Source organism: Anopheles cruzii, chromosome 3 (genome assembly GCF_943734635.1).
Source record: "Anopheles cruzii chromosome 3, idAnoCruzAS_RS32_06, whole genome shotgun sequence".
In the NCBI taxonomy this organism is placed as follows: Eukaryota; Metazoa; Arthropoda; class Insecta; order Diptera; family Culicidae; genus Anopheles; species Anopheles cruzii.
In genome coordinates, this window is record NC_069145.1 from 3,991,581 (window position 1) to 4,063,135 (window position 71,555).

Consider the following 71,555-nt stretch of genomic DNA (forward strand, 5'->3'; position numbering starts at 1 on the left):
TTTTGACAAGTTTTCTGTCGGCCAAGAAGTTTTACGGGTTGAGTTCCACGAACGAACACTGTCGCCGTCCAAACGGTTATTGGCCTTCTCGGGGTCCCGTGGGTGTTGCGGTGTGGCTTTCTTTCATAATTGAACGCGCGCCGATAAGTGATAAGTGCCCAAGACACTCGAAATCCATTTGCTAAATGTAACTCCTCCGGCAGCCTCCAGCGTAAACTCGTGTCAACGTCAAAGTCGCTGTCTTCGCGTAATGTGTTTTTCACCCGAAAAACTGTGTTTCCAAACTCTCCAAGACAACAGGTCCCTTCGGGCGACCTGCTCCTCCGGACGAATATTCCGGTCTTCCGGCCGCGTTGGCCGGGGAAAAATATTTGTCTCGGGCCAACATTTGTTTCGACTCGGTCCCACCAGCTCTGGTTCTTTGAAGTCTGGTCCTCACTTTGCATGGCAGATAAACAGAGAACGAAATGCCGGCCACCTGGAGTGGCTTTTTTTTCTAATCCACGGCGATGTAGGGCCGCAGATGGCCCTTAATAATGTTTGTAACTTTAATTTCAGCCGGGGCTGTGTTCTAGATAAAGGCGCATTGTTGTAAAAGTAATAATTGCTCTTTGCGTGTCCAATTTGTTGCGGGCATTCTTTTAATAATTTTGATTTAATGGAAATGAAATACAAGCGACATTCTTTAAAGAGTTTGCTCTGCGGTACCGGTACCAAGGAACCGAGGCTGATGCGTTTAATTAACTTCTTGTCGAGCCGACTGAAGCTGAGTGTTCAGTGTTTCGGTCACAGAACACAGACTGAAACTTTATCCGACCGTCTATGCGACACTTTCAATTTGAGCCCTCGGGTGCGATACAAATTATGGCATCATTCAGCTTAAGCTTCGTCCTCGCCAACAACTTTAATAACCCAACCCAACAGAAATTTGACCTTCTTGCTGCCAACGGATTTCAAAAGTCACGCCAACGTCACCTACTTGTGCCGTGTAACAGCTTTTGGCGACAACCTTTTCCGGCTGCTTCGCTAGACTAACAAACCGGAACAGGAACGGGGTTTTCGCACCGATGGCGCAGTAATTTGTGCCCTGAGGTGATCCGGAAAGTTCACAACAGCAGCAGACGCTAACGTGGGGATCCTGAAATCATTAGCCTGAAGTGGCGAAGGGGTTCCCCGTCCGATCCCGATGATGGATGAAAGTCGAACGGGTGCAGTTAAGCCTGCGATTAAAATCTTCCTTCCTTTTAATGGTTCTACTTTAAGAGAGAGAGAGAGAGCGATAGACTCTTACCTAAAGCCCCTGTGAGCTCAAGTGTTGTGTAAACCCGATTACGGCCCGGCCGTTAATTATTTTCGCCCAGTTCCGGGGGCAGTCAGGGAGCCAAAATAAAGTCCCGCTCGTCGATTCGTCGATGTTGTGGAGTGTTTCAAGTTCCACCGTGTCCGTGCATGTTCACTATACGAGACGTTTCGGGGGAATAAGAGATTCACCCAACTTCAAAGCAAACTCCACTCATGGACTAAACAAATTCACTGGCTCGCCACTCGCACCGGCGAGCAAATCGGAACTCTTCATCCTTTCGCGGCGCTTCATCCACCGTCGTGCGTCGGGTATTTATTGGATGTTTAGTGTAAACAAACCGCGCCGTGTTCGCGGAAACGTTTCCACCTTTCTACGTGCGACGGTTCCCGATCAGAATCGAACGCCTGGCGTCTGGTGTATTAATTAACGCCCAAAGCGTCGAGAACGAGAATTAAAGGCCAAAACGCTGGTCCCGGCTGTGCAAAGCAAAGTGTTTATCTTTGCCGCTTACTCAAACTCCGCGGAAACCGGCCGGGGGAAGGATAATTATGGACCACCAATGACACTCCTCCGCGAAGATCGCCGACGTGTTGTGCCGTGTTTGGAGAGTTATGAACACCGGCAGAGGCCGGTTGGCTACTGCAGGGTTTGTTTTGAAGGTCGCTTTACTTTGAAGGTTATGGTCAAGATTTTATCGACCGAATAAACAGGATATGCGGGTTGCGTTCACCTGCGAAAAATGCCATTGCCACTCGGGGATGATTTGGATCGATTTCCCAATGATCTCGGAGCTCGCAGATGCGATCCACACCGGTACGTGAACAGTATACTAATCGATGGCGGCGCTGGTGGGGTCGTCCTGAAAAGGGTGTATCGTGTCGGACGTGTTTGGTTAGAGCTTACGAATTAATTGATCTGATCCAAAACGGATCTCGTTCGATGACCGCATCATTTCATTTCTTCCGTAATTGGACTGTCATCGATCCAACCGTGTTTTTTCATATATAAATACCTCAGCAAATCGGCATTTTACAATACAGAAGTATTGGGTGTTTGAATTAATTAGTTCGATTTTCATTCGGCATTTCTGGGTTAACTACAACAACAAAACGTAGGACTACCGTAATGAAAGTATTTTCCGTCGTTAGCTACTACTTTCTGCCATCTTTTAGGTAGTTCCTCGATTCCGTGTCGATAGAACTTTTTATCTTTAGTAACGATCATCCGACATTTTCGAGATAGGTTTTGACCGGTTTTGCGATGTGGGGTCGAGCGTTGTCATTTTGGCCTGGTTCACCAGGCTGTGTCCGGGCCTTTTTGCAATCAGTTCATGTTCGACGCCTCCTAGCAAAAATGCTTAATTTCTGTGATTGACCCGTTTTTATATTGCTGTATTGCAAAAGAACCCCGATTGAAGTGAACATCGACGGGCATTCGGCTTCAGTGTAAGCAATTATTCTGTACTACACTGCATACTAACACATGGAATGAAAAGCCCCTGGCCTATGAAAGAAAACGCGTTCAAAATTGGATTGATTCATCAACGTAATCTCCTTTAAGAGCCATTTTCCAGAGCCACTATCTTTTGCCTCAAAATAGGCTTTAGCTTCAGCGATAAGCTCTTTATTCGGACGCAATTCCCCACCGGTACGCATTTTTTTGGGGTTGTGAACAACCATTAATCACTGGGAACCAAATCTGGCGAGTACGGTTGATTGTTTTGATTGACTTGATGAAATAATTTATGTTTCTTTGCCGCACCAATAACGCTCTAATAGTTCACCGTAGATGGTATTTTCCTTCTCAAAATAGTCGATGAATATTACACCAAAATAACTAAGGCCTTAACTCTTTTTCCAGTCGATTGTTGAGCTTTCGGCTGCTTTGGACGAGGCACTCCACTCAGATGACGATCGTTTTGATTCCAGAGTAAAGTGATAGATCGAAGTGATAAATAGTGATAGATCGAAGTGATAAAGTGATCGAAGTGATCGGATTTTTGTGGTTTATTTTGTTTTAGTATTACGGCCTCATTTGGACGTCCGAGGCGTTCTGGATTATCCCTCTACGACCACATTTGAAATCAGCAAACCAACATTTCGTTTTGTTGTGTCTGATAAAGCGACATATAATGTATCAGTCCCGAAACTTTTCAGCCCATGTGCTCTAGAGATCTCATAACCCCCGGAGACCTAATATTACCCGGAACCGGTAATCATTTTCCAAGATGACACAATAACCAATGAAATACTCATACCGACGAGCGAGAGAGAGACAGAGAGACTACTCGAACATGCGACCCACAGCGTAATCGTAGTAGGAATTTGCTCGTAAGCTGCGCCAGACAGTTTTCTAGGAAACCACTTCAGCTTCAGCTTGATAATCCTCCGCCGTATCGCACCGTCTACGGGCAGTCTCGGACTCGGAGCAACAGATAACCAGGCTTCTGGTGCTCTCGTTATTTAAATGTCGGCGCATCGTACGGGCGGTCCCTCCCCCCCCAAAGAAAAGCCGCCAAATTTCGGTCCTTTGTTTTGTTTTATTATTCGCCCGAAATATGCCCACGGAACCATCGCAGCTAAAGCTAATTGTCTTCTTTCTTTCGCCCTTATTTTAGGTCGGCTGCCACAAAATCCTCTCAGCGCTAAGTCTATCATCTCTGCCACCGCCCAAACTCTGTGTCTTGGAAGGCGCAAAATCCTACGAAGGCCGTGCGTGAAGCAGACCCAGATAAAGTTTACTACCTTCCGGCGGCAGCAACGGCCTACGGTTTGGGTGCGGGTTGTTACGGTTTCGCACTGACGCCCGTGTCAGTTAAAGCCATGGGAAGCGTGGCCTGCCGCGAGGATCTGTAATCTATCTTCAGGGGATTTAATTAGCCGGAATCGGCACTTCTTCTGCACTCCGCCTGATTGGCATCCTTTCGTGTGTGTGTGTGTGTGTGTATTTGGGCCGTCCGGTTCGAGGGAGCCACGAAGCCGCCTTCGAACCCAACGCCAGGATTAACCGTTAAAATACCGGCACCGTGACGGCCCGGCGAGTGATTGCAGAGGATTCTTTCCGTCCGGCATCTCGATGGCCACGGTGAAGCGGAGCGTGTTGAAATCGACGGCCGCGGAGGAATTGGCTGCCGATAGAAATGCATAAACAGTGATCGAGTTGGAAGCATATCGGTTTCTCGGTCGGATTCGCACACGGTGGCCGTTGGCCAGTTGGCCCCATCAAATCGCACCCCGCAGCCTCGAAAAAACAAACCACCGTCTTACCGAGTTTAGCATGATTTTATTGACCCATTTTTTACAGTTCGGCAACACACCTGCAGCACCAGGCTTCACCTGGTTCCACTGCCATTGCCACAGCACAGGCGGAGGGAATGAGAAAAGGTAAACACATAAACCGGCGTTCGCGTTCGTAAATAAAAATCAAATAAAGGCCAGCTTTAACATCGGCCGGCGGTGTTTTGCGGTTTAGCGAAGTGTAAGAAACCAACCGAAGAAAAACGGGCCAACAAAAAATTGTATTTCATTTCCGAGCCCCGGATTCGATTCCAAAGTGCCAAAGCGATACCGAAAGACTGTGTTTGTGTGTCCGCACCCGCGCGTGTGTGAAAATGTAAAATGGTTTACGCAAATAATCCTAAAATGTTGCCAGCCCTGCTCCGGTGCGAAAGGCTGAATGTGCGTCACGCGTCGTGTTCCGGTATTTCGTTGTGATCGTTCGGGCAAAGTGTTACGGGATCGGTTACACGTCGACCTTTAGCCTGCAGCCAACCGCGGCAACGACGACGGCAACATATCGTTCAATGTGATTGCCGGCAACCACGAAATCGCATTAAGCGGAGACGCAGGCCGGTCGGTGGCCAACACGAATGGCGAGGCGAATGGTGGCTCCGGTGAGCCGCGAAATCATGCCCGCCAGGACAGACTGTTCCGCGAAGTCGCCGCCTTCAACGCCGCCACCACAGCTACTCCGAAGATGGTTGAGCTGGAAAAAGGACGAAAGTTGGTGCCGAGCGTTGCTGGTGATGGTCCTGTTCGCCGGCTTCGGCTCCATCGTTCCACCGGCGGTCGAAGCCGGCTGTCGGCGGTTGGAGCGAAAAGCGTGCGAAGCGATTTGTGTCCGATCGACGTCACCTTCGTCGGCCGGCGACGATTGGAACTGCGAGCTGCGAGTGGTCCTGATCATGCCGGCCAACACAAGCTTCGAAGTTTCGTTGCCCCGGGTTCAGCCGGTGTTGGCGAAGGCCGAAGCGGACATCCGCCAGCGGGCCATCATACCGCGCAACGTTTCCATCCGCTGGATTCCGTTCGACGATCGGTGCGAACAGGCCCGGGCCACGGTGATGGCGATGGACGGGACGGGGAGCGAGGTGTGCGGTCACCTTATCCTGGGCCCGACCTGTGATTTTGCACTCGGTAAGGACTCACATAGCTGGAAAATATGGTTAGGTTTTCGTAAACAACATTTTTCTGTTGAGTTTCATTGATTTGTTATCCAAAATATTTCGTGTTTTCGAACAAAGACATTGCTCCGAATGGAAAACATGATCCCAACTTGTCGCTTGCCTGTACGGGACACATCTTGTAATGTGGTTCATTCAAATTAATGGCGTCTTTCACATAACAAGATTCAATCCAAAACCCAAATAAAGTCGTAAAAACTCTCTCCCAAGCGATCAGCATAAAAAGAAGGGCACCGGACGATCGTTTAGCGCCGATTGTGTACGAACACAAATTGTACCGCAGCAATAAAGCCGGGGCCATAAATGCCGTTTGAAGCCATTTCCGTTAATCCGCCATCCATCCGAGAGCGGTGGACGACAATAAATAACACGCGGACCGTCTCGAATCGCGCACCATGCGTCTCCATCATCGCTCGACGGGTGCGGTGGGTTCAGAACCTGGCTAACCTGAAGCTTTCGGAGCTTTCCATCCACTACATGAACCACGGTTACTCACAGGGCCGTTACGAAGCGTTACTCTCAGCGAGAATTATGAATGAAACCCCTTCACTACTAACGTTTCTCGTGTGTCCTTTCGCAGCGCCCGTGGCCCGAATCGCCCGCTACATCTACAACGATGGCATCCCGGTGTTGACCGGTGCCGGGTACACCTTCGATTTCGAGGAACCGAAAACGAGCTGCGAGCACGAGTTCCACATGCTCATCCGCACCGGGCTGGTCAGCTTCAAACGGATGGCGTACTTTATGATCGATCTCATCCGCCAGTGAGTATAGGGTGATCCCGGAGCGTGACACGCACTTTTCAGCAATAAACTGCCTGGTCTAAAACCATTGGCCAGAGCATCTTCGCGACGGACCGTGCCGTTAATGGAAGATTGTGGTTCGTGTCAATTTGCAGATATCCTTTATCGATCTGCATGAATTGGCACATTTTTAGGCGTTGAGGCTTGGGGTGAAATATTTGCTTCTCCGTTGCCGCAACGAAGAACAAGCATATTGTGTAACACTTTTTGGTGATTTGTTTATTTTTGGGGGTCATTTCTTTTTGTTGACTGATTTTAAATATCTTTTACTCTCTTAAGTTGTCGTAATTATCTGACAAATAAAATTGAAATAATTCTTAATTCTTAAATTCAATAATAATTTGTTTAGTAATATATTTCAAATGATTCAACAATAGTAAAGTAAAGGCATAAAGTTTCTTTAGTCATATTTAGATTGGAAGTTTTCTCATTCATACTTCTTGCTGGCCTTTTTCGTCGTCTCGTATTTTTTTTTACTGACAATATTTAAGTTATTTTTGAAGCGTATCTTTTCCCGATGCTGTTCAGCTAAGTTTAAATGAGTTTTCTTATCAGTTGCTCCGCCAACAACACCTCATTGTATCGAACCGGTCCGAAGACAGGCTCCAGAAAGTCAATTCCAAACGAAAAGAAATAAATCAAGAATCGTTTGCCATCGAACGATCTAATCAGAATAACTTCCCCGCGTGCCCAACCGTGTGCCATGTGAGCGAAAAGCGAAAGTCGTAGGGTCCCTGGCACCCCCCCCCCCGGGGGTTGATGCCATTTGAATGGTTTGAATGTGTTCCTCATCGTGCCTGATGGCTTCTTTGTATCTTCCTCTCGTTCCAGCTTCAAGTGGAAGCGCGTCGTGTACTTTTACGACCGGCAGAGCTACTACAACGTGGCCGGCCCACAAACGGGCCACCTGCTGATGAACACGATGGCGGAGTTTTTCCGCCACGAAAACATCACCTACTCACCGTTCGCGACCGACTCGGCCCGCACCAACCTCACCGAGAGCCTGAAGGAAAAGGTCGGCGTTAACTATGCAAGTAAGTGTAACTACGCCAGTGTCCACTGGCTAGTTAAATCGAAGAGAGATGGTCATGCTCGGATTAGCGCGCTCGGTTGATAGGTCGCAACGCAGGAATGCAATAACTGCAGCCGTTACACAGTCGTAATAACGTTCGCGTTCGCGGTATGTCTATTTTTAGCCCAACGCCCTCCGCGCGACACGAGGACGAGAGACGCAGGGCCCAGACAAAGGAAGACCTCCCCGGCGGCGGCGGCGACGGAAACTTGCTGTGGGAGGTCGCACTGCTGGGCAAATAGCAAAAAAGCCACATGCAAATGATGATGCACTTTGGTCGCGCCAGCGCGCTTCTCCCGTGTGTCTGCGTGTGAGCAATGCATTTGCGACTATTAAATCGCCATCCGCACGTAGTTAATTTTCTGACAAATGTATTGGCGATAAGCTAACCTTCCCTTCTTCCATTTCCGATCCTGCCCGGCTACGATGCATTGCGATGCATCGCGCGCGTCAAAATGTCAAAGTGACCAACGCGCCGCGGAATACTTAAGTCCGTCCGCTCCATCAGTCATTTTCGTGCCGTCCCGTGGACCAGACCGGACCGGGCCGAGGTGTGGCGCAAGCTGCACCGTTGTTGCACATGGTCGTTTGGGTTTGGCCACATGGTGTTCGCAATCGTATCGCGAATCGATCGCGGCCCGGTGAAGACACCTGATCGGTCCGACGATTGCGGATTTTTTTACTTGATCCCTGCCAATGCGCACGCAAGGACGTCTCGGAAATTTATGTTAAATATTCAAGTATTGGAGCTGCTAAGATTTTTTGGGCCCCGATACTATTGTTTTGAAATCGTTTCCATCAAATCTTATTGAGGTTTTTTTGTGGCAATATTTTTATTTTAAATCATTCATTTTTAGCAGGATGAGCTGTTTCAGGCAACTGATGATTATTTAAAACAAATTCTCTCTTTCAACTTCATCAAACTTCGGAACCGAACCAAGGGCTTGGGGCTACGTTATTCCACGAAATCCGCCATAACTTTGGCATACGCTAAGTGATGAACACATAATAAGGATCATAACAGAGGCATGGCAGTAAAATAATTAAACGCTACTCGAAGCATAAGGATGATGGCGCAACAATAACCTGAAGAGCAAGCGGGTCGAAAGTATACAGAGTTTACTGGTTGCTGTTTAACTCTCTGTTATAATTATGTTAGCGGATTTGTCCTCTCAGCCCTCTTCTAAACACCGCCAAAGAGCTGTAAAGAGGTGTGTTTAAAATTTGAAAAGGCGTTAAATCTCCTCGAGGCTCAGCTACGCAGCGTACTCGAACCGAGTTGTACCACGGCGCTATCGGAATGTGTTAAGTTCCACCGAAAAGTACGGTTCCGCCAAAAAGTACGGTTCCGCCGAATCGCGGAACCCCAAAAACTTGATTTCTAATTATCACCAAAGTTTTGCCAAAGAATGAAAATAGGCCTCCAAAACCGTCCGCCGCGGCTTCCGCAAATGCGATGATAAATTGTCTCCACGGCTTAATGCCGCCTCCACCCTCTCCACGGACCACGGGCCGACCCACCGTTTATTATGCGAAAAATCAATTAGCCTACCACTTTTGGCACGCGGCGCGGTGCGGTTCCAGATTTTTGGTTCCGTCGGGTTCGTTTCAGTTCGTTTCCGTTAACCTTCAGCCGGTCTCCGACTACTACGGTGACACTATTTTAAGCCATTATTTTTAGCCATCGTGTGGACATCCGAAAGGTCGTCCTTGCGATTCGTCTTTTGGAGCCTCGCTAACTCTTTCGCGACTCTTTCGGCCAGATAAGAGCTGGTTTTCGGAGGCATAAATTAGGTGCATTTCGCACACCGCAAATTAGCACCGCAGCCCCTTTTCGGTCGGTCGTCTCAGTTCGCGACAAAAAAGGTGCATCGCCGCCGCTAATACTAGTCTGGTCCCGACTCTATTTCTCCGTCAAGGAGTCTAAAATTAGACCACTATTGCTGGAGGCTAGTCCAGTGCGTCATGCTTCGGGGAGCTTTTTGGAAGTGTTGTTTTCGTGTAATTGTATCCAGTTTATGCTACGGTAATGCTGGCGCCATTAATATTTCAAATCACAGTCACTACCGTCAATTTGCGTGAAGGTCCACTGTGTGCCTAACCTTGGGGGCGGGCTACGTGGCCAAAAAACGACCAATTGTTTCACTGCTTCTGCCGTCGAGGCCATTTTAATGGATTTTAAATTTATCGACCTATGGACTTCCGATGGACATAACTGATTGTCTCCCGCGTCCCACGTCCCACGTGCCTCTAGGCTATCAATGTCGCGCTGCTGTCACGCGATTACCGATTACATTAGCCGGTGTGGACGGTGACCACACACACCGCGGCCCGGCCCCATTTAATTACCTTCGTGCGATTCATCTTGCGTCCGTTATAAGGGGTGGCCAGTGACCGGGTTGGTGGCGGCGGCCGATTTTGATTTGTTTTCCGATTCCAGTCACTGCGGAAGGCGTCACCACCACCGAATACATTAACGTCCCGTGGCACGTCGGTCCCGGCGGTTGCCGTTTGGCGCAAACCGCGGCATGCGTGTGGACTACGCAACTAGCCACCGCAGCACTCTAGGTTAGTCGAGGCTTGTTTAGTGTGGTGCAGGTGTGGCGCCGAACTTGAACCACTAGTGGTCTAATTTTAGACTCCCAGACCACCAGCCTGCTGAAGGTGAGTCAGACCAACCTGGCGGCGGCGATGCGCCTTTTTTGTCGCGCCAACTACAAAAAGGGTCCCAAAAAGACGATTCACAAGGACGACCTCTTAGAAACCCCGGACGGTGGCTAAAAATAATAGCTTTAAATTGTGTCATTTCGTGGAATTAGGCATGCAAAGTGCGTCCCAACGGCGCTGAAGGTTAATGACTGGGAATGCTTCAACAACGTATTTATTTACCATCCACGGATTCGGTGTGATTGAAGATTTTAATCGATCAAGTGTTGCTAGGCGTGAGCGGTTCTGGGGTCACGTACATTAGTGGCCACTCATAACGGCGCCACTCCAAGGTTTGTTTGGGGAGAACAAACCCAAACGTGATCGGATCATGGCGTAAAACTTAAATAGCTTAAAATTAGAACGCTAACGATCGTATCTAAATGATCGCAAAAACAGAATTGGAATGGTCAGATTCAGGCCACCGATGCTCGAAACTATTCTTGACTCCCCTCCTTATCGGCCCGCGAGACGCAGGATCGGATTGCTGGAAGCGCCTTTTTGCCGCCAAAAAGGTAACTCGATGCAGCCAAAACCCGTTTGTCGACCGGATAGCGACACTAAAGCTTCTTGTGACACTCTTATGAGTTCTTCTTGTGTCACTTGCGTCACAATAAACTAGCTTTCGGCCTGATTGTCTGTGTGTTGCTGCCCAAGAACCCTTTCGCAAAGTTTCACCGATCGGACGTGATGATGTCCGCTTGGGAACAAGGAACAGTGACGGTGTCCTCGTGAGGAAAACTTTTCCATTTCACGCTGTTCCACTCGCTGTTTCGAGTGGCTGATTGTTTCATTCGTCAACCGTTCGTGCCCTGTTGGACGCCAGCCGGACACTGCTGGGTCTGGGACTTGTTGACGGACGCCGGTGGAATTTGCATTATTCGTGTCCCTCAGCGTGTCCCGCTGTCAGCGGGGAGCAGGACTCCCTGTGACATTTCGGTCCGCTTGTCTGCAGTTTATTTTTGGTCCGGTTCCCGCGTTCGTGTGCCCGCTGTCATCTGGGTTCTATGTTCGTTCCCTCTCTCCCTCCTACGGAACGGAACGAAATATTACATGAAAACCAACCATGTCGACCCATCACAGACTTCTTCCTTATCATTATGCGCAACACAACCACGCCGCCGAGGGGTCGCCCAATCAGCGGCCCCGTGCGAAACGTAATGAACCAACAGACACACTATCGTGTGCGCCACACGATTGTGATTATCACGCCGGATGGACGGTTTACGATCGTGTAAGGGGCACGCGTAAATGAATTCATGCATCCCGGTGCATGCCGCCGGGGTTAATAAGAAAGCAAAAGTGCAAATGAAAACCCCATAAAACGGGCCTCTGTGTCCGTAGTTCGCTGGGGTAGGAAAGTGAAACGATAAAATAACTTTACGACCTACGCCGGTACATCGCGCTTCCGATACACCGCCACCGGCCACGGGGATTTTATTACTACCGGGCGGTCCATTGACGATATTTTTTGGCTTTTATGACGACGATCGTCTTACTTTGTCATCTTGTTGAGGTTCACAATGTTTTGTTTTTGTTTGACGGGCAGAAACGATCCCGACCCGAGAATTGGTTGAATGAAAATTGATGAGCTACGGGGCGGGAGCAAAACTTTCGATACAGAAAGGGATACTGAGACGGAGAAAAATTCGAAAAAGGGCAACTGAATGTTAAAAAATTACAAAAAACCCAAGAAATGGGAATAAAATTGAACGACGCTGCACCCTTTTCCGATCGGTTGAATAACGAGCAACGAGTTTCTTATTTTGATATTTTACGAATGAAAATTCATAAACCGAAGCATAAGATGTGGAATAAGTGGAAGAGGCAAAAAAACAATAAAAACAAGTTGCCTTGATCTTGTGGCACTCAGCAAAGCGAAAGCAGCGAAAGAAATAATTTTTGTTCAAAAAAATTAGAACAAAAGCAAGTTCCACAAACTGACATTTTCCGTTTCCGTTTTTCTTCCCATTTTAGGTAAGTCTTTCCGTGCTCGGCCGGCCAACGAACCCCACCTGCCCTCCGATGGGCCCTTCCCGTTGTTATCAATCATCCACAACCATTTTCGGTGGCATTTTCGGAGCTTCGGAGAGAGTTCACGGAGATTCCGCAATTCCTGGGCGGTAAGTCGTCAGCTCCGGACCCGTTGAGCTTGAGATTAATCAATTGGAATTTATCAAATTTCTTAACATCATCCTGAGCGAGTTCAGGGAGAAGGTTGGACAGCAGCAGAGGTTGTTGACTAAACTGGTCACGGTCGGTTGACAAGCTGACACAATACGGTCTGCTTGTCCCAAAGTTTTCGCCCGTTTTGTTCGGTTCGCTGAATTTTTTAATTTAGCTACCCCTAACCGGACGGGGCATCCCCTTGCCTGGCTGACGGTGCTGTTTCTGTGACCAAAATCCTCGCCGAAAGTGGCGCTGTGTGTTTACTTTGAAAAGGTGGACAAAACTTTCTAATATCTACTACACGGGTAGCGGGCTCATTTTGGGACAGGGTGTACTTAAGAACCATGAAAAAAGGGGGTCCCCAAATTGGGAAGGGTTGAAAAGGGGATCGGTTTCCAAAAGTTTAGTCGCTGACACGGATATTACGGAGCGGACAAAAGTGATCTCAACATTCTCACCTCATTGGCCAAGCTTCTCACGAGCTCTCGGTGATCGAGTAAATAAACTTTCGTGCGAACCGATTGATTGAAAGGACCCCACCAAAGTTTGCCAAGCCGGAGTGTCGGATGCAGCTGAGCAGCAGAATTGGTCAATTAGATTCTGCCACATGACTGCGCCCCATCGTATTGCTGCACATTTGCAGCCAAGTCCATCCAGGACCCACACCCCAGCGAAACGATATCGGAATCCTCGCTTGCTGACGGCGCACGACCGGAGATGGACTGGAGATGGAAAGTTTGTTGGAGAAACTATTTCTACCAGAAGCCTGGAAGCCCGTGTTGCCACCGTGTCCGAGCTAAATGAATCGTTTCTGGTGCAGACTGTGGACAACTTTATCGGTGGTACTATTAAAGCTTCTGTTTTTTTTCGCTGTGCCAGTGGCGTGGACACAGTTTGATGTGAACCAGTTTTGTAGCATCCAATTTTGAAGTTAACCATGACCAAACGAACAAACTTTCGAACTAAAATCGCAACCACCACCGGCGGGAGGCGAGACACCAACACGAGGCTGGTATTAAGTTTTTTTGGTTTTGGTGCTGCTTGAGCTACCAAACATTGCTTCATCCAGCGCTTCATGCGCTTTTATAGCCATCGACCACTAGTTTCCACTCTCCGCTTCGAAAAGGATTAAAATTATGTCTCCGACCACCCCTGGGGGATGGCGGGGATTGATTGTCAGCTAGCAGTGACGACCGGCGTTGAATTCTCTGCACCCATCGGACGCTGGCTATCCAAACAACTTAACAACCGTTAACCTGGACGCTTCTCCGTGGCACGGCAGCAGACTAAAAAACCCACCGAACCTGTTGTTGTCATAATCTGCGCGACCTCGCGGCGACCTTCTCGGCGTTCTCGATGGGTGGTGCATCTCGCGGAAAGCACGTGTCATTCGCAGAATCTGGGGAGAGGGGTTTCGGCCGACGGAGTCGATAAGATCGTGGGGGAACCACTCGATCGTCGCGGTTGACCTTGAAAGCATAAAACATATGCATAAACGGCTGCTGCTGCTGCTGCTCCTCTCCCGAAGAGCTTTCGAAAGCGCAATACAAACCGGCAACACCCGGCAACAAACGAGCGAAAAGGCCAACAGGAGTTTTTGTGTCGTCGGTGACTGCTGCTGTCAGAGCGAGTCTCGCGCGTGAGAGCGCGCTCGCAGCGAGTGAGAAACACACTCGCCGAGTCGTGTGGATCGTAGTGGATTTTCCCGAGCCCGTGAGATGCCGCGATTCAGTTTCGTTCGAACGGTCGTCGGAAACGGTTTAACTTTTAACTCTCTGTTCGACACTGGCCCGTACGCGACGTGCGCGTGTTGCGTTGACGTTGACAAACGGAACGGAAGCGAATAACGTTATTAATAGTCGGAGTGATAACCCTCGCAGCCCGCGGCACACCTTCGTCGCCGTCACGAGACGCACCGATAGTGGAATTTGAAGAATTCTCCACATCGCGCGGTCACGGTGTGTTTGCAAACACCACCGAGTGCTGTGCACCGGCACGTGCCGGAACGTCCGCTGCTGCCCAGTGAGATTGTGAGTTGGTTCTGTGAGTGTGTACGTGTCGTAATCACAGCAAAACAGCAAAGCAAATTTATTACCAAAATACGTGTTCGTCGAAGGAGGCGGAATCCAGGCGGATCGCACCTCGATCCGATCGAACAGGATTTTGGTCATCGGCTGCTGCTGCTGTTGCTGCTGCTGCTGCCAGACGTCCTTCGATACGATAATGTATTCACGAAAGTGAAATCAAAACTCCGAACAGAAGAGGGGTCGGAGCTCCGGTTGGGGTCGTAAAAAAGGCGAGCGATGGTCGCTGAAAATGTTATCAAACTCGGACTCGAATTGCGTCGGAGGATCGCCAGACTCGATCGGCTGTGGGCGACTCCGACTCCGAATTGGATGCTGCTGAGTTGTGAGAGAGTGAACGCAAAGAGCGGTGAGAAGCGATCATATCGGGCACGTTCGCGATCGTTCGGAAATTTCTGGCCGTTTTTTTCGGTTTGCTCCATTTCCAGCCGAAAGGCGTGTTGTTTGTTTGGTTTTTTGTCGGCCCCGTGTGTTGTTGTGATGACAGCACAGCATAAGAGTCATCGGCGCGAGCCTTTTTCGATTACGCACGCAACGTTTCCGACGGCGGCGCTTTGTTTGATTTACTTTCGGAACCTTCCTGGTATACGGTTCCGCTTACTCCCTTTTGGTCGCTCTGAAATTACTACACGTGACTCCGGGAGGCGTGCTCGGTAATTTCTGCCCGTTTCTGGGGAAAAAAAACGCCCCGTAGGCTAATTTCGGACAAAATTGACTGTAATTATCGTGCCAGGTGCAGCCAGGTGGTGTGTGCGCGAAAATGGGACAAACCTGTGCAGGGGGAAAACCGGGGCACCCGTCGGGGCACTTTCCACAATAAAAATCCATACCGTTAGCGTTGATCGTTATCGGGCCAGAAACTAAAGCTGAGCTCTGAGGTCACATTTTCAGTGCTTTCGATAGCGAAAATAGCGCGACGGAATGTCGAGTGCGCTGATCGATAAACACATTCCGGTTAATGGGCAGTTATCGCCAAAGTAAACGGAACCAAACGTGAACCAACTATCGCCCCGGTGTAAAAGGTACCAACTATCGCCCCGGCGGGATCAGCTTCGCCATGAGCTTCTTCGATCGATAAGCGTTTCTATCAGTGATTGCAACTCTGGTTTACAAAATTTATGGCACCTTTTTTCCGTCGACGTCCCGGCAAGACGTCCCGCCCGCGGTCAACGATCTGTTTACGCGGACGGCGGTCGGCACTAGTTTGAAGATTTATGGTACCGCGCCATGCTCTAGAGAGATAGTTCGCCTCTTTTCTTCCACGGGAAAGGGGTTAGATCGTTGGCAACCGAGATAAATGTCCTGCTTCGTCCGCCCCGAATGTCGTTATCGCTTGCGGGAGCGGGCGAGGGAGTGATTACATTTCACGGTGCGCTGCGGGTGTAATCGAATTCGAAGTTAATTCCCTCGATTCGTTGCCCTTTTTCTTCTTGTGGCTCTTGGGAACTGCCAGTGCAAAACATTGCTCCAGATGCATCAAGTGGCTGGAACCTGCCGCCGCCGGCTCGTAACATGACACAGATTGATGACTCACACCGTCCTCCGGTGTCGTCGTGTCATAGTTTCCTCGGCACTCAGCGCACCGGATCTCTGGCACGCTCGCCCGGGAACGACCCGGGTGTTGATTTGCATACGCGCAGAGCAAGCAGAGCAATTATAGGCAGTTTGTGCGGTCCGACACGTGGGTGTGTCGGTGGGGGGGGCGGCGGCTAATGGCTTGCAAACTACTGTCCCAAGCGAGCGATGCTCTGTGGAGCGAGTGAGTAGTGTTCAAAGCCCGGACCACGTCTTAAAACATGCAAAGTCAAGACAGTCACGTCGAGTCGAGAGTATGCGGTTCTACGGTAGAAACGCTCCGAGCTTCTGTTCGGGGTGACAGACCAATTTTTAATTCCTTCACACCCCCCAATTGGCTCCAATGGCTCGGAACGCCGATCGCGCCTCGGTTAATATCGGAGTAATAAATGCGGAAGACACTGAGTCTCCATTCCAATAGAATGTTACTTCCTCGCGCTCTGCACAATGTTCGCTCACTCGAGCATAACATTCGTAAAGTCGGTTGATACTTTCGGATGGTCGCAGATTCGATCGCCGGGGTCAGAACAATCAGACCGGCAACAGCTGACCATGCCGATTAACATGCCGATTATTCCGATCCAGCCATGAGAAACACACAGGCTGGTGCTCTACAATTCAAATTAGTGCACGCCAGGATGGCCGCTGTGCCGTGTGGTTAAGCCGCGTTAAGATCGCCAGCCATCGTCTTACGCAAGCCCCCGTTGTGGTCCATTGAAAAAATGACGCACACACGCCACCGAGCGGGGCGGGCTTATCATTCTCGAGAGGTTGGCGCCTCGAGGGCATCGAAAAGGGCTGTTCAACTGATAGCCTGTCCTTAATTGCGCGTCCCGTCCCGACGGTGCAGACGGTGCCCCGGGTTTGTTTAATGCTGTCGAGCATCTCGACTCGACAAGGTGCGCGATAAAGTACCGCGATAGGGTGGTTAAGTAAAAGAAAAAGGATGAACTAAAGACGAGGTGCTTGTGCGCTGGGCCAAGTTTGACACGCGTTGAGAGTTACCAAGTGTATTAGGTAGCTCTATTAATTCAACCCAATTACTGGTTCTGCACCAAAGTGCTCGACTGTTCCCTGTATCTTCCACGGCACACCGCACCACGGTTTACTCCGAAACTTTGGGTTGCATTTTGGTCCAACACGAGGAGTCAACCACACGACGATACACGAAAGCGAACCCACAACAGGCCGGGGCTAAAGAAAGCACTCGAGAGTCCTTTCCCGTTGCATCGACAAACAGCGGAAAAAGAACGAGCAAACCCCCGGCCACAGAATGGCGATAACTCGTCGCATTAGTTCGATATCATTTATCCCGTCGGTCGTCCCGTGCCGACACACACACCTGGTTCCAAGCGGTATTTGGAATAACTATGGTGGAAAACTTTTCATCATATAGTACCTTGGAGCTCGCCAAGCTCAGATTGGTTGGTCTTCTGGAACTCGCCAAACGCCCTTGGATAGCGCATGATAGCTAGTGGTGCATCGGCACATCTCGAATGCAACGAATGCAAATCCCTGCTCAGCAAATCCGGAGGTCGCAGAACCTGCCTTCATCTGTGCGGGGGGGTGAAACCCTCGAGAAGTCGGCATCGTCCCTCTACACGTGGCGATGGAATTAGCGCGCGTGGCCGTGGCTGCGTGTCGCTGCACGTGCACCGTGCAAAACGAACGGGAGAAAATGTCCAATGCACTTGGCCGTCAGCTTGGTAGAGCGAAGCAGAAAATCACATCTCAACCGAGGAGCGTCCGAGATGTGACGACGGCTCGGTCAGGATTTTTCTCCTCTCCTGCACAAAATCCCCGGAACAAACAACCCGTTCAATATCCTGTTCTGCGGGGCTGCACTGCCAAGAGGCTAGTTAGTCCGGGAGGTGGCGGTGGGCCAGTGGGCAGTCCACCTATTAGAGTGCTTCTTGCGAACCAGGGGAAGGATTTTCACATAAACTCCAGCGTGTGTGTGACGTGGAGCCGACGGAGAGTAGCATTGCGTCGAGCAATCAACTTTTATTTATCCGAACACCTTGTACTCCTGGGCTGGTCCTCCGGCTGCGGGCTGAATGCTGGAGGTAACTGTTTGATAAAAGGCTTAACGGATTTGCACACAACGCCACACACACACACACGGACACTAATGTTTCGTGACGGCCGCGCTCCGTATCGAAATGTTGTCTCCTGGAGCAGCATCGTCCGGTCGGAACCGGATGAGCAAGGCGAAGATGTTGATGAGTTTTCTTGTGTCGCTCCGGATTACAACGTTCCGGCAGCGATCTAAGGTGACCTAAAAGAAAGTACAGCGGAAAGCAAATAGAAGTTTTGTCCAAGAACACAAAAGTTTTTACGAAATATGAGGATGGAAAATTTACTTTATGTCACAAACGTTACACAAGATGTGTAAATAATAGTTTTGCTGTACGTAGGGATGGTTGATACAAAAGAAAAAATTTAACCAAACAGATTTAGAACAAGCTAAATCTCTCAGACATTCTCAAGTCAGTCTTGAATGACTTTTTCTTTAATCAAGTTTTGGTCAGCTTTCGAGTCACCATGACTAGAAAAAGCTTTTCCAAGCAGAGAGTTCTTTACCTTCTGATTTTAGTTTTTGTCGAATATTTTAGGCGGATTGAAGGCAGGTTTCTTGAGAAGATATTCACTTTACATTTATTTATTCGTTTCGTTGTTGATTTCTTGAGCCAAAGAGCTTTAATATGATGGATACGACCTTCTTTTCCGTAGCCCTTGATCATTTAACCGATAGCTGCCTTACTTTGGTCGAATATTTTTGCAATATCATTGGACACTTTGGCCAGCAAAACTCATATTAATGACCATTCGACATTCTTCATCGGTTACTTGAAAATATTTCGAGGTTCAATCTACACTAGATGCTTTATTACCGAGCAAAACGAAGGAAATTGGCGTGAAAACCTGAAAGCTTCATGCTTCTAACTTCAACAACCAGTCTACGAGATTAAATCAAATTGCCCCTCACAATTTGGCTCTTAGAAGCTATAAAAGCGATTTCAAAAGGAGATGTATTCATATTTTCACACATTATTCAAATGTTCAGTAGCTAAACTTCCTTTTGCTTTCCATCGCAGATTGGACGATGTGAAACATGAAAACGTGCTTCAAAACCCGAACTCGAGTCCACTGCGAGAAGTCTCCGGGCCGTGTGAATGAAATATGCACAGAGATTAAGTGCTGCCAGAGCGGAACCGGATCCACTCGGGCAACTAGCGCATGAAATGCTGCACACCACAAATCTACCATACTCCTCGGGAGCACTGATCAATAATTCAAAACATCTCAATGGCCCTCTGTCGCTTTTCGCCTCGGAAATACGGCCACAAACCACCACAATTCGATATTCAGAAATTGTCCTGAACTAGGTTAAATCAATTCGTGTACGCGAATGTTTCGTTGCCTTGTGGATCGGGTCTATAACTCAGCGCGCCCTTATCACGGGTCAGATTCCCGCTCAACGCGGTTCAATTGGTGTGCAAAATTGAAAAGTAATCTCTTATGGTTGAACCTCCGTTCGAACTGATTCCTGTTGCGATGGTGCTACGCTCCGATCCTTACAATGTACGCTCCTTGACACGGTAGTTTTGACACTCGAATGTCACTCCCAACGCGATGCATCCGCCCCAGATCGCACCTCGAGGTGTTGCAAACACGGCAATTTGTTTCGACGGAACAAGAAACACACAACAAACCCCGGCCCCGACGACGGAGACCCCCCTTTCGGCCGCCCGTTACTTTCCCATTGGACGCCGAGCGCTTATGTAAATATCCGGCATCCAGCCGGGCGAGTGTTTTTTCTTTCCGATTGCCGCCGAGAAGATCCCGGCATCTGATCTTTGCCGACAGGAGCTAGCACCTCCAACAATGTCGCAGAGCAAGGTCGATCCGCCTGCCGTGTACGGACTGCATCCATTAGCGCAGCGAGCAGCTGCGTTGGGGTGTGAAAAGTCATTCAAGGATAAGTGAATTTCATCCCAGAGTCCCCACCGCTGGGCGTAGCGGTACCGGTGACAGTGCCGGAAGGAAACGATAATTTTAACACACAACTAGCGGTGGCCTGGCAACAACACCCCAGGATGGCGGCAAGGATGGATGGGATTGATGTTGTAATCTGCCACGGAAAATTAACATAATAGTCTCGTGGAGCATCATATTCGCCAGCCCCCGGGCCATGATGCGGAGTCCAAGATCCATTCCATTCATAAAACTGTAAATTATGAAGAATCATAATTTTGAAAAATCTCTCCTTAAACCGGTCTTTCCGGTGCATAATCGGATCGAATGTGACTGTAACAAAAGGCGGCCAATAAAGTGTGTGATCTGCTTCAAACCGAAATATGTTTTAGATCACCAATCGGAATCGGATCACTGATTGGCGGGGGCCAAGCGCTCCAACTTCATTGGGTGTCAAATATCCCAGTTATGCTAATTTTAACTCTGGCCACTCTGAATACATCATATAAGATCGCGTTCGCCGCCGTGATCACTGTTTGGCTTTTGTTGGCATGAGTCGCTACTGTTGGCAACGGCTAAAGGGACGCCCGGCTCTGCTCGACACATAAACAGCGCTTTGCATAATGCTCTCCTTATTATGGGGCTGGGTGTCTAAATATTGACTGCTGCTGTGTGAGATCGTTTCCATTTTTCCCATCGCAAGATCACATCGGACAGAGGAAAATGTCCAACGCTTTTGCAGAGTCGATCTTTTGATTCAGCTAATTTTTTCAATAATCTAATTCAGGTGTCGAATGATCACGTCCAGCGATTTAGCATAGAATTGGCATTAAAATTGGTCTGCTTCCATTCTTTCGTGTACAAACAGTGATTATGTTTGTACCATCTCATGTTGTGCTCACAGCCGTGATTGGCGTGTGTCCTTTTGATCCTTCCCTGTGCTTGTTCAACAACTCAATCACTTACTATTTTAACAACGTTTTTCCGGACGTTGAGACCCACGGGCAGTGCTGTGTCGGACATGTTCGATGGAAATCCACTACCCTTCTCTCTCTTTCTCTCGCCAACCTCTTTCCCTGATAACATTGTCGGAATGTCGAATATTAAATTTTAACCTGCTCCTGCCCCCGGGGCATGCGACCTTGCGACGGTAACACCGATGGCAGTGGCATGGTGGCCACTTTTTGCTAACCGAAATCTCGACGACCAGCATCGCGACGACGACGACCTGAACGATGAGTCATTTTTGAAGTGCAGAAGCGAAAACCAATTTCATAATCTCACCGACTCGGCGGCGGCGGCGGCGGAACACGGCGTGGGCGCCATTCCTTTTTTATTCCTCTCCACGAACGAACGAACGAACATCTTCATTTTAGCGCCCGTGGCCGCGGCTTTGAACGAAGTGGTTCTGTGTGTTTTGCTAGTTCATCGTCGGCGCGATCCGTTGGTTCAACTGTTGGGAGCAAATCAAGCAAACAAACAGCGCGCCCGTTGGCCATGCCCGTGCCGCGATGTGCAATTTTGCAACGGCTCCCAGCCCCAGTCTCAGATGCAGTAGGCAGTCCGGTGAACTGACCGGTGATAGCGATAGCGTAATCCGATACACGGTCTTCATCAACCCTGCCTCTGGACTGCAGCAAGTATAACCGGGGCCTCTTGCTCACGGATTTTATGACGATGATGCCGAGAAAGGGGGGGGCACAGAAATCAATTACAGTCCGACGTTCAGGCCATCCCGACACGCGGCGGCATTGGACTCAAGTTTTGCAGTTTATAGTTAGACGCAGCTTGCGTCACTTTCCTCGACGAGTGGATCCATAAACTTGTTCCGTTTTTAAAAGCAATTTTAGCAAACAATTTTATGCCATTCGTTCAGTTCCATACACAAAACTCGTTCTTCACAACCCACAACGGGCGCATCAAAATGACTAAAATTAGATTAAAGCATTTTTAGCATGGTTCTCTAAATTTATGCAAAACAAGCGACCTAATCTCCCCGATAGCCCCAAGCTGCCCAAAATAGCTGGGGTTCTGGTTCTAACTCCCTAAGCATCGTGCGCGCAAAAGATAAAGTGGCCCCGCGAGACATTGACACTCCGGGCCGGTTCCGGGTGGTATCCGCTTCGCACGGAACCGCCTTATCGGCATACAGCTGGCCTAATGAATCGCATCGGTGCCTCTTTTCGCTATATGCTCCGGCGCGCTCTCTGTTCCGGTTCTTTTTGCGCCACAAAAGAGTGTCGTAAGCATTACACGCTCGGGTGAGTTATGATTTTTGCTGATACATTTCTGGAGGGACAAATTATTCTGTTGAACCCGAAAGTGTATGAGGAACGCTGACGCAACACAACCATTTGCGTTGCTGTCCAATATGGTTAATTGCTTCAGGTTTACCAACGGGCACGGGACGATTGATTATTGTTTGCGTTTGGCGTAATTAATCAAAGGCGACGAAAGAGATTGAAGCATAAATTCGCACACGCCAGCTCGATGCCGACTCGACTCTAATGACATAAAATAAATAGGTTACAAATGCTGCTTTTAGCAAACAAATTTAATCAATACACTAAGGTTGCCCGTGGGAAATTTTGCATCGGCTGCACTCGGCTGCAGCCGATGCAGCGGTGCTACCCAATCCCGAGAGCGAGTAATTTGATCGAGCGAGCACACACACAGACAGACGAGATCGAATCGGGACACGGTGCAATGAAGCGTGCAGTCAAATTGGACATTTTCCTCTTCGTGCGGAAAATTGGCCGCGGAATATAAATAAACAACCCCCGACCCCCCGGTAAAATTATGCGATCGGAACGCGATCCCTCGAAGCAGCATCATCCAGCGAGAGGGAACGGAAAATGGCAGCAAAATCGAAGGGTCGCGGCAGCGAACGAAGGGACGAAGATGTTAAAATTAGTAGCGTGTAAATTAGCCTGCCGTGGTACCGTGGCTTGTTCGCGTTTGCGAGACGATGATCTTGATCTTGCACTGACTCTATCGAACCGATTAGCTAATGCAGGCTGCGCAGTGTCCTTGAGGTCAAGTGTAATTATAACGGCTGCACTTTGGAGTGACAGTATTCAAAAATTATTCCGCTTTGAACTCAATCCATGGTTGGTTTGATTCACCATTAACTGTGACCATAATTATCACCCATGAGCCGGTTGAGGAATAAATGAAGCATCCACGAGGTCCGAACGGCGTTAGAACGATGTCATTTCTAATTAGCGACCAATCGGCGGCGCGCCGATTGATTTATGCTTCGGCCACCCAATCGTTCCATCGTTCCGTTCCGCAGGTCGCAGGATGCTTACTATTTTTGTTGGTAGAATGCTCAAACACAGACAGTAAATTATAAACCTACTCGTGTGAATCGTAATCGAATCGAACCGGAACCGGGGGAAATATTTGGCGCATTTTCGCAATTCTCCGAAAACCGATTGCGCACAAATAACGAGCTCGCTGGTGCGCGTCATGCGTTCCCGTTTGAGTTTCCCTAATGGACGGGCCACAAACATATTGGCAAACACGCCGAACCCGAACCGAATGTGTGTTCCGTTCAAATCGTAGGGACGTACCGAAATTCGTAGCTCATTAATTGAGGTACCGCGGTGTCGCGCGAGTGTTCTAAAGGGACTAGGGCTCCGGCTCCGGTCCATAGGAATTGTACTTCATTTATTTGCCGTTGCCACGATGCAAATGCAATCCGGTGCGCTGGCCCCCCCTTCGCGCGTTTTCTCATCAATCTCTCGTCGCACGGGGACGTGTGGAATGGCATCGATTATTGCTGAAAGCTCTCCAAGATTGACGATGGAGGGTTTTTTTATGGTGTTGTGCCGCTACCATAGCAGCAGGCTAATCACAGTGCCCAGTGGCCCCCGTCCATCCGCTGTGTGCCGTTGCCATAAGGCACTGCAATCTAATCGCGCACGGTGGGATGCACCAACCAACCGTGTCCGGATCCGATTCGGAGGGGAGCCGATCGGCCGATTGCGATCGGCGGAGGGTTGATTTATTGAGTAAACTTTTCTATACTTTTGTAGCGTAAACAGAATCTAATGGAATGATGAGCGAATTATGAGGTGAATTGCCTTTTTTTTTTTTGCCCTGCTGAGGTTGTGCTCTTTCGTTGTTCTCATACATTGTTGCACATGGGCGCCGTGCCGGAATGCGGCGATTAATTCTGATCAATTGAGAGCAAGCGCTTTTTATCGTTCGTCCGTCCAGTCCGTCCGTCCGTCTGAATCACGCGGGCCGGCGAAGGTATTAATTATTCTCTCGATCAATTATCGCGCCTGGTGGCGGTTATATATTAACGTCGATTAAGATCCGAATCTCCGTGATGCTGCTGCTGCAACTGCACCGTGTTGCATTTTCGCTTTCCACGCGTGTTGTGATGCATGAGGCACGATTACGATACTTCATCACGATCATGACGATCGTCTAATCCGTGTTGACACGTTACAATTATTTACTTACGATTTCTTAGCTTAGCTTATCGGAACGTTGACTACAATGTTTGATGGAAAAGAAAGTCTAGACTTTCTTGTTGGGAATAAGCTAAAAGTTTCCATTAATTGAACTGCAAACTAAATCACCCGTCCGCGGTTTGCCTCCATCTTCGATGGCCTTGGACGTTTCCATGGTAACATTTTAAGATCAAACACCGACTCGATGTTATTTAGTATTGTAAGGGTGTAGCTAAATAAATATTAGGAATGCACGAAAACCGATTGCGGAGGAAGGTCCCCGGTCGGCGTTTCGCCTTGCGCGACGCAAATCAATTATCAAAACACCTTAATTACACTTTTCAGTAGGCGCGCCTTCTAATCCTCCATTTCCGCTGGTTGCGGTTCCTTTTCGCTGAAGAATTTTCATCGAAGCATCCCCGTAAACCCAAAGTAAGCTACGGACATTCTCCGTGCGCGTGCTCTACCAACAAAGTGTGTCTCCTTTGATGCCAACCCAGTGTACCATGGCAACGCGTAATTAGCAATGGCAAATGACGTTTCTCCAATTTTCGGGTTCCACCCGAATTTCGTCTATTTCGCCTTTGCGGAACGTTTGAAGAACCTGGCCTTTCTGGGGCCACAGGACCGCATTCGCTCGGTTTGGAGAATAATTTACCTTTGACGACGACGACGCCGATGCGGCATCGAGACGGTTGTGCCGTGATCGAAGCCCAGGTGTAAAATGTGTACTCCGAACGGTTCGAGCAGAATCTAATTAATTTTCCGACGCGACCAATCGGATGTGTGTTGAATGTTGGCACCACGAACAAATTGGCGTGCCTTCGGCGAAGTTCTAATTAGTGGCCACAACCGTTTCGTCTCCCTTCGGAGATCAAAACGCATCCGAAAGGTGCCCAAAAACTTTTTAATAAGCATATTTGTTGCTCCAGTTTTTTTTATACGATTGTTGAGAAAAAGATTGACGCCAACAGCACACGTGTGCGCTGTACGTCCCACGTAACATCGTGTAACGTTTGGTCAAAAATGGCATTCGCAGCGGGTGCGTTCGTTCCGAGTTTTCATCTCCGCCTTTTTCTTCGGTTCCGGTTTCGAAACAAAACAGCACATAATTATTCCACGCCACACACACAGCACGTGGCATGGTTCTTTTTTGCCGTGGGAGAAAACCGGCGCTCTGTGATGAAGGATTTTTCGCGTGCCACATCAATGCCACGTCCTAATGGAATGCATAACGAGTTCGCTGCTACCGTGCGGCCGGCGCTGGTGCTGAGCCTTTTTATGCCGCCTGGATGTTGAGCCTGCATCTCCGTTGATAGGACCTGTGGGTCCGCTGTTGGTTCCGCGGACAATGAAGGGCTGATTGGTGATTCTATTTGCACGCGATGTCTACCCATTTACGCCATCTGACGGTGGCTCTGTAAACGGGTAAAAATGTTGGTTCGATTTAATCCCACTTTTGTTGATGGTTATGTTTTACGTTCTAGAAACGTTACTGACCCCTACGGGGCGGGGGGGGGGAGACGGCATTAACAGAAGTGAAACGCTGCTAAATGATCCACGAATCCGGGTTCCGTACACGAATCGGACACGAATCCACGAATTAATTGTGATGCAAATTAAGCATTCCACCTTTCTAACATCATCTGCTGCAAAGCTGGGAGAACGCGAATTCGAATGAACCGCAAACATGTCGAGTTTAGCGGAAACTATTTTCATTACATTCCCACCGTGCGCCACTTGCTGATGGCGAGAGTCCGTGGAATTGATGTTGGCGGGGTGTAGCTGCCCGGTGGATGCGAAGGATTTGCGAAATCGTTCACGGCGCAACACGGGTAGGAACACGGTCGCCCGCCCACTTGTGGGACTTGACATGGCCGAGAAACTCAGCTGTCTAAACATGCATGTGCGCCACGTGGCCGCCGCTTAATTTATCGCAAAACCCCCGTCATCAGCTACCCCCGGGGGCCGGCCAGGGATGCTTTGTTTTTTTAATGGTTCCGCTACGCAAATGAGAGTCCAAAAAGTGTTCAGAATTCCGTGGCCATCATCGTCACTGGCGTGGCCTTTTTTTAGAGCGCCACTCGAAAGGTAGCACAGCGGCTCTCTCCCCAATAGCGTAGACATCGAATGGCCATAATATGGAGATTTCTGCGAAGTGCCGCCGGTGTGTATTAAGTTTCCCGTTCCCCGTAAAACACTGCCGATAAATTACGGGCTTAAGGATAATAATCGGCTCACGCATCTCTTGTCAACTCGTCAGAAACTGGCGGCGGGGTCCGAAAGCGAACGGGAACGGACGACGGACCGCCGACAGCGACCCGTCATCGGGAGGCTCGTGTACGTCGTCGTCGTTCGCGCCTCTGGTTCTACTTGACAAATTGATCGTCACGGGAAGAGATTGCCGGCCGGCCGTGCACTGCAAATGGTACATTGCTGTCACCGTGACACACCACTATCGTGGCGCTTTTAATCACCACCAAAGGGGGGCCAAGAAGGAGCACCATCACGCGAGAATCGGCCGCGCTCTGCGTGTGGTCAAGGCTCAAGGAGGAGGTGATGATTATTAAATTTACACATCCCGCAGCCCGGCCCTTTTGACTGAGGCGGCCTGCCTTGCGTGTGGTCAGCGACAATTGACACTGACTGACTGGCAATTGGGGGGGTGGCGAATGCATTTGGGGCGGCGGCAGCACCCAACGGCCGACGTTTGATGCAAATTAAAACAACCGCTGCAGCAAAGCTCAGGCCGTCGTCAGCAAGATAATTAGTAGTTCTAGTGGCTCCCTGTCAGGTGCTCGATCGGACTCGGACTGACAGACTGACGGCACTGGAACTGGGCGGTAGGTTAGTGGGCGAAACGACTTCATCATTTTGCTCCGGCCAGTGTCGAGAGAGTGGCTGTGGGTGCTGGCAATCGATTAAACGATTAGTAATCGAAACCGTGCATTATATGCTGATGCAGTCGCTCGTTGTTTGCCTCTTTTTCTGTTGCCTCCCGTGACGAGTTTATTCAGATTAGAAGCAATAAGGAGCAGTCAGTCAGTAGCGTCCGTTGCTTTTTATTAGTAAAAAACTAGACAACTAGACAGCTAGACATCACAGCAAAAAAGTGCATTAAGCAAAACAATGAAACAATGGAAACATTGAATTAAGGTTTGCAAAATTAAGCAAAAAACCAGTCAAGGATTTTTCGAAAGCTAAGAAATGTGAACCAAAATCCAAAAAGTTCTGAGTAACTCTATTCATCCGTTGCTGGTGTAAGGTGGTCCATCGAGGGTTCACAAAATATCGGTTGTGGCACGTAGCTCCATCCTGTTTAAAACAAATGTCGTCCAAGCTTTTAGCTTCAATTTCGTCGAAAAACCAATCAGCCAACATTTCTCCGTATCGTACGCCATCGGTTACGGCGGCTCCTTTTTCGAGCCCCAAATCCGCCAATTCTGCTTATTAACGTAACCACCGAGGTGGAAATGAGCTTTTCGTTCAAGAATTTTGAAGGAAGTTTTGTACAGTTTGAGTTTTGAAATAGGTTTTTAATACTTCCCAATTTTCTTCAAGCGCATAGCGTTCCGTTTCGTAAATTTTCGTCATAGTTTTACCTAATGTTTACAATTTCCAGAATGAAGTTTGACGTTTTAAAAGTCAAGTAATCGGTAGATTAAAATACAAATCTTGATTGATACAAAGCTTGATCGATTACCCTAAGCACTAAGGCGGTCCAAAGCAAGAATGCATGAAATGTGTGCGAAAAAGATAATAGGCAATCCAATCCCGGTGACGATGGCACAAATTTCGATAACCTCTTAATCAGCAGTTCCAATAAATCACAGACTTTACGACAAAAAATTGCACAAACACAAAAGAAAACGACCAACAAAAAGCTCTAAATCATTACCTTAATTTTCTCATTTGCAGAGCCTCGGCCTCGGGACTCGGGAACGAAACATTTAAACGCAAATGTGACCAACATTTGCAAAAAAGTCCCACCATTTGCATACTATTTTTACACACCTTTTGGGGCCACCGGGGGGCTAAGGAGCCACTTGTTGCGGAAGCAGCGCGACTAAATCTGTTTTGCCTCTAATGGCAAAAAAACCGAGATGATGATCAAATTTCTTAAACCTCAAATGTGGCGGCGACCTCCTATGCTTTCGCTATTTTCGTGTTCTTCTACACATCCGTGCCAATATTTAAATGGTTTTAAAAATACCCAAAGGAGCCGCCAGTGAAACAAAAAAATGCGCCTAATTTCCACTTTTCTCAAATGATGCTGTCTTCCTGCCGGCCAAATTAATCCAATGCAGGCGCACGGTACCGGGTCACGCGCAGCCCGTCAAATGCCAACCGGTCATGGCTACGCTAGGCAAGTGTGGTCAACCCGGTTTTATGGTTTTCTTTATAAATAGCCTCGCGAATGGCTGGCGAATGCGCCGCGCATGTCTTCCGTGGGCTCTCCTCCAGCCAGCCGCAGCCTGCGAAACATCCGGCTGCCCGTCGCGCCAAAATTTGCGCTGCCAATGACGAAATAAGCCTTCTTTGTTTTAATGGCACCGCTTTTTGGCATCTGTTCCAGAGAGAGAGCGAGAGAGGTGGTTTAAGCTATCTGCGACAAGACCACCACTGGAGCCCGAACGCCACGGCTCTCTGGTGCATACTATCTACCGTGGCACCGGCAGGAGTTAATGAGCTTGATCATGAATATGCTGATTTGAGTCCGCGAGACGCATCTGGTCGCAGCTCCACGAGAACACCATAATAACGAGGGTCGTCCTGTGTCTGCACCGTTTCCTCGATCGCGTCGCACAACGATGGGTAATTAATTATCAAACGTTCGTTACGACATATTCCTCCGGTGGTGTGTGACTCAGATCCTGTGATGGACTCCTGAGTCTTCTTCATCTTCCTGCTGACCAACCAAACGCTGGCCGGGGATTGGCCGGTTCCCACATTAACTCTCCAGCAGCAGGCTGCTGCCACAAACTGTGCTACAAAACAGCACTTTCCCTTTCTATAAACGCTAATTTTTGGCAAAGTCGTAGTAAAACACAAAAGCCACACGTCTTCGATGAGCAGATTGCACAACACAACAGGATGTTCCTGTTCGTGGCTAAGATCGCACCAACCGATCGCATGATGTGGTGGTCATCAACCATCGTCATTATCGGCTCGCAAATTGCCAACCTTGCGTCACGCATCACGCACCACCGCACTAAAGCCATTTATTGTGCAATAAACATGTGTGGGATACTAATGTTCGGTCCTGGGAAACGAAAACAATAGACCAGAACCTGACACTCCAAGCATGGCCATGCAGGCGGGTCGTGCGGGTATCTGGATTTCGCGAGTTTTAACCTTTCGAAAGGCCGCCAATTTTTTCGGTGATCGCGGCTTTGTCGAGATCATCCTCGTAAAGGAAGTTGGGTCGGGTCACCCTGTCGCAAGCCGAAAGATGAACGGGTTCATCAAAATGCAGCCCAAGTTTATGGGCATCCTTCGCAGGAAAAAAACCAACCATCCAACGTGACATTAATAAAGGCACTGTCGGTGTTCGGTGTTTGGTTTTGATTATGCGCAAGCCGGTTGTTACATCAACCACCAGACAGCGACCCCCTAAAGTAGGACAGTTTTTAAATCAACCGTAGAGAGGATGCGTTGAGAGCGAGATAAATCATCACAAGTTCTGGCCGGCAACCCGTTTTACGATGTCGTTAATTTAAACTGTCTGGCCGAAATATTGAGATAAATTCACGATAACGAGCCGGCGCCTGGGAAAGACGTCCCACCGACGCAGGTAGTATCCGTTTCGAGGAATCGTTACGAGTCCTCGGAAGCGTAACGGGTGGGTCAATAAATGGTAACACTAGCGCACGACTAGCCCAGGGGACTGGGGCGTCATTTACGAAACATTTATGGGAATCGCGGGATGGGGTGATGGCGCTATTTTTTTGACTAACACAGATCAAGGAATACAGCCTTCGGGTCAGTTGAGATAAAAAGGCTGAAGCATAGGTTAAACATTTTGTTGGCAGGACATTTTTGGTTGTTGCTATACGCTAAACGTTTTTTGTTCCGGTGATCAGCATATCCACTTACTGATCTGCCTTCTTACGCTGACCAGTACCTGACCGGCCAGGCGTCCCCATCCGCGAAGAAAAGGGTTCGATGATAAATTGATCAACAATTTGCCCGCGGTGGCTACCGAGACCTTCAATCATCGTTCACCACCCCAAGAAAAAAAGCCCGAATAGAGAGAGGAAGAGAAAGAGAGAGAGAGCTATAGACGATTTGTTGTTAAAATGATGGATAAAAGCCATTACTTAAGAGCGCCCCGGTCCTTCTGACCGGGTGACAGGATGAAGCCTAAGTTCGCCACATTAACCCTCGTGACGGGTGGCGACTGATTTATGACCGATATTTCTCAAAAAAAAAGGCAAGCAAAAAACCGATGTGACCGGAAACTGTGAAGCGGCCACGTGGCCACCATCAGGTCGAGGCGATCGATTTCCTTAGCGAAAGAAGTTACGCGGAAAAACGTGCTGATTGAAATGTTGTCCACGTTGGCGGCTTACGGACGGCGCCGAGTGTGGCTCTGGTTGTTGAATCGATGATCTTTCTTTACTAAAACTTGATTAAACCATCGATGGCTGGGGCGGGATACTTCGGGTCTAATTGCATTCCGAACCTTTGCGTCTATCAAACGCAGCCCCGGTGATGTTGGCTAAATGTTGGCTGTTTTACGCCAGCAGCCAGCTGCTCCGTGACTTAACCTTCTCCGGCGCCCGAGAAGGTCCACGTCCCATCGATCAAAGTGTTACCAAATAATTTTCACCTTCAAGATGCCACCGGGCGGACACTTGCTGTGGGCTCCGAGCTTCGACACATTACCTGGCGGGCACCTTTAGCCTTTTTCCCCCGGCCGAGCTGTGCCGTTCGTTTGACGGGTTTTTGATGCCTCGCGTACCCCTAATTGGTGGGCAACCAGACGGGGGGGGGCCCGAAATAGAAAATAGAAAGCACTCCGCCGCGGAACGGTGGCCACGGCCAGACAGGCGCAAGAGATTATGTCTTAAGTTTTGGCACCCATTTTCGCTCCCCCTGACTTTTTCGACATTTTATTAGCCATTCACCAGCGGTGGTTGCAGCGACCCCCAGCTGACCCCCCAGACGACATGCCCGGAGGAAGGTTCCCCCCATTGGGCTGGCCTGTTGCATAAGGGGGGGAGTGCAAAATGTGCCAAAAGACGTCGCGTACAGGTTTGGCCAATGTTGCGCTGCACCGGGTCTACCGACTAATGTAGGTCTGATGCAAATAAAGTTATCGTTTCCAGGAACCTCCCCACAAATGCCAGAGTGTCCTCGTTCTCGCGCGTCTATGAGCCGGCGAGTATCTCTCAATCGATACCAAAGCCTCAAGCGATATCAGCGAAACAGTGGCAATCGAATGTGATGTTAATTATGCGTGGCCAGGCCCCAGGGACTGCCCTCCAGAGCATGGCAGGATCGCCTGGCGGCCGCCTGACTCTAAAACGGTCGCGGATAACGAAAGTGAAACCGGACTGAAAAATCCGTCTGCCAAAAGCCAACGCTAAGCTGATCGGCGAGGGATTTTAAAAGCAATCAAGCAACGGATAAATACCTGATCAAAGTAGCCACAAAGTGACGATGGTTGGCTGAGCAACCGAATGAAGCGTTGGGTGAAGCGAAAAGTCATGTCGAGTTTTGCGGTGTTCATGAGAATCGTTTGGTTTCTTTTCGGTCTTTGTAGAAAGTGTATCCTTTCTATCTTGAAACTCTTCATGCGTTAGCGAAGGATGAATTGACTGATGGTGAGGACTTAATTATCTTTTGATATGAGGGAAACGAAACACACCTGTGTATTATCAAACCGCGATAGACAGTTCAATGATCGGTTTGCTTAATTTTACATTTTTCCCTTACATTTAAAATAACTACAGGGTTATCCATTTCATAGTTTCGAAATCACTTTGCAGTTGTCGAATATATCTATCAACTCAAGTGTTAAACCATTAGTTGAATGTCTCCCATTTTGGAAAATGAATCGCTTAACAACAGAACAACGGGTTAAAATATCAAAACTTACTAAAATTGTGGGGATTTGAAAACGCTAATTTTTCCAGCAACATTTTCTTTACCAACGAGGCACATTTTCACCATTTGGCGGCTACGTAAACAAGCAAAGTTGCTGCATCCGGGTTGACTGAAAACCCTCAATCGATTGGTGAGAGGCCATTCTAACCAGAAATGTTGGGCGTTATTGGTTGGCGGCGTCACAGGATCCGATTTTGCCTAGGGAGGACCACTACCGTCAATTCCGTCAGATGATAAAACATTTGTTTCGCCTGTAACTGAAGATATGGACTTAGAAAATACGTTGTTTCAGCAAGATCAGAATCGATGTGTTTTTTTAAACTAGAGCATAATAGTGCTGTATTTGATTCATAAATGCCTGCAAATAGGATTACATGTTTTCAAATGGTCAATCAAATAGTTGAGTACTTCTTAAACGAACTGGTCTCGAAAACCGAACGATGCGTTTGCGATGTTCCGTGCGCCTAGTAAAAAACAATAATCCGCCACGATATTGCATCACCCGGCCCGTCACATTCACAGTAATCGGCTTCCGGCAGTGCAGTCGATCGTGATTGATGATTGACTGTCGTGTGAAGCAGCAACAAAAAACGTGCACAAAAACGCTCACAATCAATCCGCAATCCGCGGTCGCGATCGAAGCGGAATGAAATTTAATCCGACCATCCGGCTTTTCTTACCGTTCCTCGAGCAGCAGCAGCAGCCAGATCCGGATCCCGAGCCAGATGATTGTGTTCAAAGTTTAGTGTCGCAGCCGTTCCGTGATGCCGAAGCTGACGGTGCACGATAGTGGCGGTCCCGCTAGTGTTGTTGTTGTTGTTGAGTGGCCAAAAAATGCGCCGACCCGAGTGCAAGTGCAGTGAGCCGTGTCGTGGTTGGTGTAAATAAGCGCGCGGCATGTCGGCCCACGAGGTGAACGTTTTGCGACGCGTCGCCACCGTGGTGTCATGTGCGCTGTTCCTTCTCCTCTGCTGGCCCGGGCTGGCTAGCCCGGCCCCGGGCCCTGCCAGTCGGACACTGGCGGTGGTGGGTGCGTCCGTCGAGGGCACTGCGACCCGCAACAGTACTCGCTACCGGCATCAGCGGCTCGCAGAAGGTTCCCCGGGGAACACTCCGGGCGGCCAGACTCCCGGCCGGACCAACGATGATGGTGGCTGCGATCGATCGGTGGTGGCGACCGATCAGTCGGTGGCCATTCCTGCACAGGGCCGGAGCGACACCATGGCCGGTGCGGGAAACTTTCTCAAGTTTGCGATCCTGCTGCCGGAACAGCCGAGCAAACGGCGCGACGTGCGCATCCTGTCGACGGTGCTGCCGGTGATCGAGATGGCGAAGAACGCGGTGACCGCCCCCGGTGGGCTGCTGCCCAATTTTCGCATCGAAATCGACCACAGGGACACACAGTGTTCGTCCACCTTCGGGGCCCTCGGAGCGTTCGATATCTTTCTCAAGCGAAAACCAGGTGAAAATGCGTTTAGTGTTGGTTGTGGTTGTGCACCAAGGAATCAAATCAAATCGTGCGTTGTGTGTGTGTGTGAGTAACCGGAAACGAATTATGGCCATTCAGCATAATTCGGGTTGTTTTCGAACAAATCGAACCAAATTCTGTAGGGGGGAGTTTTTGGGGAAGCTGGTACAAATTTTGACATGTATTCAACGAGAAGCGGGAAGGGAAGCCGATCGGATACGTCACCGGAAAGCCCGATTTATATCGATTCCAAATTTTTATTATTATCTAAAAGCAACGGGGAAATCAAGGGGATGAATAAAACCAATCAAACATGAGACTTCCATCTAAGACAAAAGAGAAAATATGAGGTAATTCTCTACATAAGCTTAAACTTGCACAGTTAATGGAACAGTTATATTTCACGGTATAATTCGTTATGTCGCAACGTTGTCTTCGTTATCTCCCGTTTTCTATGTTCCATCAAAGACAATGTTTTGTGAGCAATCACTTTTATTGTACTGTTTCAAACAAATGCTATCGGTTCTTTTTGTGAATTTTCGAATGAAGTGATAGTGCGGTTGATGAATGGAACGCTTTTTTACAGATTCTACACACAAACGGCTTTTCACCTGTATGGACCCTAATGTGATCCTTTAACTTTGACGACTGTGCAAACTTGGAAGGACAATACGGGCACTGTTTGTATTCGTCCTTGTTGTGAATTTTTGAATGTTGTGACAGTGCGGACGATGAATAGTACGCCATTTTACAGCTTTCACAAACAAACGGCTTTTCACCGGTATGAATGCGAATGTGATCCTTTAACTTTGACGACTGTGCAAACTTGGAAGGACAATGCGGGCACTGTTGGTATTCGTCCTTGTTGTGAATTTTTGAATGATATGATAGAGCGGACCATGAATGGAACGCTTTTTTGCAGATTTTGCACACAAACGGCTTTTCACCGGTATGAATGCGAATGTGATTTTTGAATGTGGATAACCATGCAAATTTGGACGGACACTGCGGACACTGATAATGTTGATCCTTGTTGTGAATTTTTTTATGTTCTGCCAGATTGCTTCCAGATTTGAACGCTTTGGAACAAATGTTACACACATAAGGCTTTTCACCAGTGTGAGTTCGAATGTGAATCTTCAGCTTGCTTGGGAGAATATAAGTTGCGGAACAATGAGGGCAGTGGTGCTTTCCCTTATTGCGATGGCCTTTGCTATGGGCTTTCCGATTTCTGCCATTGTCAACTTGTTGACGACTCCGAAGATTATACGAGCGCATCCGATGTAGCGTTTTTTCTTGATCTTTTTTACGTTTTTGGCCAACTTTGAGGTGTTTTCCGGCATCGATCGCAGCAATTCCGTTTCGAATTGATTCTGATGCCGAATCAATAACACATGTGTTGGTTGTCGCAGAGGTATCTTCTCGATCCTGGCAGATCAATCCTGAAGGATTTGTTGGGCTGTTGTCCTGTTCATCGACATCGCCATTCTCTAATTTGAATGCAATTGGATTCTCCTCTGCTTCGAATAAATCATCAGGTTGGTTGCCAGAACATTCATGTGTCCCATTTACTTGATCAGCATTACAACTATTCTGAATCAAGTGCAAATCGTACGCTGCATCCGGTGAGGTAACTTCACTTTTGATTAACAATGCTGTGCCAACCGTTTGTTCAGCAGAGTGATCATCTTTGCTATGGATGTCTGTCTCGTTCTTCACTGTGGTAAATCTATTGACCAATGCAATGTTTTTGTTGCATCGCCAGCGAAACGTATACATCTTATCCAAACGTGATTCACACATCGTGCACAAATACGAAGGAACTCCAGGTAATACATTGGCCTACAAAAGTACAACTCTCATAAAACAGTGTTTGTTGTGGAATAGGCTGAGATGTCTGTTTTAACAATCTTCCTACCTGAAAACCGGTACAATCGAAGAGTTGTTGAAGCTTGTATTGTCCGGATTCGTCGTTCGCTAGGGGCTCCAAATCGTCACACTTCGACAGGCACCATCGGCATATTTTGGTTCTGGAAAATAATGTGCTATCACACCTTTTTATCATTTTGAACACCGACTTACTCAACACCAATCTCTTTCTTGATTAATGCCGCTGCTTTCATTTTCACTGCAATCGTTTATTTCTGTTCAGAGATTTTGTAAATTCGTCCGCGTGTAGTTTGTTCACTATTCTGCGGTGCGTTTTGACAGTTTCGGTTCCGTTTCTACCCTTTTGACAGCTCGGTCTAATTTCGTCATCACAGGAACTCACGGGCAGTTTATAAACTGTAATTGAAGGGTAGCTCTGAAGTCACTCAATATTGTAGGCAATTCAAAATATAATCTAGCAGATGGAACAAAAATCGGTTAAACTCGGTAAATTGGTCAAATTTTATATGAAGCCAACACAGAATAAGGGAAAGTCAATCACTGTGAACGATAAAATACCTCAATTTTGATTAATGCTACACTTGGAACAGAAATTAAGGCCAAGGCCTCGATTTGTTAGAGCTGCCATGTTCTCCTACGATATTCACGAGAAGGCAAAAGGTTTAATCACGTTGATCCAGGTTTTGTGGGTCAACGTAGCCAGCCACTTGTCAATGGATCGATCAAATACTCCGGGAAGCATTGGCAAACTTTAGTTCTAAGCGCAAGGGCCCTAAGGCTCTTTCAATGCCCACGATGTAATACAGTCTTTCCGGGTCACCTTTTGTTTTGCGAGCCCTTGTCGACATCCCATAGTCGCCGATTCCGTTAGAGTCGGTGCTCTCTTACTTCAGTGTTCCTTGCCAGGGGAAATTTTCGTGAGTATCAGAGCTTTTACGCTCAGGAACCTCGAAAAATAACTGGCATTTAACTAAATGATAGAATTAAAATTATAATTAAAATTGAATTAAGATAGAGTTGCTTCAGAATGTAGAAAGAGACCAATGTAAGGCTATTGCAACTCAGCACATTAGAACGAACGAACTAAGTGAGGTATCTGTCCGGAGCGAATCGTACATCAAAACGCCATCGGATGTTGGCCAAACAGTGTGTACCAATCAAGGGGTGATAGTTACATGCGCCACCAACTCGCGTACTGATGTTTGGCGTTTCCGCCCACTGTCGCCCAGCTTTGGGTTCCATATTCGGCTATTAATGCCACAAACCCCGACGTTTGCGATATATTATTTTCGTCACGACTCGCTTTTTACGGAGTGCCGAGTTGTTATCTACACCATTATGGCCCTCTGCTTTGGCCAGTGTTCCACTTTCCACAGCTCTTCTAGGAACCAACGAGGATCAACTATCAGTTTTCATCGGTTGCCGATTTTAGCGGTGGGATGATTCACTAATTTACATTTCGGCACGCGTGCGAGCGCAACCCACATCTCTCACCCTGGACATGCTACTTTCTGTCTCGCATCGCGACCTACCCAAATCGCGAGTGGCGCAGATCATGCAAAATTTGGGCACTGAAATCAATGCCCACGATCTCTTTTGCTCTACCGAGGATCGATCTACCAGATTGATGATTCTCCGAGGCATGATCAAACGGAGACGGATAGACGATCAATGCATGTTTCCTCAATCGAATCTATTTCTGTTTATCTTTTGTAACTGTTAGCAAACGAAGAATACAGTATTTGAAGTGGCAATACTTATTGTCAGTGGGAAGATCGTAAACTAGAATTTCTCCACTCAAACAGCGTTAACCGAGGTCGGTTCGATCGGTTCCCAACCGAAATCTCACCTCCACTCTGGGAGCTCCGTTTTGGCACCGCACGTTTCCCACGCCTAGAACACGGCGGCGGGGTCGGTTGGCCACACCACACTCCCTCGCGGGTTTATTTATATCCGAGAATGCAAAACTACGGCAAGCAAAACCCACTCACTTTCCGATGCCAGTAGTCGTCGTGTTGGATGCGTACCAAAACATATTCGATTTCACCGCCCGTTTGCCACCAGAACAAGCTCCGTCCGGGTGACCGGCATTCCGTGCCCCGTGGACGAACGAGTTAAGAAGCCAAAACTATACAGCCCAGTCTGCCAGCTGCAGGCTGCAGGCTGCGCTGGAAGGAGCGCGCGCAACAGGTTGTCTTCTTAACGATGGCGAAAGTGAAAGGTGACAAGCGGTGGCAAGACGACAAAGACGGTGCTCGGGGAACCCGTTAACCCCGAAGACGGAAGGCCACCGTGGCGTGTGTGTCGCGCCAGCAAACATAATTCCTCCCGCAAGGAGGAAATTACGATCCCCCGGGTTCGATTGTCCACTTCGGAACAGAACATTGTGGGCCCTCCACGACGACTTTCGAATGCGCTCTATGGGAGGGCTCCGGCGCGGTACAATAAGGACCCGGGAAGGGCACCCTTCGTGTTGTTTCTGTCACAAGCAACCCCTGCTAGGTTTGAGTGGGAACTTTATCCGGTATTTAATTAGCGAGTGCCGCAGGACAATAACAGTTAACGCGCGATGGTTTAAATATGCCAAACCGTTGGCGGCGACCCCTTGTTTAGAGTAAGGACGGTTAAGATGCCTTTCGAATTCCCGAATTCCCACAGCATCGCTGGCGTAGACGCGTCTCCCGCGTCACTTTCACTTTCTTCCGGATCTATTTCATGTTTTGGGTCATCTTTTGCGTGACCGACCAGCCGACCGGTTAAGGCATCGCGGCGGCCAGATAACGCAAGAGATATGTAAATTTGTTTGCGATTAATTTGATGCAAACAAGGCGCCAGACAGCTAGACAGCGAGCCGAATCTGCTTGTCCGGTGACCGGTGAGTAACGCGTGTGAGAAAACCGAAACTCCCAACCATATGACGAAACATAGCCCCACTCTCGAGAGCGTCTCGTGCTTGGCCACAAATAGAAGGTCCTAGACTGGATCGCGCAAAACCCGCTAAACATATCCAATTGCACGTGGCTGTTCCTGTTAGTACTGTGCTGGGTTATTTATGGAAGGTTTTCAACAATCTTTCAACAGTTTCACTTTCTCCTTAATGTGCTGCTACAGATTCAGATAGTGGACAGTTAGTCCAGATTTATGTGCACACCAATTACGTATGTTGGTTCCCCCCCTTTAAAATCCACAGCCGCGCGCATTGAGACAGTAAGAGGATCCTACTATCGGGACTACCGGGAGGAGCATATCTGAACTGTGAGACGTGGAATTCGGTCCACGCTAAACTGTCCAATGAGGCCGGGAGCCTGCCCCGAAAAGGCAAACACGCGCCAGTAAGTGTACCGCGGGCCACTTGACGCGAGATGTCCTTTCGAATGCCTATACCGACCGATCGGTCGATCGGCCCACAGGGAAACTATTTTTCAATCTCATTACTCTACACACCGTACCTTGTGTATCTTGGCGAAGATTTGGGGAGATTTTTTTGGCTTAATTTTCTTTCACTTTCTCTACAACTTTCACCGCTGGAAGAGCCGTTTTGGGGCCACAGGGTAAGGTTTGGTAAGAACACGAACCTTCCCGTTTCGTAATGGGCACTTAATTTATGGTGCACCGCGCGTCCATACCTTGGACTGAAAGGCATCCGATAAAGGGAGGCACCGGATCAGGGAGAGAGAAAGAGGGCCATTGCTGTGAGATAAGTTACACGATAAAATCTGCGCAAACCTACCCACACACACACACACACACACACACACACGATCTCGGAGTAGTTTGATTTGATTCCTGTGACGACGCCGCAAAACGAGGTGGACCCTGTCGGCGTCTGACATCGCGCTCCGTGTTCCATAATCGTAGATGTATTTTTTGGCCCCATCTGCGACTACGTGATCGCACCCATCGCCCGCTACTCGTCCGTCTGGGGCATCCCTCTGATCACGTCCGGTGGGCTGACGGAGGCGTTCTCGCTGAAAGCGCCCAACTACCGGACGCTGACGCGGATGACCGGCAACTACCACGCGTTCGGGCTGATGATGCGCGAGCTCCACCGGCACTACAACTGGACGATCCAGGCGTACCTGTACCACGAGCACGACGAGAAGTCCGGCCGCGGTTTCACCGACTGCTCGATGGCGATCACGTCCATCAACCGGGCGATCGGTGGCAACGAGACGTCGTCCGGCACCTTCGACGAGGAGACGGCCAAGTACGCGGACTACCTGCGGCTGCTGCGCCAGATCGAGCGGCGGGCCAGAAGTAAGTAGCGAGCGAGGCGAGCGACGAGTGTATTCCTTTTCCAATCGGCGGTTTTCTCGGAACTGACAACTCACGTCACAAGGTAGTCAAGGTCGTTAAATTATTAAAATCAAGTGGCCCCCCGAAAAACGAGTGTAATAAAGCAACATTGGGGAAGGTCAGGCACAACAAGGCTGAGGTGAGCTCCATTCGCATGGAGTTCGATCGTGACTTGATGCTATTTTTACACACCCCCCTGTCAAGACCACCACCGCCGGCCGGTCCTTTGTCCTTCGCGTGTTCTGCTTGGGTTGGGTCTATTTTTAACATTGGACCAACTAGTAACTGGTCTGCCGCGTGGAGATTGTTGGGTAAAAGAAGGTGTGTGGAACTCGTTTCTCATGCGGTTCGGACCTCGGGAACTTCTTTTGAAAATATGCCAAACGATGATGAACGCATTCGGGTTCGAAATGTGCCAAAACCCGTGCGGCTATCGGTGACCAATATTGGCAGTCGATTGAACTTGCCGAGCCGTGCTAAAATTGGTCCCCTCTCCCGGTGAGGCCAACGTTCAGCGACTGTAAACTGTGGCCTGTCAATAGTCAAAGTCTCGTTAAATCAACACCAGGGGAGTTCAAAATTATGTTTAAAAACCCACAATCTCTTAATAGTGCCACTTAAATTATCCTTTCTCAACATTCAACAAGTCGACCAAACTGTCTCTCTCCGTTCGTTCTGGGTTACGTACTTCGTCGTCGTCGATCCAAGTTTTAATGCCAGTCAAAGTAAAGAGTCCTTTGCCTGCCAGAAGGGTTCCTCTACCAATGAAATCCTCGGGATTGGAAGGATGTACGTGGCAAGTCCAAACGAACTCCTATTATTTGCCCCCCCGTCAATCCGAGAAGTAGCCATCAGTGGCCAGAAAAAGTGGGCAATCGCTCGAGGGACGGCACTTTAAGCGAATTGTGCCCTATCGTTGCCCAGATCCGCACTTTTTGCGTCACACTCGAGTCATTAATCGCATCCTGGCTTCCAGCTTCATTTTCATAATTTGTATTTAAGTTCCAAATTTTATTGCCACCATTCGAGTTCGGCTGATCCCCCCATCAGTAGTCTTTTATTTGCGCTATCGCCACCAAGAGCGCGGAGTTAATCTGTTTGGCTCTCAATTGCACAAGAGGAAGATGCGATGAGTTTGAATATAATCGACACGAAAAGCCGCTTTCGGTTTTTGGATTAATACATACGGAGTGAGCTTATTCAGTGGGCGATGGAGAATCGCGTGGCCGATGGCCGGTTCCGGTCCGGATGTGGGATAATAAAATTGAATAAAAATGATAGCTCCACGTGCCGCGCGCCGATCCATCACGTATAAGCCTCAGCCGGAACCCGCACGACGATGATGCTTTTTTTTCCCTGTATCCTTTCACTCACCGATTGACAGATTCATCGGCTTTCTGTCGGGGATTGTGGTCCTTTTAATATTTGGAATAACCCGAATGAAAAAGGAGCAGAAAAATCCGTTGCCTGGGAATTACACAATACAATTTCCTAGGACGACTGCACGGGTTCTGCGAAGTGTCCGGTATATGATTCACTGACTTACCCCTCTGTCTCTCTCTCTCTCTCTGTCGCTAGTGCTTTTGTGTGATTCTTTTCCATGAATCCTTGAATTGGGCACCCAACCAGAAACCTGCCGCCATTTATTGGCTCCATTTATTTGGGCACTGATTCTATCATTCAATTCCATTTCTCTCATTTCAACTCGCTCATGTGCTCAATCCCTCTCACACGCAGAACATTTCCATCGCCGGTGGTTGGTAGGTGCGTTACTTTTTGATTTTTAATAGCCTGATCTTACAAATTTTTGCTTAGGATAGATTTAAAAATTTTCGGTTTGTATCTAAATTAAAGTAAAATTACATTACTTTTGTGTTACATTGCTGCGTAAATGCTGTAGAACTTGATTACAACTATTTTTTTATTGGCCCTTATAGCTTCATCTGCCGTTCGTTATTGCTTAATTGAATCGTGTAGATCATTGTTACACCCTTCTTTCTATCTGTAGTTTGATAGACTTTACTATTGTTCAGCAACTTTGTCGTGCACTTGTCGTCTTCTTTACTCAGTCCTACGCTTTTTATACGTTCCCCAACAAAACTTGCTCGTTCCTTAGCTCTCACTGGCAAAAGACGCACTACTTTAGCACGGAAAACTTTTTAATCGCCTTCTGTCTTGAGTAAGTGAAATTATTTCATCCGTAGTTCAATGTGGTCTAGTGTCACGCCGTGTCTGGAAATAGTTTTAATCCAAAATTAGTAAAGTTCCGTCGTTTGGCGGGTCTAAGCTCCTTCCGAGGTATTACATACCATTCCCGGGGAAAGGGTCATTCCTTACCGTGGGGACAACTTGCTGTGAATGAATTTGTTTACAAGCAAATTATTGCGAGTTTCTCGGCACGCCTTCGCCCAGTGCACTGAGAATAATAATTAAAAACTTTGAGTGCATATTTAAAACCACTCTGCGGTGGTGGCCGAAGATCCTTTCGGACAGCTGGACAGCAATCCGACGCGCCTCGCCCAAGAGAGCAGCCGTTACTTCTTGATGAATGAACGAAATCATTGCACCGTTGGTTGGTTTCTAAAGCCGCCCGCCGGGACTAAGAAACTCTTCTTTTCTTCGGCCCATCGCCCGAAGCGGCCACAAGAGGAAGCAAAAATAATTCGGCCCCACGAGCAGCAAGCAATATGATTTCCACGTCGCTTTTTTGTGCACAAAATCTCCTCTATTCCTTTCCAAGCTACTTTCTTAGTGCTTCGTCTGTGTGCGCCTCATTATTACTTCGTTTCGCTTGACATTTCTGGTCGCGTAAATCCCGGCAACTCCTGTGTGCACGGAGATAACCAGCAAGCCAGCAAAACCTGCCAGACAAAAGTCGGAGTGCTGGAGCAGAGACGTTACATTTTTCTCATCGACTCCATTGTCAGGCGGGGGCCGCCAGGTCAGTTCCAACAACTACTAGCTTTGCAGCATGCAAAACTGCAGATAAAAACGAGAATCGGGCAGGATTTCTTAGAGCGCTTCACGACACGAGCCCATTGTAATCACGGCATCGTATCGATCGGAACTGTCGCCGTTGCGAAGCTGGCGGGCTAGCCGAGAATAGGTGAATTCCATGATGGGAGCCTTCTCTTCACTTACCCCCACAAAAAGTGACATAAAAGTTGGCCCAACCGGAAAATGTCACATATGGGGTCCTGTGAGGCAAAAACCGACCCCTATTCTTCTCACGTGCAGCTTCAGCTCGGTCCAGATGTTTTACATCAAAAGGCAACGGCATTTCCAGCGCTTCGGCACGCGTGTGCATCCTTGGCGTCGTCCTGCCTTCTTTACGTTACTTCATTGGGCCCGCTGGGGCCGACCAGCAGCACTTATAATGTCACAGAGGGTGAGACGTTCATTACTTGCCGGCGAGTGTTCGGAGGCGAAAGCGTTCGAGAAGACATCTTTACATCGGGCGGCCACGTCTGGCACGTCGTGGCCATCGTGGCCGTAACATTGTGTAACGGCTTTCATAATGGTTTTAATTAAATCTAGTGTCTCGCCACTAATTCAATCCGGAAGTGGCCATTCAACAAGCCGACACTGGAGTGGTGTTAAAATCATAAAGCTTTAAGTATTACTCCACAACACATGGCGTGCCATAACCCGCACACTTCCGGCCACTTCCGGCGTTTTTGTTCCCTGGAGTTTATGGCATCTGACAGATATTTCGTTTAGCAAAGCCCGGAAGTGGGGCAGCCTTGCTCCAGAAATGTCTGTTTTCGACAGAACCGACCGAACCGGGTTGAGATGACAGTTTTCGTTAAAAACAATGAATAATGGCACAACAATAGACGCACGCGACGGACAAGAACGAAAGATAACATCAAAAGTTTTTATTCTGGGCGCGCCAAGAGACCCTTTTTCCAGGCCGGCGCCATTTAACCGGAACAAGAAATTGGTCGAACGATAACGAATTGCGCAAACAAACAACTTGCGTGGCCAGCTGTTGAATTTGACACAGTTATTCGCGTCCTTAGTGCGATTAATTGAAAGTCAAAGCATCCCATATTAGGTGAACCGTTGGGGTTTCTGCGGCTTCTGGGAATTCTGGTAACATTTCTCTTTCCTTGCATTGCAAACTACGAAGATCAAAGTAACCATCTTTTAACTGGCGGCACTGCTTTTCCTACCGGGATGCTTCTGAAATGTGATGCGATTCGAACATTAAACGGTTATTTAAAAATTTCCGCGAGAAAATTGAATACTTACCTTCAGATCAGATAAGGTCTGATCAGGTCTGGCGTTGATTGAGAGCCATCGAACATTGATTGCATTTGCCACTCGCCACGGCCAATCGAAGAGCCCTTTTGGGCGCCTCACTGTTGTTAGTCCTGATGTTAACGTTCACGACGATACTACCACTTTTGTTATATTGATTTTCATTGAATCAATTTCGTATTTTTTCACCTTCCACAGTCTAACCCTTTAACATTTAAGGTTTTAAATGCACGTTCCCACGTTGCTTCGGGCACCTCTGACGTCGTGTGCCGCACGTGATGCTTGTGCAGGACGTGCAAGCGTCCTCCTGCATGGTGCACTTTCGCTTCACTCACTTCTCTTTTTGGTAGTGCACACTCACACACACTGTGAGTATTTATTGTTCGATGTTCCCGCATTCTCTCAGGCGAACGCGCGTTGGCGTCGTGTCGGCGTGTAGTTGCTGCAGCGCACCACACCATAATCAAATAGACGAAGAATCCGCCACTCGACGAAAGTTGTTTCGTTCCCGTGAGCACCACTCAGCACCGCCGTGACTAGTATATGTGCCTGGTCGGCGAAAACTTGTCAAAGTGCATCCATAGACTACTATGGATGCCTGCCAGGATGCTTCGATGCTGAAGTATGCATCACTACGCTGTGAGTTGGCCGTGTTGGTTGTTATTCTTTCTTATTTTCCCGAACTCAAAATCTGCTGGTAGACCTGTGTTTTATTTATGTTTCACCTCCGTATATTACCTCCGTTAGTTACACATTTCTGCACCATATCCTTTGGTGTAACCGACAACAATAGACTTTTGTGTTTTCAATGAAAGGACTCTACATTCTTCCGAAGGGTTAGGGCGAACGTGACACGCTGACTTTTCGCGCGCGCGTTTGCATTGGGAAGCATTGTTTTCCTACTTTTTGTTATTCATAAATTTTTTTCTGGTCCGCGTGATCTCTCCGACCAGGAGCAGCGCTAACCCCAAAAGTCCGTGTCCGTGGAGGGTAAAGCACAGCAGCAAAACGGTGACCCCCCGTTGGTGTATTTAAGGGTTGATGGAGCTGAAAGCGATATGATACCGAGCGTAGGCCGGCCGCAGCCCGGCATACCATAATCCCCCTAAGCTAACAAATGTGAGCGCCGGCCCAGTTCATCCGGTTCTCCTTAAGGCTGTTCTGTGCACTACTGCTGCGTGGTGGCCCCGCGAGTGTTAAGCTTTCCGTGAGATAACAAAAGGCGGGAAAACAACAACTTTCGAGGGTGGATTGTCTAGGATTCGGTCGAGCAAAAAAAGTGAGACAGGATCCACGGAAGGAAGATCCCATTGCGCCCTTGGCCCGGGGAGAGGCGCAACCGTAGAACTGATGAGCCGCCCCGTCTGGTGTGGTCCGGTACGATAAACCAGTCCGGCTGAGCGCAGGGCGAAGGCTTTTCACTTGGAACGGTTATTAATTCGGGCGCTTGATGGGCAAATTTGGAGTGGTCCGAAAGATCAGTAACACGCACCGACCTTCGGCGGAGTGATTATTTTGGGATCCTCGCTCGTTAGTCATCCATCCGTCACGACGCGTCCTATCCGGCCACATGAGCTATGCTTCGAACGAACGGAAGAACCCTTCTGGGGTCCGATTATTCAATAAAATATGCGCTAGTTTCAAAGTTTCTCGCATAACATCGTTTGTTTTTCGCTGCTTAAGACGCAAGCAACTTACTAGCAAAAGTTTGCCCAGCATCAACGGCAAGTTGCTGCCGTATTTCCGAGCCGGAAACTAACATTACCACATGTTTGGGGATGGCCGTTGCTGTTCTGTTTTTCAAATCGTCTTCCTAACTCGCTAGTCTAGCATGTATGTTAACAGCTGGGCTGAAAAGTTCCGAGCCTAAGCGAGGAAAACGTGACCTTTTATGTTCAAAGTTGGATTCAAAAGCCACACAAGAGCCTCAGTTTCAGTCATAACTTCTTCTTTCTTCTTTTTTTTTTTTTTTTTTTTTTTTTTTGGCGCTACAACCGCTGAGCAGTCTTGGCCTGGCACCAGAGACAATGCTAATCTCTGATGCTCTTCTGTAACATTTAATTTTTACGGACGGGATTGTTAGCCCCGCGCCAACCCCCCTGTCACGCCGGTATCGGGAATCGAAACCATGGCCGGTTGAGTGACAACCGATCCCGGGATTCGAAACCCAGGCCAGCTGCGTGACAAGGAAGAGCACTACCGACTGCTCTATCAGCGGGGGTAATAACTTCTTCATGCAAATAAAATTTCTCTCCGATGAGCATTTCTGTAGCATGAGCATAGGTCTGTAAACAACCATTACCATTTGGGAGTTAATTCTGGCGAATACGGTCGATTATTTTGATTGACTTGTGACGCGGTGCGTTCTCTTGGTGAAACAATTTTTCTTTCTTTGCCGCTCCAACAACGCTATATAATATTCAATGATGATGATATTTTCCTTCTCAACATTCTCGATGAATATTACACCACGCGCAACCCTTTTTCCAGCCGATTGTTAAGCTTTCGGGCGTTTTGGACGAGGTTCACCAGTTGCACTTCACTCAGATCATGATCGTTTTGATTCCGGAGTGAAGTGATGGACGGAACAGAGCTTTTCCGTAGTCAAATGCTCATGCAATAATAAGCCAACACGTTATTTTGATATCTTTACAATCATTCAAAACGATTTTGTGGATTTTTCAAAGGTTTTCTGGTGTCACCGCCTAATGAGGCCAACGTTTATTTGCTGTTTCTGAGTTGGAGCGGAGTCCTTATAACACTTTTAAAGCCACTCGTTTCGCTTGAACGGTATCTTTTGCCATCAAGAAGCAGTGTAACTTTAAAACACTAAATTTTCACAGACTTTCTGTTAAAGGTTAGTTCTAACTGAAAAAGCGATGAATGCAATAAAACTAGCGATATTTATGGGTTGGGCTCGGGACTTTTCAGCCCATTTTAAGCACGCTCAGCGCAATTCCGGATGGGCACCGGGAAAAAAAGGATTCCCCACCCCGGCCAGAGGGGGGGAAGGGACAACTATCGGGCGCCGGTGTTGGTGGGCACCCTTGGAATGACGGCGCAGTGCGCCGCAACGTTCCGTGCTTTATCGGCGCGGCGGAATGTGATGTTGCTCTCGTTTGACCGGTATGAAAGAAAATGTTGAGAAAAGTTAAACTATCCAACACCGTTGCCCCCGCTCTGCTGGCCAAAACGTGATAACGTGCGCAGCCCCGGCACGCCACATAGGCCCTCCAGGATGTCATTTTTTTTTCTCTAGTGCAGGGACACCACAAACGACCATCTCTAGAGGTTCCACGCGAACGTGCATTTTAATGGAAGTTGAAACTATGTTGCCGGTTTGCCGAGCACACAAACACGCGGGGCTTTAGAATTTGTTGGCCAGCCATTCTGTGATTGAACAAGTTTCGTTCGTGATTTGCAGAGAGGTGTTGATTCAAGGAACTGCCCACCGGAATCCGCGGCCACGCGTACCGCAGAGCAACACAATTATTGCAACTCCCAAAGCGAATCGCCAACTTTCGTCGAACCTATTTTCGGCGCGGTACATCGGAAACGATAACATCTCGCGCCATCATTTCACCTCCCATGCGTGTGACATCCGGGGAATTGTCGTCCAATTCCGATCGAGCATCGGCTGTTGTTTTTCTCACCACAAGACGAGATATATTTGGAGCGCATCTGTGAGTTGTGGGCGCCCAGCGGGCAAAACTATCGCATATCGAAAATTCCTTATCATCTAATGGAGTTCCGCTGGAGGAGGGCCCCAGAGCGATTCCGCGCTGAAGATTCATCGCTATTCGTTACACTCCGTTGCCCGTTGCTTTCCCTTCATTTTTAGCATCGATTTTCCCGGAAAATCGCTGGAAAGTAGTGCTTTTCCACGGTTCGCCCCAGCAGGAATTTACTTAATATGCTCTCTCTGGCGATCCAGCCGCCTCGCCATCATGTCGCCATCTGATCCTTACCTTCTGGGTCCTTCTTGGAAGCGGAGTATTAAACCCCTGGCCGTGCCGGGTCGTGTATACATACCCGGAGCTATTTGAGCAACTATTTATTTCCGTTCTCTCCGTTGCCACGCGCTTTTCGTGGCGTTTTTTTCTTCCACAGTCGTCATCATGTGTGCCAGCCCGTCGACGATCCGCGAAATCATGCTGGCGGCCGCCGAACTCAATATGGTCAACAGTGGCGAGTACGTGTTTTTCAACGTCGAAATATTCGGAAGGTAAGACCGCGATGAGGGCCGCGTGGTGGGCCTTTCATTAGAACCAGCCTGGTCTGTTTGTTTAGCCGTTTGTTTTGTGTATTTGGGCCCGGTTCCCTGTGGCGATTGTTCGATTGTTTCGGTCGGAGAAGAAGTATTTGCTGTATTTGTTTGCCAAGCGTTTGTTTTCCATTTCATGCGCTCAATCTCGTTCGTTTTCTAATTTTCAATTCTATGTTATTCCACCACCGACAGAATGGCTTTAATTGTGTAGACGGAATAATGAAACTTGCAGCCTTTTTTCCTCCCCGAAACCTTTGGCTTTCGTTTAAGTTTCTGTTACATCATAGCTTAATACTAACATTTACACCGTCGTTTGAACAGAAACTGAAATTTCTTGTTTAATTGTTTTCATTTCTAATGGACCTCTTCTATGGATGGATTTTTAATAATTATTCTATTCGTTTTCTTTGCCCACGCCTCGTTTCTTCGTTTATTAGTAAAATGTAACTTCTTTGTGCGTTTTCTATCGTATTATGGTCAGCTTTCCATTCAATTGAAAATTGAATTTGAAATGAATATTTACCAATTTGAAAGGAACATTTTACGGTCCAAACAAACGGACCGCACATCTTCGCTCGGTGCGAGTTCCAAAATCGCCTCACGGACTTTGAACTTCCCAGCGGACCAGTATTTTGCATGCCATGATTTGCTTAAAGAACTAACCAACAAAGACGCCAGGCACGCCAGGTTGAAGAAAGGACCAATTTGGTCCCCTCCTGGGGGCCCTGGCCCATTCGTAGGACGTCGGTCTTTCGGAAGGCTCCTAATTTAAATATAATTCTATCTGCTCTACCGTTCTGCATCGCTCAACTTGGACGTTGCATCCACCGTCTCAATCGTCCACCCTTGACAAGAAAAAAAGATAGGGAGTCCGAGAGATAGACTAATGCAATTTACTACTGACCCATCCGCAGCATGGCAGCGACCAAGCAGCCACCTTGGTACGCCAAGAACGACACCGACGAGCGGAACCAGAAGGCGAAGGAAGCGTTCACCGCGCTGCTGCAGGTGGTGGCCCGTGAACCGGAGGACGACGAGTATCGCCAGTTCTCCCAGGAGGTAAGACAGGAGGTTGGCAGTTTTACTGATAAGCAGTCTTCGAAACGCCAAGCCGGAGGTCAGCTGGGCACACATAATTTAATCGCCCGAAAACATCAAAAACCCGCGAATTGCCGAGTCAGTTAAATTACTGCGGAAGTTTCCACGGATTTCACGCTGCTATGCCTCCGAAAAGTGCTCTTGGACTTTTGAAACTTTTCGCATGAATTTGGGTCATAAATCGGGAACGCGCCCACAAGTCGGAGATGCACCGTTCGGACGGAGCCATGAATCGGGGCCATTGAGGCCTAGGCTTTGATGGGACTTTCGGAAAACACAGAAGAGCCTTATTACTGTGGGGGGCCAGGCTGAAAGAGGGGAGCTCTGCTGAGAGTTCGCTTTTCGCAAACGAGTGCTAATACCCGAGAGTCTGTGAAGAAAATATCGCAATTTTTTGTTTGTTTTTTTTCCAAATTTTTTTTATTCATTCATGAATATCTATTCTCCTGCAAAGTAATCCCCATCAGATCAGACACAGGCGGTCAGATCTGGAAAGTTCTGTTTTTGTTTTCCCACAAATCCGGGCGTTTTTGGCGGATTACTTCACGCAAATGGCACATGGCACTTACAGGTAATATTCCTTATTGATCGTTCCACCCTTTGGCAAGAACTCATGATGCACCACGACCCTGCAACCGGAGAAAACTGTAATCCTTTTGTCGGGATACGTTTGAACATACTTCGTACACAATTCTTCCACAAACTATTTGTTTTTTTTTTAATAAACGTTTCCTTAGGTAAGCGACTCGAGCGATCTTCCCTCGTTCCGGAACCCAAAACACGATGGAACCCCGAACGGACAAGCAAAGTCCGGTGGTCCATGCCGGCAAAGCTTTATAATGCAAAGCGGAATTTGTTAAAAATTGCTAACCCTAATCGCGTATTCCGCCAGCGAGCAAGCGACAGTCCCGCGCTGGCCACGTGAAACGGTTAGAAACGGTTCGGTTCGTTGATGAAATGAAGCTGTTTAAAATCCGCTTTTCCAATCGGTTTTCCAATCCTGGCTCTCGTTCGCACACACACACACACACACACACGCACGGTGGCCACTTTCACCAAAGCAGCGCAATCCAATCCCGGTCCCAATCCCGGACGTGACAGAACTAATAATAGTGCATCCTGGCAGTGGGAAACTTCTTGCGGGATTCCGTCCCTCAACCCGTTGGTCGCCGTCGCCGCAAATGAGCTTATCGCGCGTCTCGATGTGAACTTTTCTCTTCTCTTGGCCACCACTCGATAGGTGAAGGAGCTGACCCGGACGAAGTATAACTACACGTACGCCGAGGACGAACCAGTGTCCACGTTCGTGACGGCGTTCTACGATGCGGTGCTGCTGTATGCGTACGCCCTGAACGACAGTATCGTCCAGCTCGGCGAGCAGCAGGCCCTCCGGCAGCCCCTGAACGGGACGCACCTGGCCCAGCTGATGTGGGGCCGCAGCTTCAAGGGCATCACCGGCAACGTGACGATCGACGCGAACGGCGATCGGATCTCGAACTACTCGCTGCTCGATCTCAACCCCGAAACGGGGCTCTTCGAGGTAAGTAGGTCCCTGGAATCGCGGGCCCAGTGGCCACTAATATTCGGCTTTCCGCGGTGTTACAGGTGGTCGCCAACTACTACTACGGCGGTGGGCTGCAGTTCGTCGAGGGGAAAGCGATTCACTGGGCCGGCGATCGTACGAAGGCACCGCCCGATCGGCCGACCTGCGGTTTCGATGGATCGCTTTGTCCGGACAATTGTGCGTAAGCTAGGTCCCTCGCCTGGGGTTTCTCTCGATCTAATGCTCCTTCTCTCAACAGCGCTTCCGGGCTATGCCATCCTGTCGCTGGTGCTTGGTGTGTGCGTGGTGGCCATGGGCGTCGCGTCGTTCGTCGGCTACCGGCACTACAAGCTGGAGGCGGAGATCAACTCGATGACGTGGAAGGTGAATCCGAACGATGTGCTGTCCTGCAATCCGAGCCGGGTGCACCGCGGAAGCCTCCACTCGATCGCGCGACGCGGAAGCCAAGCGGTAAGCGTCGAGTGTGTGAGGAGCCCAGGGAGGCCTACCAAACCAACGGTCAATAGTCCCGCCATTTCAGACGATCTACTCCGAGGACCTCAACTCGCTGCCGGGCGACCGGCAGATCTACATCCAGTTCGGGTTCTACCGGGGCTGCAAGGTGGCGATCAAGAAGATCAACGTGCACAACATCAGCCTCAACCGGTCGCTGATGCTCGAGTTCAAGCGCATGAAGGACCTCCAGCACGACCACCTGGTCCGGTTCTACGGGGCGTGCCTCGATCCGCACCCGGCCGAACCGTTCATCCTGACCGAGTACTGCCCGAAGGGTTCGCTGCAGGACATCCTGGAGAACGAGACGATCAAGCTGGACTGGATGTTCAAGCTGTCGCTCATGCACGACGCCTGCAAGGGGATGGCGTTCCTACACTCGACCGACCTCCACACACACGGTGCCCTCAAGTCTTCGAACTGTGTCGTCGACTCGCGGTTCGTCCTGAAGGTGACCGACTTTGGGCTGCACCAGCTGCGACGGAACTGTGGTGAAGATTCGGACATCGAGAGTTACGCCTACTGGAAGAGTGAGTTCACGTGGCGCGGGGCGTGACGCACACACACAAGTCTAATGCTGATTCCCTTTTCACAGAGCTCCTCTGGACCGCACCGGAACTGCTGCGCGATCCCCGCTATCCAACGGCCAGTAGCCAGAAAGGGGACGTCTACTCGTTCGGCATCATCATCCAGGAGATCGTGTCCCGGCAGGGCCCGTTCTACCTCGGCTCCGACGACGACAAATCCCCCAAAGGTAGGTCCGCGGCGCGTTGGTGTCGTCTGAGGCCGAACAGAGCCGGACAGCAACAGATGGAAGCGATGAAACCTGGCTCGCCACTTGGCTTCGGCGGCACCCTTTCCGAATGCTTCCGGTTGGCGTGCTCCAGGTTCTCCAACCATCCTAACCGCGGTTTTCCCCACCTGGGTCCGGTTCGCCCGGAATCGGCAATCGAAACGCCCCGCAGCGAGTACTCGATCGCTTGCTCCCAGCTCTGTATGATCGGCACCTTGTAGAGCCGGATCGTCTTCGGTGTCACCGTTTGGCGCCGCCTTCGGTAATCGCACACGACATCCTTGAATGGGTGGCGCTCCGCATTCGTGCGGTACTCCACCACGCTGTTCTGACGCAGCAGCATCGGTCGCTCGGCGATCGGTTTGTCGAACGTTAGGCACCGTCCACCCGACGCAGGTCGCTCCTCCGACTGGGATGAAGCTCGGGAGCCCCCGGCAGCAAAAGATCGCCGTTGGTCGGCGTCGTCACGCGTCGCTTGCTTCCGTCGAATCTGCTGTAGGTACTCGGAAAACTCTGATTTGCGCGGAATTTCGTAGATTTTGTACCGGGACTTGGTGGTGGCGATCGGCTGTACCGGTGGCCGGTGACGGATACCCAACGACGAGGGGGTTGAGCGGCGCCCGGTTGAGCTTCCTTCGAACGCTCGCAGCTGTATCGTTACGGTTTTTTCGCCCTTTTTCGTGCTTTCCATCTGGGATGCTGAAACCGTGGCCAGTTGCTTACTCGCCGCGGGGTTTCTGTTGGTTTCGGTCCACAAACAATTTTGCAGCAGCCCGTCGTTGTGTTGCCTTTACCCGAAATGCTGTTTGCAGAGAGAGTGTTTCATTCGCCTGCCGCAGCCTACCAGGATGCGGTGTTAAACGCTCAATCCATCAGAAGTTTGATTCGAATTTCGGTGTGCCTTGCTCTTTCTCTCTCCTTCTCGACAGACATCATCAAACTAGTCAAAGAGGGTCCCGGCCTGCTGGGAGCCCCGTTCCGTCCGCAGGTGGACGAATCGTCGTACGAGGACGTCAACAACATTATGATCAAGTGCTGGGCCGAGGATCCCGCCGAGCGGCCCGACTTTGGGACGCTGAAAAGCATCATCAGGAAAATTAACAAGTAAGTATGCTGCAGACACATTGGGCGTAATGTTTCCTTCGTGTCCTGAGATGCTTAATCAGGACGGGCGGACGGGTTTTTCTACAGTGGAAAGCAAAAAAAGTTTAGCTCAAGAACACAAATGATTTTACGAAATTCGAGGATGAACAATTTACTTTAATCAATTAAATCAAACACTTGATATGAGATGTGTAAACGATACTTTTGCTGTATTTAGAGATCATTGAAACAAAAGAAAAATTTTAGCCAAACATATTTTATTTCACCGAAACAGCGAAAACAAGTTTAGTATCTGCAATACATTCCATTACCCCCAGACAATATTGTCAAACATCGGGGTTTTGTTAAGTGGTCCTTTCTGCAGTCGTCAGCTATTATTTTGGTCCAGATTGTTTACGACCTTTTTCACTAGGGACTACTTATGGCTTGTGGAGTGCTGCATTATCCGATTGTACGGTGAAATCTTCGCCAATAAGACTTCTTTCTTCTTGAATGACTTTTCTTTCGCCAAGTTTTGGGCAGTATTCGAGTCAGCATGACCAGGAACGGACACTAACTTGTATGTTTCGTGGAAACAATGAATCCCTAGACCATAATGCCGTTGTCATTTGTTTCCTAATGTTGATTTAGACCCCATATAAACCCAGACCCCACAAAATTTCCACTTCTCATAATGATAGTTGAGTCATACCAAAAATTCATTAATCCAGAGCAGCTTTTCTTATAATAAGGGAGGTTTCAAAGCATGACAATAGTAAAATAGCATTTGCTCCGTAGCTACACTTCTTTTTGCTTTCCAATGTATTCTGAGATTCCCAAAATAGGTCTCCATTTTGAAGGTAATACATATGTGCATTCGCTATCAATCGCTGTTTTACCGATGCAGATGCATCCGTATTTTTTGGTGTTTAAACATGTGCCGAATGCAAACATCGCGGACAAACGTTGCCGAAAAATGGGACTCGGTCCGTTAAACGAAACTGTTGCATTAGATAGACTGTTTGGCTTGCATGTTTACTGCTAAAGTTATTTTTAGCCTTTTTCTGTGGAAAAAGGTGTTTCGAAGGCAAACTGATGCCGTTACCAAGGCAACACGGGCTAAGGGAATGCGTCTTAAGTTGTTACCCGGCATCGGCATCGGTGTTTATCAAATGGCGTCCAAATGGCGAGTCAAATAGTGCGAACAAATCAAAACTTTTCACTGTTTGTGTTACTGTGCACGCACGAATCATGTTTTTTCGGACCATGTTGCATCTTGTGGAAAGTGGCAAACACCCGTAAAATGTAATACAGCACCAAAATGAAATCAATCAACGCGGTTCTGCAGCCCTCGGGGAAGTGTTCGCAATCAGTGTGTGCGGACGAATCGGAAAACAACCACGACCACGGTCGGCCTTTCGCCTTGGGGACGGGAAAACAGCACAAACTTTCTTCAAAGTACCCTCTCCAAAGTCCCACGCTGCATCGTGTTCAATTGCCTGCTGTGTCCTCGCCGACACCGACGAAGGACGGAAAGGAATACGGAACGGCAATCATCATCCGGCCGGTCGTCGTTCGTTCAATCTTTTTATCTCGTGGCATCGTGGCACGAACAAAACGTGCCACTTTAAACGCGTGGGATCGCTTAAAGTGCGTCCAGCACACGGAACGGGACCGGTCCCGGAACTCCGGAATTTGGTGGCGTTTCTTCAGCATTTTGCCCCCAGTTTGCATTTCTTTTGATTTCGTCGTTCGACAGATTAACGGACACAGAGATTAGCGACAGTTTCTGGCTTCCGGCGTGACACAAAAAAAGCAAAGCCGAAGCAAAAATTAATCAAATATCACCTTCACAGCTTTGTTGTGCAAAATAGGCAGACGATTGGTTCGACAGAGGCAACAAACGTCAATCTCTGTATTTTGAAGTTCAGAAACTTCTTCGATAAACCTCTGTATTCTTTGGGTCGCAGCCGGGTCTTGGAACTGGCTTTGGCTTCTCTTTGAAACTTTCCGCCTACTAAAGTACGGTCGCGACCGATTTACCGTGAAGTGAAACAGTTCAGCACCCGCGAAAGAAACTGTTGAAAAACAAGATTTTTCTTGTGGCACTCCTTCTGCCTCCTCCCTGCAGCCCCGCACTTTTATGGTGTGTTTATTTTCACTGCTACCTACTAGCTAAAAGACCACCTTTTCAATCTCGACTGGCTGCTGGAACTGGCTTTAGTTCGTGGAAAAGGAGGCGCAAGCATCGAAGCTTCAGCTTCATTTCCTCGCCCAAGATTGATTGGGTCCTGTGCCGCGCTGCCACCACCCCCAAAGCCGAGGCCTATCGGGGGCAGGTTCGATTTTGCTCCTGCCGGCAAACGGAAGAATAATGAACCGGAAGCTCGAACAAGCCCCAAGACCGGGGTGGAATTAGATCGTTTTTCTCTGCCATCTGCCACAGGCCCGGCGGGCAGGAAACTGAAATTTGTTTAAGGAAGTGCCACGTTCTGGGTTCTCAGGTTCGACCCATATGTCAGGGGGGCGACGATTGCCATCTGTAGCACCTTTTTCGATAATAGCATCCGGATCGAAGTATGCTAAGGTGTCGAACCACACGCAAACCGAATGATAAAAAGTAAGGGTTTCTCGGTAATCAACAGCACCGGCTGGGCATGTTGTTGGTTCGACATATCGATAAAACCCAATAGAGAAACCACTCACCAAGGTCTGCCGGTGCCGGCAATTCAGTCCGGTCACTGGATCCTGTTACTGTGCACTACATTCTAAGTAATTCCAATTATAGCTCGGAACCTCGAGAGTTCTACGGACAGGACACTCTTCCCTTAGCATCGAGTGAGGCAGCTTCGGATGCCTGACGATGCATACTAATCACCGAACCAGTGGCCAGTATTGTTGCCAATGTTTGGTAGCCCGAAAAGAACCCGAAACCGGCGGCGTCGTCCTGCTGTGTGCAAACATAAAACGAAAGAAACCTCTTTTCATTCCACGTTCTGGGGGACCTTCTAAAATATGTTTCCAACTATCGCGCCTTACGGCGGTTCAGCATCAAAGTGCGGTGAACAAAGTATGAATTGATGCTCCCCAACGAACCCGCTAGAACGGTCGTGGACGAACTCGTTTATGGATCGGAAAACGGACATTAAGCTGTTTTCGTTTCGCCCTCTAACCGACGCAAGGCTTTCCGCTCCAAATGCGCGCCAGAAACCCTTTTAATTGGACCGACAAAAGACCGACCGAGTGCGGAGCGACAACTAAAACTGTGCGCCGGACAGCGTTTCCGGGACCGGCCGGCTTACTTTCCCGGGCCCCTCCCCTCGGCTGCACCGGCTTTAGGCGTGCGAGACAATGTTCCATAATGTCTGGGGCGGATTTTTTCCCCCCTCAATTTCCGATACTTCCAACTGCCGAACCACGCACCGCTAGTGGAAAAAGTGAATGTTTTTGAAGTCCCGAAAACGAGTAGAAATAGTGCACCGCCGGGCCAGAGAGCTGTACGCAAGAGTCAATTTAGGTTTGGCGCAGTGTGTCGCCCGCCCAGAACGGGTCTAAAACATCGTTATGCTTAATGCATAATTTCCGGCTCCTTGCAGTTGCGCGAGTCCGGGCAGTGCGACTTCATCAAAAGCCACATTCCGTCGGTCGCGTGGTGCTCGTGTTCTTCAAACACAGAATGCGATTGCCAGCTTTCGACTTCTCCATATGGTGCACCGCCTTAAGGGGCGACATAGCAAGACGTTTCAAGGAGTTGCAGTGCTCCGTTCAACGCGTGTGTTTGTGCACGCGGCTTGACAACGGATGTAATTTAATCAACGAGCGCGCCAGATCGCGCTCTGAAGGAAAGCACTTTGCTAGGACGAGCCGACGTCGACGTCGGTTTTAGTTTTCATCTAAACGGTGGGAAAACAAACGAGTTCCATGGCATCGCGACACAAATACAGTATGTACAGCGTAATATGATTAAACACCGTTAAATTGGGTATGACATCAACGGGTTTTTCATTTTAACACAATGTGCTAAATCAGATCTGTTAAACGGCCTCTTCCGGTAAATATTGGTACTAGAAGTGTTTAACATTGAAATTATTTGATTGAAATATTTCACCCGTTGCCTAAAAAATACTCAAAGAGGGCGCTAGTTGTTTGACGTGTCAAAATATGCTCGATATGTTGCCCTGTTATTTTATTCCGTTCTCTAAAATCACACTTCACTCTTGACCGTCCGTTTTGCAGAGAAAACGAATCTGGTAACATATTAGATAATTTATTACAACGCATGGAACAGTACGCCAACAATCTGGAGGCGTTGGTCGACGAACGAACGCGGGACTACTTCGAGGAGAAGCGCAAATGCGAGGAACTGTTGTACCAGCTGTTGCCCAAGTAAGTGAACGTTCTCAGCGGGGTGTCTCCACTTTTTTCCCTACAATAGTGGTTCAACTGATCACATCTTTTTCTCCTCCTGCCTCTCCTCCGTAGATCCGTGGCGGCGCAGCTGATCATGGGCAAATCTGTGATAGCGGAAACGTATGATCAAGTAACTATTTATTTTAGCGATATAGTCGGCTTCACCGCGATTTCGGCGCAAAGCACCCCGATGCAGGTCGTCGATCTGCTGAACGATCTCTACACCTGCTTCGACTCGATCGTCGAGAACTTTGACGTCTACAAGGTGAGTTGCAGGCAGCTTCGGTAACAGACACGCGACAAAAACGGAACAATCCGTCGCCATTTGTCATCGTTTGCTTGAGTCGTTTGCTATCAGTTACAGTCTGGCATTTTTTGGTTTTGGATGAACCTCAATGAGAAGCTCTCCTCCAAAAATACGGAACGTGAAGCACTGTGCGCCTCCATTGTGCGTGGTCGCGCGTTCCGAGAGTCACTGGAGCCGTCATCGAGTTCCGGGGAAACAACTTAATCATCGCATCTTATTTCAATTCGCCTTCATTCGCTTTGTGATTCGCCTATCGACGACAGCCATGGGAACGCCGAACAGTTTTGGGCCAATCAATTGTCCGATTACTGTCAGGCGGGGCGGGCCGCGTTCCCACGCGCCAAAACCGGCGAGAGATTACCGACCTCTGGGTGCACCACCCCGTGAGGGCAATCCTGCTCCTCCTCCGGTCGTTGATCCATTGTTTACCATTGGAGAGCCGCACTTTATCCGTCCGCACCGAAGAGCCTTCGAAGCGCGGGATGAAAAATTGAGAACTCGCCAAACGTAATGATTCCGTCGTCCGTCCGATTAATTTATCATCACGCCAGGCGCTGGCCACCCAAAAGCGATGCGAAACACCAAATCCCATCGCTCTCGTTTTGTTTTTTTTTTTTCGGGCGGATGATAAATTTGTCGCAAGTGACCCAACGCAAACGAGTGCGGGGATCTGCCGGAAACGGACACCGCTGTCTGTGTGATAGAAGCTTTCGCCGTTTAAAATATCGAGGGACTCACGACGCTTTTCCATCCCCAACAGGTCGAAACGATCGGTGACGCATACATGGTCGTGTCCGGGCTCCCGGTACGTAACGGAAATTTGCACGCCCGCGAGATATCTCGCATGGCCCTGCGGCTGCTGGCGGCCGTCTACAAGTTTTCCATCCGCCATCGGCCCAACGAGCAGCTGCGGTTACGGATTGGGCTACACAGCGGTAAGTCGGAGCGACTTTTTGTGTTCCGAAGCAGAAACCCATCTCTCTCTCTCTCTCCCCGCAGGACCGTGTGTGGCCGGTGTGGTCGGATTGAAGATGCCACGGTACTGTCTGTTCGGGGACACGGTCAATACGGCCAGCCGGATGGAATCGAACGGAGAGGCACTCAAGATTCACGTCAGCCACACCACAAAGACGCTGCTGGACACGTTCGGCACGTTCGACGTCACCGAGCGAGGTCTGGTGCCGATGAAAGGCAAGGGCGAAATGCTGACCTACTGGCTGAATGGGGAGCGCCCCGGACGGGATGCTAATGGTGGCCCACTGGGTTTGATACTGCCGAACGGCATGAAACAGGCGGGCACCGGTGGTCGTCAAGCACCGGTGGTGGTGGCGGCGGCCCCATTAACCGAAGGACTGCTGGCCACTTCAAGCGAGCCGCAGCAAAACCCGGTTGGCGGCAGCCCGGCGTTAACGGCACGGCCCGAAACCCCCGTTGCCGGCATCCTAACTAACGGGACGCACCACAACAACAACAACAATAACAACACGATGTGCAGTCTGAACAACAATCATGTCCACCACCACCACCATCACGGTTCATCGCCCAACAATGGCTGTCATAATAGTACGCACGTCACTGTAGTAACGCCCGGTGCCAAAAAGCTCAACAGCGTTTCGTACAGCTTCATCAAAGCTCCGCCTGCTGCGACGGTGGCGACCAACAACAGTAGCAGCAGCGGTAGCAGCAAAACCCCGGCCTACCTGGCCAAGGTGGGCAAGCTTGGTGGTGGTGGTGGCGGTGCTGACGGGGACGCGGCCACATCCGGTGGCAGCGCGGCCAACGTCGGATCGGAAATGGAGGTGTTACGCAGCGCTAGCAGTGGCGGTGCTAGCGTTACGCAGCCGTTACTAACGTGAACGCGCTCCATCGATTTCCGATTTTGTGGTCCAGCGAAACTCATCACCTCTCCGGAATGCGCGCGCGGTGCGTGACGGAATTCGATCTTTGAATGAGAATGGAACGAGTCCCGTCGTGGTCGCCGTCGTCGTCGTCGTCATGGAAACAAGGAATTCAATTAGATGGGGGGTCACGTCCCCACCGGTGGGGCGTCGTGGAAAGTAATGAAAAGATTTAGTAAGGCTCACGGGAACGGGTAGCAGCACGGCCGTTTTATTGCTTAATCCTCACCGTTGGTCACCGTGGTGCTCTCTCTTTCTCTCTGTGCTCAATGACCTTTCCTACCGCCAACCCGTGTTGGAGGGCGTGTTGGAGGGAGGAAACGGTGCCAACCAGTGATTAGATGCCGCCCAAAGTGCTGCTGGACCGCGAGGGGAGACACGGTCATGTCAGAGAACCGATGTATTATATAGCTTGTAAGGTGTGTGTACATAAAAGCAGGACGCAACGTCACGTACGTACTTAAAATCCGTAGCAAAACCTCCTTGTTACTCACTATCCGTCAAATAAACGTAAGCAAAGTCGTACATTGTAGCGATCGGCGCATCGACTGAGTGGGGTCACTAGTCGCAAAGTTAGTTAATCAAGCAAATGGATCCTTCTTGTCGGTGGAGTGTGCTGTAGGCTAGAATTGCCACCCTTTAAAGTCTGAGGAACACATATTCTCCCCGTGTGCACACACACACACACGAAAACTAAACGCTCACAGTGCTGTAATCCGTGGTCGTCCGTGGTCGGTTGGTGCCGGCCTACACGGGATGATCGATATTTTGTACAGTTACGATTAGTAGTAACTTCTCTAGCTCTCCATTCAACTACCTAGCCTACCTACGCGCCAACTGGCAGGGGACTGGCAGAGATACTTCCATATGTGCTTAGTGTTTAACAGGGAACCCGCAAGGCCCCCCGAGAGGCCAGCAATTGAACGTACAACCCAACACATGTATTGTAGTAGTAATTGTATCGGAGTAAGTAGGCCATGATCACCGCACGAGTACAATTCCGGTACATCGGTGGCCAGTATGCGCGTGTGTAGGATTAAAATGTATCAGTAGCAAACGTAATACTATGATGTGACCAAAAACCTGGAAAAACCGTTCATAAGTAGTGGCCACAGTGCGAGCGTGTCTCTATAGTATCACACTTAAACGCGCTCAAGCGCAAGAAACAGGGCCGAAGAGTGAGAACCGCGCGGGAGCAACTCTTACTGTGCAAAATCTTTACAAAATGTGAATAAAACAGTGTTATCAAACAACCCGCGTAACCGGCGTTTGTGTGCCGGCGATGGGCCATCGGGTGAAAGAAACCGCAACAACCTCTGGTGTCGCGTCCTGTTTAAAATATGCAGTCCGGTTTTGGGTGACAATCAAACACGGCTTGCTTTGATTTCCGACTCCACCACGCACCAGCAGGGCAGCATGAGAGCAAAGGAGGTAGCGCGCCGGTCCGACCGCAGCGTAATCGAGCGAACGAGAGCGCGCCATTCGATCTCTCGGTCCGACCCGAGCGCAGAATTAATTTTTGCCATAAACGATGCCTCAACTAGACACTAATTGCATCACCGTTGTACCGGGATCGCATGCGTCGCAGCAGGCCGCGCACTCACGAGTACGGCAGAGTGCATTCTTTCGTTCGCGTCCAAAAAGGGGACAATCGTTTTCTCAATATGGCGGGGCAGAGATTCGTGCGTTCGTTGCGTTTGTGTGTAATATTCATAGTTTTTCTGGTTTTATTACTTTTTTCATAACAGTTATTATTTCTTCCAAATACGATTTCTTATGGTGTGTAGTTTTGTATTACGCTGCTCTATCTCTCTCTCTCTCTCTCTCTTTCGCAACTCGGGCAGCACTATATGGTGGTGGAGCTATCTCGCTTGCTCTCGGTCTCTCTCCCTATCGATTATTATTTAGTTTATGCATTCTCTTCGAATTGTTAGATCCCGCGGCTTGTGTCCCGCGAGCACCACAAGAGCCTCGCGGCGGCGGGGCACTACTGCATCGTGCCGTCGTTTAACTTGATTTAGAGGTTATTAATTTATGTAAATTTGTATGTGCGCGCTCTGCGCATTTTAAAACTAGTATGTGCCTTCTTACACGCACCGCTTCTCGCTCTCTCTCTCTCTCTCTCTCTCGCTACCCACACAGAACCACCCTCCAGATACCCAGAATGGATTCGATTTATTTTTCGACAGCTTTTCCAATCCCAAAAACAAACGTTCTAAGGTAGAATATGAGGCGCAGCATACGCTAAAGTAGTACAAAAAACTGTACCCACCAGGCGTCGATTCGGCGCCCGAAAAGAGATCATTAAAACGCGACATTCGAAAGGAAATAATGATGATCTATATGAGGTTTGTTAAATAATAAAACAGCGTTCATTTACAGGTATTTTTTTTACATCGGCCACTCCCCGGGGGGCCGAGTGGGACACACGGCAACAAATCGCGGGCCGGTGACCGGAGTGTTCTACTTAAAATTAAACCTAGTCGGGGGGCGAAAGAACTAACCGTGCAAAAGAAGCCGCAAACAATTTGAGGGCAGTTTTTGCATCCAGGACGAACACATACCGAAAACGAATGTCCTCCATTAACGGCCGCGGCGGCGGCCTTCATTCCAACTCATTCTTCTGTGTGCACATAACCGTACGTTCCTCACTAAAGAGTGTTCTACGAGTGTTGCTTGTTTGTGTATATTTTACCGTCGCGCGCGGATCTTCAAGGACCAGAGGACGCGCACTGAGTTGCTACTACCACACACCCTGCAAACGTGGATTTGGTCAAACTGCTGCTCTCCTCCTTCTTCTTCTCCTCGACAGACAGACTCCCCTAATAAACCTGCGAAGCTGCCGGGCCGGGCCTGAGTGGTTGATACTGTCTCTTAAGGTTACGGAACGCGACGCGCCATCGTCGCCAATAATAAATTGCGTATTGGTTTTACCTGTAATTTGTTATCGTTTTGCTTGTCCTTCTCTGTTTCGTTTCTGTTTGTAAACTTTCGTACTTTAAAAAGCTTCCTAAAAAGCTGGAAAGAATATACGGGGTTACGACGGGAGCGCCGCGCCGGGAATCCCGGTGTGGAGCGCGCGGCCTTCTGCCCCGGGTGTGATCATTATCCCGGGTTACTAAGTGGTATATAATTTTGGCATGATCGTACTTCCTACTTCTTCCTTATTGCATTTACGTCTTTTGTGCGCCTCTCATTTGCGGGGGACAACACTCGTGGGTTGTTTGTTTACCTGCGCGAAGGGACTCTAATTCAGGAAAGGAACTAAACACAGCGCGAGAGTGAGGGCGACGCTCAGCAAAACTCAGAAAACATTTAACAGAAAAAAGAGAATAATTGAAAAACAAAAACGTAAAATCGTTTCGTAAAATCGAAAAAAAAATGAAGGAAAACATGTAACGATAAGGGACAGTAGGAGTTTGTATCAAATTAGGACATTAAAGCACTGTCTAGGATCTAAGAAAACGGAAAGATTAAAAAGCAAATAAATAGAAACTCAAAGAAAACCTCTCACAGACCATATCTAAGCTTGATCTTTATCTTGAGCTTGATAATATCTTCTTTGCTGCTTTGCGCAGAGTTGTCCCTTCAAACATGATGCTCGGCCGATCATCCCCCCCATCATCCACAGTCACGCCCGGTTTGTGTAAAGTTAAGCGCCCTGCTCTCACCTCTATTTCGGTGTGTTGATTACTACAAATATATAACTGCTTTTTGTTGTATCCTGAATATCGTTGCTTACCCTTTGCTTGGGACACCCCGTTAAGCTACTTCCTTGTCTTTGGGGTGTATATAATTGCGGTTCCTCGTTATTCCTCTACTTTTATCTGACCTTTTTTGGGGGTGTCCCGTTCCGCTACGCGCTACACTGTGTCTACCACTACTAGCGCACGTGTATCTATAAAACAGATGAATGAGGTTTACTATAATTTGCTTGCAGTTTGGATGATGCGTGAAGATGAGATGAAAAGATGTGCACAGAACAGTTTTGCTTGATTCTCCACAAAAGCGCAACAACTCTAGAGCGTGTTCCATCTAGAACCGAAAGTAACACATTAAGGTAGGCGTCCCGAAATCAAAAAAATGAGTAAAACTCAAGAACACAGCCACCACAAACCACCGACGCCGACCGGACACTATCGTCGGGAACGGATTCCGGCGTCCGGCGAATGACTAAACACGTACGCGTCCCGCGGGCGGCGGGAGCCTGGCAGTTGATGCAAGTGCAAATGATTAAATCAGTCTTCAGCGTGTCGTGCGAGGGATGTGTCCACGCGTTCGCCCCGCATCGTGCTTCGTTTGACGCTGACCGCAATCGTTGGACGTGTTTCGTAAGGTGGAATTAAACACTAGACACAATAATGGCAGTTGTGACGAAATTAGATGGTAGATAAGAGTGGCACACAGGCCGTGCTCCTTGTGGGCCGTACGCGAGCGTACCCTAATTTAAAAAAATTAATTTCTAAAGTCTTACGCGCCGCCAGCTTAGTAGCAGGCAGGCATGCCGTGTTGCACTCAAGGGTTAGGGCGTTTCCTAGGCAACCGCAGTTGCGGCGATCTACTCAGTAGATCGTCCCGCCGTCCCGTTCGTGCGCGCGTCACATTGATTTAGAACATTTCAAAATAGTTGTAACCGTATAATCTAAAAAAAAAACTAATGCTTTCGTTCCCGCCATTTTCTAAACTCAAACTCGCGATCAGTTCGCGGTGTCAGCGTTGGCCTTAAAACGGGCAGTATAAAAATCAGAATTTCCTAGTAGAAACACGCATTTACGAGCGCACGAGCACCGATGGAAAATCGAAACGGAAATCAAACCGATCCGATCGAAGTCTATCAAAAGTGTCCTTCACTGTGTAATGGGGCCTGATGATGAGGTCTCGCAGCTTTTGACCACAAGCAGCAAATCAGGTCGTTGTGGTGGTGCTGCTGCCGGCCGATCGAGCAGCCGCCCTGGCCGAACTGGACGATGCGTTCGAGTGCTCATCGTCCCAGTTCCAGTCTTTGCCTTTCGGGCGAAATTTGGCCGATTTGTGCTTGTGGTGAAGATGGGAGCTGCTATCGCCCGCTACGGTGGAGGAAGTTACTGGTGTTGGTGGTGCTGCCGTGCCTGGCTCTAGTGACGATGGCTGCAGGACATGTGAAGCACCGGTACCACTGCCGGCGTGCCCTGAATCGGTAAAGTCCGTCTGATCCATCGCATCACCGCCACTGATGGCACTGTTCCGGCCACCGCTCAAACTTTCCTCGTACTCTTCCCAGTTGCGTTCGCGAAACTTTTTCTTGTAGTGCTTGGCGGACGACGACGACGAGGACTTTGACTGACGCTGGTACTTGAGCGGAATGCCTAAACTGTTGGTATTGCTGGTGGCGGCCGGATTTAGGCCACTTGCACCGCTCCCGGGATGCAGTAGCGCGGGTTGTACGATCGTTGTTTGACCAACGCCACCGACCGCAGCTGCCACTTGGCTGAACAGAAGCGGAGGGCTCGACGAAGGGCTCGGTGTTCTCGGTAACCCCACATCCGACAGTGGCGGACTATCGACCGGTTCCGCTGGCGAAGATTTGATGATCGGAATCATGTGCTTCATCATCAACCCAGCACCGCCGCCGCCGCCACCACTGCCAAGTGTGGCACCACCGGCCGTCGAGCCAACGCTGCCGCTTAGGCTGCTAATGATGCTGCTGCTGCTACCGCTTCCGGTGCTGCTGGCCGTACTGCCTGCGCTCGCACTGCTCGGTGGCACATCGAGCTGCGAAGACGACGAGGACGACGACAGGAACGTGCGGCTGTGATCGCTCTGGTTGATGCCACTGTCCGGGGAGGTCGTGCAGCTCGTGGACGATGGTGGGGCATCCTCGTTGGAGCGGCGCGTTTTATCGAGCTCCGTCGAAGCGAAAGCCACCAGCCGATCGAACCCGGAGCTGACCCGATCGTGCCAGCTCGACTCGTCGTCACCGACCACATCATCTGTTGTCGTTTGAGGGAAGCACAAAACCAATTAATTCCGATGCCAAATGCGTTGAAACACACGTTATGTTTGTGTTTTTGCAACAAAAAATGAGTTATGAAAAGAAAAATGTAAATGCAAATGGAAATGAAACAAAAAAAAAACGAACTGTAAGCTCCCTGTAGCAATGTAAAACGCAAAACGATGGTACGTCTACTAGGATGTGACAACGGTTAACGTTTAAAGTGTTTGAACCAAAACTAACAAGGGTAGCTGTCAAACGCAACACATATCCCTTGCTTGTTGGGCAATTATGTGTGTACTGTTGTGTGTGAGCACAAAAACACGGAAACATATGACGCTGGGAGAGTGGTCAACCGGGAAGTGGTCAATGGCAACGCAAAACACAACAATTAACAACAACAACAATAACAGTAGAAACACCGTCACCACCACCAGGCAGAGCAACAGCAGAACTACGCAGAACTACAAACTACTCTATCTGGGTACTAGCAAATTGATTATGATACGAGCTGAAATGTGAAAACATGTTGCGTTTAAATATGTGTAAGACAATGAAAAAATGGAAAACCACAACCACAACAACAACAACACCGACTATTATGCATACGTGTAACGTAAGAATAACGACCAAATGGTTACTAAGATTAGATCTTTAAAGATACAAAACTCGATCTTGACATATAAACCACAATAGCATGCAAGCGGCGACAAGAACCATCAACTCCGGCTTCAACGTTTGGACGACCTCCTTGAAGAACCTGCGCCGCGGGCGGTCCGTTTTGAGGCCCACTGCAACGGTTGCAGTCAGTCCCTGGCACACAGACACTGGAGCACGCCTTGATATTTCTGTATAGCTCCTAAGCAAAGGATTTTTCTACAATTGTGTATTTAAGTTTACATTTTATTTCCATTGATTTCGTTTCATTGTCCGGCTCCTGCGCGTAATCCTTGCCCTGTTCCAGTATGAAGTTATAACGGCGCGTCGCACCTACTTGTGAGTTATTTTTAATGCCAAATTTGTTCTCTGTTTCGCACGATTTGTTTTACAGGATCGGTACACGATTATTATATTTACACTGCCGGCCTTGTCCTCGTCAAACCCAAAGCTCAAATGCGTTAAATTGTCAAAGGAGATGGAGATTACACAACACTAGAAAAACCTTCAAGTAATTATAGCCCGTTTTGTTAAGATGTTTTTGTGAGTTCAATGAGCGTAACTCGATCCACGATCTTATTTGTTTTTATTTTGATGTGTGTGTATTTTTTTTTTTTTTATTAGTTAGGAAAGCAAACGCCAGCGAACGATCACTTTTCGGGTTTTGTTTTTATTTTCTATTATTTACACAAACTGCTAATTGCGTTTTCTTCGCATCTGTTATGCGGTTTCGTTGTGTTTTTTGTTCCAATGCCTTGTTGCACTTGACAAGAGTATGTCGCCTAGTTTCTATCCTCATTATCCGATCCTCAACTGATCTTGCTGATCCGATCGCGTTCTTACTACCCAGTACAACACACACACACACACACACAAATAGAATAGGAAACATTTTCTATTTCTTAGCTTTATACTTTTCCCATGGATGATTTTTCATATGATTTGAATCATTGATGACAAAGACAAATAATTGACCATCAACAATGTGAAACACATCAAACTAAAACACCAAGCCAAAAAACATCAAACACAACATAGAGCGAAAAGTGATTGCCAATCATTTATTGTTATGGCACAGGACAATCAATAACTCCCGAGAACCCGAGTGATGTGTGCGTGAAAAATCGAGCGTTCGAGTGGAGAACCCACCGATGGAGTTACGCTTCCTAACGTCTCCCCTCCAAACAAGCTTAAGCCCCCCACGTGTCGTATGATCGATCCTTGCACCATTTAGCGCGAAAATGTGCCCAAATGATGATGAGATGAAGTGTGTGTGTGTGTGTGCGGTAATGTTGTGAGCCTTGTTCCTATGTGGTGGTCATTTGAATTTCCGGTTTTCCGGCTTCTAAAATTACACTTTGAAAAGCCAGGAAAGTTCTAGCGAAAGCCACAACGGGCGGCGGCGAATGGGATTATGATGAATGTTTGTTGCTGTCATTAATGATCGTAGGCAAACAGAGAGAGAGAGAAAGAGAAAGAAAGAGTGAGAGAGAAGGAGAGTGGAACTTACCTGTGTGCCGAAGTAAGGGGGAGGATTGTGGATCACCCGTTCGTTTTGCAAATAATAAAAATCGGTGGGAGTTTCAGTCGGTTTATGGTCGTCCCGGGGTCGCATGTTGGTGTGTCAGAAGGAAGGAAGGTCGCCATAAGTAGAGAGCGCGCGCACACCAGCAGTATATTTCGGTTTCTAACTTCATTTTTCGATTACGATCAAACAGATCATGGTCCGACGATCATTTGGGGGAAGGATCACCGCCGATGGTGCGACCGTTACTCGCAGTAAGGCTGATCGACGGAGGATGCGGTCCGAAAGTGCTCGTGGCGCTAGTCGGAACGACCGTTTCGTGGCCGTTCATCATTGTTGCTGCTGGCGACGCCGGTGGCTGAGGGAAGGCAGAATGAGGCAGTTGTTGCAGTGCTAGCTGCTGGTGGGGCGGATGACGGTGGTGTTGTGCTGGTTGCTGTGGCTGACACTGAGCCGTTACATTGGCTGCCATCGTTACATTTCGCGCACGATTCACCTTGCTGCACACGGCGGAAGGATCCGTTGCTAACGAACCAGGATGATGATCGTGGTGGCGGTGATACAAGCCTCCGGGAACGGTAATAATTTGAACATCCGCCGTTGCCAAGGAACCCGATGAGCTTGTTGGAAACACATTAGAGCCTGCTCGATGAGCAGCGGTAGCAACAGCAGCCTCAGCTTCAGCAGCAGCAACACCACCGAAGCCTGATCCCTCTCGATCGTGTACTACCGCCAACGGCAAACTACTACCGGACGAATCGTTAGTTCTCTTTCTTCGGCACTCATCACCACCAGCTTCCACCATGATCGCCATCTTTGACGAGGGTGCGGCGTTGGGTGGTTCTTCGATCGAGTTAAGAATTTTATACACGGTGGCCGCGGCCAGTGGCTCCGGCGTGACCGTCCCCGAAGCACCTTCCGTGGTGCATTCGATCGTACCGGTCACGCTGTTGAATATGATAGTGGTAGTTACGTTAGTCGTATTATTAGCCTTCCCATCAGCGACCACCGACGAGCAGGCGGACGACGGTCTCATATCGGACGTTGCAGTCGTCCGTTTACTGACACTCTCCTCTCCTTCTTGGGGTTTGCGTTTCGGCACCACGGTTCTGGCCGCCGGTGGCCGGATGCCGATGGTAGTTTTGGAAGTTTTAGGCGAAGCACTGTCAGTACTAGTGAAGTAAAGACTACCATCACCACCACCACCGCCGCCGCTGACGGAAGTAGCTGAAGTTGTTGCGGTAGAAGTAGTAGAGGTAGTAGTAGAAGTAACAGTAGTAGTAGCAGTGGCGATCAGACGGCTAGTACCGTGCCCTAAGACCAACATATATACACACACACACGCAATATGGTTTATACATTTTCCGTTCTTTCTTCTCTGCACCTCATCGAACTCAGCAGTCTGGTAGTGGAGACAGCGAACCCTACCAATGCGAATCCAAAGCAGCATAGCGATTTATTGTCCTCAAACGACACACACGAGCGCGCATGTGCTTGGCGAGTACGAAGATCATGGGGTGGCCTATGCTAGCATACCGCACGCAGACGACATAACGAAATTACTGACGAGCCAACCCCGGAAGAAGGAGACTATAGCGAACCCGGAACCAAGCGAACCAAGGAACGAGAGAACGAGCCTATAATGGAAGGACACGCGAGTTTTGTACAACAGTATCGGAGAAACAGAATGTGACAATAATCCTCTATTGAAGCCGTAAATGGTAAGTGTAGACCAGCAAACATTTTATTATACGCTACATCGGAACAAACTCTTGTAAACGGTGCAAATTAAACAATTTATTAACAAGTGATCTAATTTGTGACAAATACTACTGGAAGCAAGAAGACAGCGGTTAAAGCAGAACACCAAAAGACGCGAGCCCATCTAGCAACCTATGAACGCAAGATTGACGGAAGATTTTGGATGGTAAGATTTCATCGGTCACGCTGCTATAACACCGATGTGGTTAAAAATCGTGATAAATCGAAATAATTTAACCAAGTCAATCAACCTTGATCCAGGACCATCGAAGTCCCAGGAAATCGCTACTTTATTTTGCGAAAAATATGTGCTAAAAGAATTGACGATTGAAACTCTATCTTGAATCATGTCTTCACGTAGGTTACTAGATGCAACCGAGACGGTTCATCAAGCACAATGTACGGTGCGACACAATGAATGTTCGAAAGGGAAACTCAAACTGCACTGAAAGAAACGTAAGAAACACAGATTTGGTGGGCTCAGAGAAATGCAATCCTATGCAGCTTGGTGGTCCATGGTCCTCTAGGGCCGAGAGTGAGAGTGCGCTGGACCGAATGGACGGCGGAGTTCTAACCAACCGCGGTTGGGTTTTGCGTGATTTTCGTGCGTGATTTTTCTGTGATTAGAAAAACGAACGCAATGCGTTACATGAAAGCTCACATCAAGCAAGCGGAGGGTGAGATGAATTGCTCGCACGCACACGGACACACCACGCACGGTACCTGATACTTCTTCACGGCTGGTTTGCGGAAGCCTGCACAGCCCGTGGCTTTGACCCCTAGCTATCGATAATAGGTAGCACTAATGACAGTAGCTGTTCCTGTTGGAGAGCGCGTGATGGAAGGAAACGGAAGAAAAATGATATTGTTTATGCACTGTACTATACTAAACAAACGCAACGATAGCAAGCTGACAGCTCGGTCGCGGCATTGTGCTTAGCAGCGCACTTCATCAAAGCAACCCTGGGTTACGACAATCAAAACTCATGGCGGTTTAAGCATTCCTCTGAGCCACTCTTTCCCGGCCCGTCTTTTCGTGGGTTCATGGCCGACAAATCATATTTCAAATGTAGCTCAAACAC

The 71,555-nt window shown here is 48.8% G+C and overlaps 3 protein-coding genes across 3 annotated transcripts in view; 2 read left to right on the forward strand and 1 right to left on the reverse strand.

The window, feature by feature from the left end:
* Positions 1–5,327: 5,327 nt before the first annotated feature.
* Positions 5,328–10,421, forward strand: LOC128275017 (atrial natriuretic peptide receptor 3). Its single transcript, XM_053013385.1, has 4 exons — positions 5,328–5,718; positions 6,346–6,529; positions 7,400–7,602; positions 10,279–10,421. The coding sequence occupies exons 1-4, from the start codon at positions 5,328–5,330 to the stop codon at positions 10,419–10,421; spliced, it is 921 nt and encodes a 306-aa protein (XP_052869345.1).
* Positions 10,422–33,951: 23,530 nt separating this feature from the next.
* Positions 33,952–60,517, forward strand: LOC128275022 (atrial natriuretic peptide receptor 1). The gene is made up of 14 exons (XM_053013394.1): positions 33,952–34,192; positions 39,947–40,345; positions 48,758–48,872; positions 49,829–49,973; positions 51,253–51,552; positions 51,618–51,753; positions 51,815–52,026; positions 52,097–52,598; positions 52,664–52,822; positions 53,791–53,965; positions 58,181–58,330; positions 58,427–58,619; positions 59,422–59,596; positions 59,661–60,517. Exons 1-14 carry the CDS (start codon positions 33,952–33,954, stop codon positions 60,515–60,517), a joined length of 3,759 nt encoding a protein of 1,252 aa, XP_052869354.1.
* Positions 60,518–65,464: 4,947 nt separating this feature from the next.
* LOC128275026 (histone-lysine N-methyltransferase, H3 lysine-79 specific) overlaps positions 65,465–71,555 on the reverse strand; it is a 13,029-nt gene continuing 6,938 nt past the window's right edge. The window contains exon 7 of the mRNA XM_053013399.1: positions 65,465–66,528. Coding sequence (XP_052869359.1) covers positions 65,465–66,528 — 1,064 coding nt within the window. The remainder of the gene's footprint in view (positions 66,529–71,555) is intronic.

Coding starts and splice junctions, on each gene's coding strand:
- LOC128275017 (XM_053013385.1), top strand. CDS start 5,328: ATGGTCCTGTTCGCCGGCTTCGGCTCCATCGTTCCACCGGCGGTCGAA. Junction 5,719..6,345: donor GACCTGTGATTTTGCACTCG/GTAAGGACTCAC, acceptor GTCCTTTCGCAG/CGCCCGTGGCCCGAATCGCC. Junction 7,603..10,278: donor GGTCGGCGTTAACTATGCAA/GTAAGTGTAACT, acceptor GTCTAATTTTAG/ACTCCCAGACCACCAGCCTG.
- LOC128275022 (XM_053013394.1), top strand. CDS start 33,952: ATGGCCGGTGCGGGAAACTTTCTCAAGTTTGCGATCCTGCTGCCGGAA. Junction 51,553..51,617: donor CCGAAACGGGGCTCTTCGAG/GTAAGTAGGTCC, acceptor GCGGTGTTACAG/GTGGTCGCCAACTACTACTA. Junction 53,966..58,180: donor ATCATCAGGAAAATTAACAA/GTAAGTATGCTG, acceptor TCCGTTTTGCAG/AGAAAACGAATCTGGTAACA.